This window comes from Drosophila serrata, unplaced genomic scaffold (assembly GCF_035046125.1).
Source record: "Drosophila serrata isolate PLE 108 unplaced genomic scaffold, ASM3504612v1 contig_23, whole genome shotgun sequence".
NCBI classification, from domain to species: Eukaryota; Metazoa; Arthropoda; class Insecta; order Diptera; family Drosophilidae; genus Drosophila; species Drosophila serrata.
This window is the reverse complement of record NW_028256921.1, coordinates 1,453,298-1,525,386: the sequence shown is the minus strand read 5'-3', so window position 1 is coordinate 1,525,386 and position 72,089 is coordinate 1,453,298. Positions and strand designations below refer to the sequence as shown.

At 35.7% G+C, this 72,089-nt stretch overlaps 3 protein-coding genes, 1 long non-coding RNA gene and 1 pseudogene across 22 annotated transcripts in view; 3 read left to right on the top strand and 2 right to left on the bottom strand.

Annotated features, from left to right (window-relative positions):
* The window catches only part of LOC110182556 (transmembrane protein 120 homolog), a 12,494-nt gene extending 1,347 nt beyond the window's left edge, over positions 1–11,147 (bottom strand). For 2 of the 16 annotated variants that reach the window (XM_086830409.1, XM_086830367.1), the window contains exons 1-7: positions 10,438–11,147; positions 9,348–9,545; positions 8,435–8,553; positions 1,132–1,261; positions 669–808; positions 349–566; positions 1–236 (exon numbers count right to left, since the gene is read on the bottom strand). The exon at positions 1–236 is cut by the window's left edge. In XM_086830409.1, coding sequence (XP_086686535.1) covers positions 1–236; positions 349–566; positions 669–808; positions 1,132–1,261; positions 8,435–8,553; positions 9,348–9,410 — 906 coding nt within the window. In that variant the 5' untranslated portion in view covers positions 9,411–9,545; positions 10,438–11,147. Of the gene's footprint in view, positions 237–348; positions 567–668; positions 809–1,131; positions 1,262–8,434; positions 8,554–9,347; positions 9,546–9,682; positions 10,246–10,437 lie in introns of those variants that run through there. The other 14 variants (XM_086830411.1, XM_086830370.1, XM_086830442.1 and 11 more) reach the window with 11 other exon arrangements.
* w (eye pigment precursor family transporter white) lies at positions 10,819–31,902 on the bottom strand. Of its 2 annotated transcripts, none has more exons than XM_086830361.1 (6): positions 31,819–31,902; positions 13,188–13,467; positions 12,478–13,132; positions 12,090–12,405; positions 11,632–11,763; positions 10,819–11,563 (listed from the first exon to the last, which is right to left on the bottom strand). In XM_086830361.1, the coding sequence occupies exons 1-6, from the start codon at positions 31,831–31,833 to the stop codon at positions 10,949–10,951; spliced, it is 2,013 nt and encodes a 670-aa protein (XP_086686487.1). In that variant the 5' UTR covers positions 31,834–31,902; the 3' UTR covers positions 10,819–10,948. The 2 variants fall into 2 exon arrangements, with proteins under 2 accessions (XP_086686487.1, XP_020806266.1); XM_020950607.2 differs by lacking the exon at positions 31,819–31,902 and adding an exon at positions 19,643–19,961.
* Positions 31,903–41,135: 9,233 nt separating this feature from the next.
* Positions 41,136–42,283, top strand: LOC110182557 (RNA polymerase-associated protein RTF1 homolog). 2 transcript variants are annotated; one of them, XM_020950609.2, is made up of 3 exons: positions 41,136–41,253; positions 41,317–41,632; positions 41,691–42,283. In XM_020950609.2, exons 2-3 carry the CDS (start codon positions 41,339–41,341, stop codon positions 42,210–42,212), a joined length of 816 nt encoding a protein of 271 aa, XP_020806268.2. In that variant the 5' UTR covers positions 41,136–41,253; positions 41,317–41,338; the 3' UTR covers positions 42,213–42,283. The 2 variants fall into 2 exon arrangements, with proteins under 2 accessions (XP_020806268.2, XP_086685471.1); XM_086829345.1 differs by lacking the exon at positions 41,136–41,253 and having other exon boundaries at positions 41,260–41,632.
* A 9,585-nt stretch (positions 42,284–51,868) lies between these two features.
* On the top strand, positions 51,869–52,524 carry LOC147645071 (uncharacterized; annotated as a pseudogene). The gene is made up of 2 exons (XR_015270810.1): positions 51,869–52,163; positions 52,220–52,524. The product of XR_015270810.1 is annotated as an uncharacterized LOC147645071 (transcript).
* Positions 52,525–63,732: 11,208 nt separating this feature from the next.
* On the top strand, positions 63,733–64,422 carry LOC110182562 (uncharacterized). Its single transcript, XR_002319574.2, has 2 exons — positions 63,733–63,873; positions 63,942–64,422. It is a non-coding gene; the product is annotated as an uncharacterized LOC110182562 (long non-coding RNA).
* Positions 64,423–72,089: the final 7,667 nt, after the last annotated feature.

Below are 72,089 nucleotides of genomic sequence, written 5' to 3'. Positions count from 1 at the left end.
CATCACGGACACATGCCATGGTGCCTCCGGGCTATTGGCCAGCTTGTAGAGTGTCCAGGCATTGTATGCCTGGAATCCATAGCCAATGAACAGGAAAGGCAGCAGGAAGCTTAGACCACGCCACATCCATGAGTGGAAGCCCTCAATGGTGATGTCCATGTTGTGACGCTCCCCAAGGGCCTTTAGACGGTAGAGGAGACCTTTTTGGTAACCGAATTGCAGGTATTGGACGATGCCTGCAAAGTTGGAGATGAAAGATGAAGATGGAAATTGCAATGAAACATTATTTCAAAGAGTATTAATTTTGCCTATAAGAGAACACTATTTAAATGTTGTGGAGCCACTCACTGATGTAGACATTAAAGTACATGAACTGCATCCGGAAGATCTGCCAATGCTCGCCTTGTGGCCAAACCAGAAGCACACCGGCGGCCACCGTCGAGATGAAGTGATGGGCACGCCACCAGCCCTTAATCCTGGAACCGTTCACCTTCAGGATGGACTCGCGGATCGTTAGGGTACAATAGTACCATACCAGCAGGAATATGAAGGCCAGCTCCAGGGCTCTGCATGCAAATAAAATAAGGAAAACATAAAAATGGAAAAATTAAAGAGGGGAATGAGAAATGGAAGATGGATTTCGGTGGGGAGTGGCCTCCACCACTCACCTGTAGTTGAATATCAAATTGAAGAAGGCCATTATCAGTCCAATTACGTTGAGTATTAATTTAAACTTTTCATAGTCATCTTTATAGCGAACTTTGTCGTTTCTGTTCAGAATCGAGACATTCACATCGCCCAAGATAATCTGCAAAAGGGAGACAGGGATGAAGACACCAAGAGAAAGAGAGAAAGAAAGTGGAGAGGTCACAAGTGGAATTTAGTGGGCGGACCAGGTCAACTGGCAGTCCAGTCGAGCCAACTTCAAGTCTCAAGTCCATAACAAGACGTGGAAATTGTCGCGCAGGAAAGAACTTTTTACTTTACTTATTTCCACAGTTTCCACTTGGTAAAAAGTTTTTCATTTTTTTTTATTTTTATGAAGAGAAAAGACCCAAAGTTGGAGAAGGAGCAGCTTCCAGAAGGAGGACCAGTGGCCAGTGTTAAGCTGGACTTCTATTTTGAACTCACCTGCAAGTATCGGCCGGATTTTGCTGGCAAGGATTGCTCTATCTCATGGAGTTGCGCCTTGCGCTTCAAGGTCATCTTTTGCAGTTCATCGACCTTCTCTTTGTCCTCCGCAGGAATGGGACCCTTGGACCTAGAATAATTGGTAAAGAAAAGCTTAAATAAATACATCAAAAACAGGGTATTATGCTACGAAATTCTTGGAATTATATTTAAAATCAAATCAAATTTGAATGGACTTTTAGAACTTTTGAATTGTAAGAAAATTATAGAAAATACAACCTCCTTTATCATGTTTTAAAACTCCTATACAATCGATTAGATAATGAGAGATCTAAACTACCGTATCCATATCAGTGGACACATATTTTCTCAATCAGGTTTCCAAGAATGGCATTTAGACTTTGTTCTGTTTATTTTTTTTTATTGTTTTATTGATTGGGCGAATGACACGAGCTTGTTATTTTTTATTTTTCCAATATTGTTATGTAATTTATTCCCGTGTAATTATTTGTTTATTGAACGAGAAGACCTAATAGGCAACCCACTAACTACAAGACCAATTTTCAGCGTCAAAGTTCAATTTAGATGTACATAATTTATGGCCAAAGTGGGCGGGGTTTATAGAGGAGTATATATATATACATATAGTACAAATATGTGGTCAATTAACGGTCGCCATAAACGATGGGTTCCAGTAACATCTATATGGCGCTTCAAAAGGTAAATTTATTATGGCACGACGGCCATTTATCAGGTCGCTTGGACATTTTTTATGTTTTATTTTTAAACAACCTCTAATACCCCGTTGAAGACCGATAGTAAGATAACGTCAGGGCCCCAAAACCAAACCGAATCGAACAAAAATCAAGCGATACTACACAAATGTATAAACATATAATCAAAGCAACCGACAAAGTGGTCCGATTATAATAGTTTCCGCTCGATTTGCCTATGGGAATATGGGATGATGACTGGACAATCTTTCCGAGATTATATACCCTAAAATAATGGGAAATTTCCATGGCATTAAGTACCGAAATTTAAATAGTATTAACATTTAGATTGCGATTTGGGGGTTTACTTTAAAGTTATATAAATTATAGTATTTAAGCAAATAAATTTAATATTACAATTGGTAGTCAAACAATTTTTTTTGTTAAATATTTAAGGTAAGCCCTAAAAAATACAATGTTACAAACAGTAAACAATTTATAAGTGCCCTTGTGAACTTGTATACTATATACTGTCCCATACCTCTAACTCTGTAATTACAAATTACCTGAAATATGTGGACAGTAACAGTATCTATACAAAATCACGCTTACTCAACTCTGTTTGATCATTAGCGGGGTTAGAAAAAATATTTGAATGGCCAGTGAAGCTTGGCAACTGAAAACGATGATGCTAAATGCATTTCAAGCTCAAACACTCAGACAGTTTCTTCGCCAAATACAAATACAAAACACAAAAAGTTAGGAGTCACGCATTTCCGTACTTCACACTCGAAAAATATTTAAAATCATAATATTAACAATAAAATTATTAATATTCCCGAGGAAAGTATATTTTCCCTGCCTTCATCCAAGCAGAAATTAAATTTTATTTTATTTTTAAATTCCCTTGTAAAAAATAAAGGTGCGTATCATATTATTATTATTAAATTATATATTAATTATTATTATTAAAGAGTTTTGTTTTTACTTTTATGAAAATCGGAATACTAATAAATGCCAGAGAAACGATTGTTAAATATAGAAGATCGGTAAGTAAATATGATCAGTAATTAACTCTGATCAGTAAGTATCTATGGCCATTAAGTGACTCTGAACAGAAAGTATCTATGAGCAGTAAGAAACTCTGATCAGTAAGTATCTATGACCAGAAAGAAACTCTGAACAGTAAGTATATATTAGCAGTAAGAATCTATGACTAGTAAGTAACTCTGAACACTGATAAACAATGACTTGCAAATTTTGTAACACAACACATATCTGAGACGTGGCTGGCAGCAGTCACTTCGTTCCGGGGATGTTAGAACAAGTTGGGAATCATATGCACAGGTGCGCGAAATTTGTTTTGGAACAAAGAGCAAGATATTTAAATAAAACTTTGGAGTTATTCTTCGATGTAATTTTTGTGGTACATAAGTCAAGCATGGTGAATCGGTGGACTATATATATAGCTACCATAGGAACAATCGGACGATTAATAGAACAATGATCAGTAATTTACTATGACCAGTAAGTTACTCTGGACAGCACGTATCTATAAGCAGTACGTAACTCTGATTAGTAAGTATCTATGACCAGTAAGGAACTCTGAACAATAAGTATCTATCACCAGTGCGTAACTTTGAACAATAAGTATTTAGGACCAGTACGTAACTCTGATTAGTAAGTATTTATGACCAGTAAGAAACTCTGATCAGTAAGTATCTATGAGCAGTAAACAGCTCTGATTAGTAAGTATCTATGACCAGTAAGTAGCTCTGATCAGAAAGTATCTATGAGCAGTAAATAACTCTGATTAGTAAGTGTCTATGACCAGTAAGTAACTCTGAACACAACTTATCTATGAGCAGTAAGTATCTATGAGCAGTAAGTATCAATGACCATTAAGTAACTCTGAACACAATATATCTATGAGCAGTAAATAACTCTGTTTAGTAAGTATCTATGACCAGTAAGTAACTCTGATCAGTAAGTATCTATGAGCAGTAAGTAGCTCTGAACAGTAAGTATCTATAAGCAGTAAGAAACTCTGATCAGTAAATATCTATGACCATTAAGAAGCTCTGAACAGTAAGTATCTATTAGCAGTAAGAATCTATGACCAGTAAGTAACTCTGAACACTGATAAACAATGACTTGCAAATTTTGTAACACAACACATATCTGAGACGTGGCTGGCAGCAGCCACTTCGTTCCGGGGATGTTAGAACAAGTTGGGAATCATATGCACAGGTGCGCGAAATTTGTTTTGGAACAAAAAGAAAGATATTTAAATAAAACTAAGGAGTTATTCTTCGATGTAATTTTTCTAGTATATAAGTCTAAGCATAGCGAATCGGTGGACTATATATAAACATACATATATATAGATACCATAGGAACAATCGGACGACTTATAGAACAATGATCAGTAATTAACTATGACCAGTAAGTTACTCTGAACAGCACATATCTATGAGCAGTAAGCAACTCTGATCAGTAAGTATCTATGACCAGTAAGTAACTCTGATCAGTAAGAATTTATGACCAGTAAGTGACTCTGAACAGTAAGTATCTATGAGCAGTAAGCAACTCTAAGCAGTAAGTATCTATGACCAATAAGTAGCTCTGAACAATAAGTATCTATGAGCTGTAAGTAACTCTGATCAGTAAGTATCTATGACCAGTAAGTAACTCTAATCAGTCAGTATCTATGACCAGTAAGTAACTCTGAACAATAAGTATTTATGACCAGTAAGAAACTCTGATCAGTAAGTATCTATGAACAAGAAGTAACTCTGAACAATAAGTATTTATGACCAGTAAGTAACTCTGATCAGTAAGTATTTATGACCAATAAGTAGCTCTGAACAATAAGTATCTATGAGCAGTAAGGAACTCTGAACAGTAAGTATCCATGACCAGTAAGTAACTCTGATCAGTAAGTATTTATGAGCAGTAAAAAACTCTGATCAGTAAGTGTCTATGACCAGTAAGTAACTCTGAACAATAGGTATCTATGAGCTGTAAGTAACTCTGATCAGTAAGTATCTATGACCAGTAAGTAACTCTAATCAGTCAGTATCTATGACCAGTAAGTAACTCTGAACAATAAGTATTTATGACCAGTAAGAAACTCTGATCAGTAAGTATCTATGAACAAGAAGTAACTCTGAACAATAAGTATCTATGAACAGTAAATAACTCTGATCAGTAAGTATTTATGACCAATAAGTAGCTCTGAACAATAAGTATCTATGAGCAGTAAGGAACTCTGAACAGTAAGTATCCATGACCAGTAAGTAACTCTGATCAGTAAGTATTTATGAGCAGTAAAAAACTCTGATCAGTAAGTGTCTATGACCAGTAAGTAACTCTGAACACTGATAAACAATGACTTGCAACTTTTGTAACACAACACATATCTGAGACGCGGCTGGCAGCAGTCACTTCGTTCCGGGGATGTTAGAACAAGTTGGGAATCATATGCACAGGTGCGCGAAATTTGTTTTGGAACAATGAGCAAGATATTTAAATAAAACTATGGAGTTATTCTTCGATGTAGTTTTTCTAGTATATAAGTCTAAGCATAGCGAATCGGTGGACTATATATAAACATACATATATATAGCTACCATAGGAACAATCGGACGATTTATAGAACTATAATCAGTAATTAACTATGACCAGTAAGTAACTCTGAACAGCACATATCTATGACCAGTAAGTAACTCTGATATCGAAGTTAGCTTCCTTTTTTTTTAAAGACTAGATTTAAATTTGGAAATATTATAAATAAACGTACTGGATCAAAGGCGTTTTTGAAGCAATCTAAAAAATTTTTATAACGGTTAAAAAGTTTATAAAACTACATACTTTTTCGTAATAACTTTCATAAATTATTTTAAGCGTATCTTTGTTATTTATTAATATTTTTTATTCCGAATTTTGGAAAGTGTACAAAAGCAACAGTAGCAAGCAGAAGTCAAGGGAAGTAACTACCATTTGCAAGTCTCAATTAAAATCCATTTGACTTTGCTAAATAGACAAAAAAGAATACAACAAACAAATGCAAAAACAACTTAGAAAACTGTAAACAAATGAGAAGCAAAGCGTATCTAACAGGTTCCCTGAGTAAGATACTCAGACGCGGGATCAGTGGCAAACAATATGGAAATCGCTTGGTTTAAGCTATTACTCAGCGGATTGCATAATTTATAGTATGTGACTAACTAAATGCGTTCCACGAGGTCGCGTAGTTCATCAAACAGATTGCAACGTGACGACAGCAAACACGCGACCGTTAAATAAACAACAGAATTGAGACAATAAACTCGCGAGCTAAGTCATTTTTATATAAAATAATAAACAAACAAGCAAAAGCGAATCGGCGCCTAATAAAAGTGTCAAGAATCAGATGTTTCATCATCGGCATGCACAATGTATATTGAGTATTTATTTATATAGTCCACATCCGAGATGAGCGAGTGTTTAAAAAACGCGCCACTGCAATCCGAGCGGAAAACAAATAAAAAACAAAAAACAAACACAACACACAAGAAAAAATAAATAAAAACATTGCAAAGCTCAAATCTAAAAGGCAAGCACAGTGGTTCAAAGTTGAGAGGTGGTTTGCATACTCATTTAAGCCCTAGGTCACTTCAAGCTTTAGCTCTTCAAAATAAATAAATAATAAAAACAATAAAAATTATACAAATATTTTAGTTTAGTTACAGTTTAAGTATCTATTATTTGAATTATTATTTATTGACATTTTTAAATCAAAATTTTTTCGACAGATCAAATTTTAATTTAATTAAAAATGAATAACTAAGGCAAAAATTAATTCATTTCACTTCAGAAAGTTTTCGTACGTTAATTAAAAGAAAAAATGAACAATTTTGTCAATTTTTGAAAATTTTAACGATGTAACCCCTTATCTATTTTTGAAAAATGTTTAATAAATTAAAAATATATATCATTTATAGGATCGAAAATGACTGCTTCATCGAATTGCAAGCTTCCGAGTAAAATGAAATACCCTACAAGGGTATACATTTATAGAACTGTATAACCTTTGAAATTTAAATTAATTTAATGAAAAAGTAAAGCGCGTAAATGTGATTTGAACTATTTGAGCTTGGCTTTGACCCACTGTGCACATACAATTATATTATTGTATTTGCCTGGATTGCGTGTTGCCCATGTCTGTGAATGTATCTGTATCTGTATCTGCGTCGGCCTCTGTGCCTCTGATTGCCCCTTACCGCGGTAAGTGTGCGAGTGTGCACCTGTGTGTGATTATGGCGGAGGGTCAAGGACAGCCACTTTGCTGGTCAGCTGTTTAGTTTTCAGTTTAACCCTTGAGTGAAGAATATAGATACATTGTAACCTGGATTTAAAATTCAACAATAAGTACAATAAACCAAAGTCGCAAATCAAATTTAAATACATTTAAAAATACTTTAAACCTTTTGGTTCAGAATTCAAAAATCATTGTAATTGTTAATATATTTAAAATAAAATTGATATTTCCTGATATTTTGTTAAAAGTTATGAAAAACAGCATTTAATATTTGATATTTAGGTAATACTTTTAACAAAAAAAATTAACAATGAAAAATCTGTCTACATTTTAATATTTTTAAGTAAGATTTGTACTCTGATATTTGGTTAAAAGTTATGAAAAACAATTTTAGTATTTGATATTTAGGTAATACTTTTAACCCAAAAATTAAGCAATCTTTAAAGTTTTATTTTTTATTTATTTAATATTTGGCAATTAGTCGAAAAACGGAAATGACTATGTTTGACCCCCTCGCTCACATAGCGTTTAATTTGCAGTCTACTATAAAAAAAATAGGTATTTTTTTATATTTATTTTTTTCACGAGCGTATCGCTAAGTAGGTATTTCATTTTTTTTTTTTTTTTTAATGAGTTTGCGACCAATAAAACGCAGAACCGAAGAGAAGTACTATACACCTGGAAAAATATATAAGCGGAGAGCAAAGTCTGGGGGCTTGACTTTATCAGAAGTTTTATCATCGGACGAAAGAAAACAGTTGTAAAAACACAGAAACACCGTTGTTCCCATGCGATTCAGCCGGTTCTGTTCTGTTCTGCTTTGGAACTACTGATAAGGACTGATTACCCGCCTGACTAATTGCCGTAGGCAAGACTTGTGTGTTACCCCCCTTTCCCGCTTATCGGGGGTAAGTGCTCGAGTGCTGAAATGCGTGTGTTCGTACGATTAGACTGCTCTAATTGATTGAAGTCAAATTCCAATCGGACAAGCAAAAAGCACACACACGGGCACACACACAAATTCGATTGTCGAGTGAAAATGCCCCCGATTTTTAAGGTGTATTGTTTTGCAATATAGTTGGAAATGCCGCTGTACAAAGATCGCTTATTATTAATAAAGCAATATTCTATAGCTACCCATATGTCGTCTAAAAATCTGCGTAATTTCAAGAATTTCTACAAGCTCTGGAAAAGGGTACTGTACCCTCAGTACTCTCGCTTATGTAATACTTTTTTTCTTTTCTTTTTTTTTTAAATAATCGGGGTTGCTGACCCTTTCTGTACTCACTGTCGCAGAGATGCTGTAATCTGGTTCATGCGATACCGTTGATGCTTGATCTCGTTGAAGCATATTTGTTGGTGGCTGTGCAGCTGTTCCAGCAGCTCAATGTACCGCCTGTTGCAGCTCTGAAAGCGAAATTAAATAAATAAAATAATGCCTGAAGGGTGGGAATTTTAATTTGAGTAAATAAAAGCTCGTCGAAAGCACTTAGCCACCAAAAGGGACAAGAGCTTAGGTTTCGGGGGTTCAAATTTCGATTTAGCTTGGGGGAAACTGGGATACCCTAACATTTATATTAGGAGTTATGTATTTTGTGCTTTTATATACATTGTATTACTTAAAAACATTTTTATATTATTATTTTTTAATTTCCTAAAGTTTAAAATAAATACCAAGTTCTGATTTTTATAATTTTTTAAATTGGGTTTCAAGTTTGATTGATAAATATCGAATTAAATAGTTTTAGTTGAAATAGATATTATTATATATTTTTCTCAGAGATTTTGATACATTTTTGTAAGAAATAAATTGTAAACTTTTTCAATAAATTCTTTCTAATCAAGAAAAATTATAAAACAATCATAACATCACTTAAATAGTAACATTTTAAAAAGCTACAAAAATAAAAAAAATACTAATGGTACCAAATGTATAAACAAATTGCGAAACTTCCAGACTTTTTGCAAAGGAAAGGGTATTTGACGGACGCATTATGCAGACGGCAAAAAACTGCTGGCGAATGAGCAGCTGTTTTTTTTCTCTTTCAAGGTGAAAGCGACATAAATATACATACATATTTATATGCATGGATATTTATGTATGCATTACAGTGTGTTTACGCTTATTTTTGGTGACTTTGGCTATTTGTTTTGGACTTTTGATGCGTGTTTATTTACTCATTGTTTATAATCTTACTTACCTCCAGTTCGGCATACTCCTTGTTGAGCTCCTCCCACTCATTTTTCAGCGAATCGATATTCATTATTATTATTGTTGTTTATAGCGGCTTTTCCTGCCGTCCACGCCTTGCGAATCGCCTTTTTCCCCGTTGTACTTTATTCAACTTCTTCCGTTTAATTTATTTATTGTATGTTGTTGTTGTGGTTGTATGCAACAGCTGGCAAAGAAGAAGAGGAGGGATGGTTTTTTTGAGGTTAGGATAGCGGCCGGTGAAAAATCAATTTAATTGTAGTAAGTGCGCGAATTTGTTATTGTTAATTTCCCAACATCAGCTACACAGAGACACACACGCACATCCGCACCACAGATATTTCTCTCCCGCAGCCACACACACACACACGTTGCCACGTTCAACGCAAAACATTAACAAAAAAAAAAAAAGAACAACTCTTTAAATAACAACAACCGTAATTTGCTTTTGCACTTGGAAAATTGACGGGGCAAAAGTAAGCAAAGAAACAAAAGGAAAATCTAAATTATTGCCGCGCGTTTTCTTCTTCGTAATTGTGTTTTTTGTTTGCTTTCGGTTTCGTTTAAATTCTTTAAAAATACATTTTTCCCGCTGGTTGAGCAACGTTTGTTCGTTCTTTCTGTTCCGTTTTGTATTTTCTTGAGCAAAATGCAAAAAGCAGAGGGCCGGAAAGGTGCTGAGAAGGGGAGAGACGAGGCGACGGGAGAAACAACCGACTGCTGCCGACGACTAATATTTTGTTATTAACTATTTCCGTTGCACTTTTGTTTTAAATACTTTGGCACAAACGCACAAAATACAACACAAAAAACCGAAAACAACAACAAACCACACACACGCGCTCTCTCTTCTCTCTAATAGCGGCGGCGAACAAAAAGCGAAAAGCAAACGCAAAGAGAGAGCGCCAGAGAGCGAGCTTCCGAACCAGTTCCATGCAGAGCACATTTTGCATATAGACGAAATTTACTTTAGTACAATGTTTAACTATGTGGTGAATCAATGAACAATACGAACAATAAATTTAGTTAATAAACAACATTACAAGGAACTTAGCCATTGGAAGAATTTTGGTACTTACCTTTAACAAATCGATGAACACATGTTTTTGTTGCTTGGTTGCGACGGCTGCCTTCTGTGAACTGGATCGGTTGGAACCAAGCTGCTCCTCTCCCAGCTTCGACCGAAATCACCAGAGTGGTGAGAGAGCGTGCTTTTTTTTCGCTTTGTACAAGAGCGAACGAAGTGAGCAATGGTGAGGTGAATTTGTTTTTGTGGTGTGTGTCCGCAAAGGGCGCCAAGTTGAAAATGAGTTTGAATGAATGAATTGGTTGATATACAAAAATATATATATACACACGTTCGTCTAAACTAAAGTTCGTTCTGTTATAATTTTGACATACAAATAGTGTGTATCATGATTTATGGGAAATGTAACAATATATTCCCTTAACAAATCTTATTTATATAAATCATGTCGCTAATTTCTTTTTATTGGCAAAATGGCATTATAATTGATTTTGTGTGGGAGTAAACAATAAACACAATAGTAATTATGGTAAAAAAAAACACTCTAACTATGGCGGCTCATCCTACTCCTTGCGCCTGGCCCGAAGCCTCAAAGCCAAATAGGCAAACCCACGGAAACCCACAATTAAAATGGCCAAACCCACATAGTCCAGCGGCAGATCGGCGGCCGAGAAGTTAAGGGTCTCCAGGATGACCTTGCCGGAACTGGGACACGTCGTGTTCGACGAGGTGCAACTGATCTCGCCCGGCTCAACGTCCGCCCACTGATTGATCAGCAGACCCTCGTTGGCATACCGGAACCAGGACAGATACGACAGCCACTTGAGGTAAACCGGAACCGAACCCGAGTTCAGGAAGAAGCCACCAAACAGCAGGAAGGGTATGATCACCGGCGGACCCACAGACAAGGCCATCGAGGTCGAGGAGCTGGCACAGGAAATCAAATAGCCAAAGGATGTGGACACATTCGCCACCAGGGTCACCAGGGCCAAACAGTTGAAGAAGTGCAGCACTCCGGCCCGTAAACCAATCATGGGATAGGCAATGGCTGTAAATACCAGGGGCACAGTAAGGAAGAGTGGCAGTTCGGCGATAGTTTTGCCCAGAAAGTAAGTATCGCAGCGATATAGGCGACTCCGGGCCTCTCGCATAAAAACAGGCAGTTCGGAGGTGAACACCTATTAATTAATTGAAATTAATAATTAATTCATTTGTTTAGGAGATATTCAAGATCTTAAATACTCACATTAATCGTGGCAAAAACATTCTGGAAGGTCATATTCGTCAGGAATAGGAAGATGGCTCCATTGATGTTCATCACGCCCACTTGGGTCAGTTGTTGGCCCAAAAAGATCAAACCAATTAAGATGGCCACCATCTGCAAAGATATTAGATGACTTAGACAGTTGGTATTTAATTTTTAATAAGTTTTATAAATGTATTTTATTAACTTTATGTCTGTTGTTACAATTATAAAGCCTAAACTTAAGCAGCAAAACCAACAAACTGAAAAGATTTTAAGGGAATATAACTTTAACTTTTAACTTTCATTGTTAAAATGTATTTCCAGCTAATTTTGTAATATTACATTTAGAAATAATGCTTTGATAAATTTGTGCTTTAATATTTAATTTAATTTTCTTTTCCGTTCACTAGAATATGGCTCTAATATCCTTCATATTCCTCCCTATTGTCGCCACTCACCGTTGTCTGGATGAGTCGCACTTTGACAAGCAGTGGCTCCTTGAGCACGGATAGCCAGGATCGCCACAGGACTGCTCGGAATTGCATAAACCAGGTGGCCTTGTAGGTGAAGCCATTCTCCGGCTGCTCCAGTGGCTGCTGAAGGCTCTTGGTGGCCAGCAGCTGCTCCATATCCCGGGCCACTTTGCTTATGGCAAAATTATCGCAGATTTTGGCAATACGCTCACGGGATTCAATCTCCCGACCGGGAACCACAGCCAAAACCTGGACATAGAAGTCAGCCGGATTGTAATTCGTAGGACACTGGGCTCCAACGCTGCAAAATAAATGTTTATATATTAATTACAGGAATTTAAATTTGCTCCTAAGGGTTTAAAGCTATACTCACTAGGAGAAGAAATCTACAGCCTCGCTGGGCGTTCCCAAAAAGGCCACCCTGCCCTCGGCCATCAGTAGAATCTTATCGAACAACTCAAATAACTCAGAGGACGGCTGGTGAATGGTCAGAATGACGGTCTTGCCCTTCTGCGACAGCTTCTTCAGCACCTGGACAACGCTGTGAGCAGTAAATGAATCCAATCCAGAGGTGGGCTCATCACAGATCAGCAACGGTGGATCGGTGAGGGCCTCCGAGGCAAAGGCCAGACGCTTTCTCTCGCCACCGGATAAACCTTTGACCCTGCCCGGCACTCCAATGATCGTGTGCTGGCACTTGCTTAGGGATAGCTCCTGGATCACCTGATCCACACGAGCCACACGCTGTTTGTAGCTCAGATGCCTCGGCATTCTGACCATGGCCTGAAAGATCAGATGCTCTCGGGCAGTGAGCGAGCCAATGAATAGATCATCCTGCTGGACATAGGCGCACCTGGCCTGCATCTCCTTGGCATCCACCGGCTGGCCATTGAGCAATCGCATTCCCGAGGGAGACACCTGAATGCCCTGCGGAGATCTAAAGGCCAAAGCATTCAGGAGAGTGGTCTTGCCAGCTCCAGAGCTACCCATCACGGCCAGCAGTTCACCGGGATAGGCCACACCGCAAACTGGAATCAGAAATATTTACTAAATACAACTTAAATTACAAATTAGCTAACTCACCGTTCTTCAGCAGATGCTTCCTGGGCGCCGGAATGTGTCGTTCGTTGCAAAAGAGTCCTCGCGTCCGGTTGACCAGCTGTCGCCAGCCGGAACCTGGTTGGTTCACAGCCCCAAAAATGTCCAGGTTATGCCAGGCGTAGGTGAGATTCTCCGCCAGCTGGCCATTGGTGGATCCAGAACCGGGTCCATCCGGTGGACTGGGTGGTCGCAGAGTGCCATAGTTCTTTGCTTGTCCAAAGCCCTGACCAATGCAGCTCTGCGAAGCTCCACCGCCTTCAGCCTACATCAGGTTTGGAAGAAATTAAAATAAAATTCAATATAGGTTCACACTTGGAGCAAAGACATGATTTAAAATTAAAGGGAAATTATATAAAAATATTAGAAATATATGCTAAAAATATTTGGCAATCTAATAGTTATTTTGTAGATTTTTATGTATTTATATGCAATTAATAACTTTAGTTACTTAAGTAATTCCTTCTGCTTAAAATATCTGACTTCAAAAGGATTTGAAAAGGACTTCAGTGTATTAGTTATTCTGTAGATTTATAATTAATTATTTGTAATTAATGGCTTGATATATATACAGATTAATGGTTGTAAGAAATCGAACTTGAAAAGGTCTACTCCTGGCTTTAAAAAGCTGTATCATACTGATGGGTATGATTTTTTAATTATTTAATTTAATTCTATATTTATTCTGATTAAATGTTTTAATAAAATTAACTTATAAATAAGATATATATGTAATTTCTTCATTTCCCTGATAACCTATTATTTCGAGTGTGTCTTAAAAAGGTTGCAAAGAAAAAAACTTTTTAATTTCACGGCGTTCGTCCATAAAAATGAAGGCGTTTGTGCATAAATCTTGGCTAGCCGGGCTAATCCCTGCACCAGCTCCTGCTCCTGCTCCCGATCCCTATCCCTAACCAACTTGCCCACCCGCCGTGTCCTTTTCCGACGGCGGCGACCCATCTGTTTAATAAAAATGCCCAAAAGTCCCGAGTAGGCGAGGCCTATTTAAAATGTGCAAATTAGGCCAGGCCATAAGCCGCAGCCGGCTGACGACGTCCTTGAAGAGGAGGAGGAGAAGGAGTCCAGAGTCCGGATTGGGTGTCCTTGTGGGCTCACCATGTTGCCACTTCATAAGACAATTGCGAGTGTAAATCGCCGGCATCTTCGGCTTTTGTTTTCGGTGGGCTTTGAGCCCCATCAGCTTTGCTTTTATTAAATATAAAACTTTTAAGGACACTTGGCCATATAAATGAGCCGAAATCCTTATGAATGAGTTTAGTAAAGTGCGTATTTTTGGGCCCTTTCGAGTAGTTTGCCATCAGCGCAATGAATATTTACTACCAAAAGAAAGTGGACCAATTCACTCAATTTACGACTATAAATCCGAATGGGTGGGATTTGTGTTAGGAGGGAATTTTCTAGGATTACGACATTTAACAACATTGAATATTTTTTGATTTTTCGGGTTAAACCTTTAAATAAATAATATAACTGGGAATCAAAAGAAATACATTTTCTTAGGTTAGTTTTAGAAATTTATATATAAAGTATAGATATTATTGATAATTATATAAATGCCTTGAATTTAAAATAGGATTGTATCGATCATAACAAAGCTAAAAATATTCACATTTTTTGAATCTATACTTATCAATATTTTTATATGCTAATTTTTTTTCCATAAAATCAAAATTTAAAAAACTCATAACTCAGTCAAAAATGCATTAATTTTACTGCGGAAAACGTTTCTATGTTAGTTTTTAGTACGTTAATAAATCTGCATACTCAATATAAAATTTAAAAAATTTAAAATATTTGTACTTTTTTTATTAATTATAATATTCTAAACCCTTAAAAAGCTTTGAAAAAACGGACAAACATTTTTTTTTCCTTTCTTTATACATAGAAAGATTCGCCTGTTGATGCTGATCAAGAATATATATGATTTATAGGGTCGGAAATGGATCCTTCACATAATTACAAGCTTTATAAAATTATAGTACAAATTATTTATATTTATTTTAGCGACATTTTCGTTAGTCATAGAATGAGTTTATTAGCTTTTCTATCAACATGAACTTCCATTTTAGCAACTCTCTAGTGAAATCTTTAATCTCAAGTTAATCGGAAAAGTCGGCTCAAGCTTAAGTCGGATGGCGGATTAGGAGCCCCGAAGGGCGGAGGGAGTGATGGCAATTGCCAAACCCACTCCGTCGCCAGCTTTTCCGCCCAGGTGGGGCTTCCCTTTCATAAAGACGGTAACCGAAGACGCTTGCGGTAGGGTCCACTTACCCACTCCCCCGCACATATTTTCATTTTCATTTTCATTTTCATAAACAATTTTCTGTTTTCCATTTGTGGGGTTTCCTGCCATCGCGTCGGCCTGCGGCCAAAGCATAAATAACAGGGATCCACTAATTGGCGTCCAGGCAAAAATACAAAAAAAAATATATAAAAAGAATAAACTTACAAAAAATGAAAGGAGAAATATGTACAAAAAAAAGAAGACAAAATGATGGCCACAATATGGAAAACATTTTATCCGCCGCGCTGCTCTCGTAATAATTTGTATAAATAATCATAAAAAATTAAGCAACAAAAAATGCTAGCAATGAGGAAAGCAAAATCCTTGGCAGGAGATTCAAATAAAAAGCTGACATTCAATAAGAGCCAGGAGAAAATATTAAGAAATAATGTCCACCTAGCACTCAGCGCCCCCGGCTTCTAAGTACAGTGAAGTCTGGAGCTGAAGGATGGTGTTTCATAAGTTTTAAAATTAATGAGGAAATTTTACATTATTATTTAAATATTCAAATTTAGTTCTTTGAATTGAAATGTATCTTATGGCCTTTTTTAATGTTGTGTGCAACCAATTAATCTGCTTCTTATTTAAAAAATATTTTTTTTTAAGAGTAAAGTATATATTAAAGAATATATTTTGAAGGGTTTTCAGGAAATACTCTCATAGTTTTTAACAGATACTTATTCTTTGAATATATTGAAAATATAGACACTCTAAATGATATTAAATTTACAAAGGAATAAATATATAGAAATATAAATAAATAAATATATATCAAATATATATAAATTTTAGGGAAGTATCAGAAAACATTTACTATATAATAGTAGTTTAAAGTAGTTAAAATTTATAGGTAAGAAACCTGGTTAATTCTAATTCTAATTTTTAAATTAATTTAATTTTAAATTAAATTTATTTAATATAAATTGTATATTCTTTAGCCTTTCTTGGCCAGTATTCTCTGTACTTCTGCTGCGCTGCTTTCACCACCGATTCATCTAGAATCTCCTGTCCAGTTTTTTGGGCTGACTTTTGCTTACACAAAAATATACATATATACATATAAATAATAATAATAAAATCGGTTGACGTCGCGAGGTGGACGCGAAAAAATGTAATATCCGTTACGGGCTCAGGAGGAGAGAGAGACGGAGGAAGAAAGGTAGAAAGAGAAAGGAAGACGAACAGCTGGGTGCAAAGGAGATGGACGGCGTCTCGGAGACTCAGGACCTGGCACAAAAAAAAAATTGTTTTCACAACAAATGAGGCCGAAAAATGTTATTAAAAAGTTTCCTTCTCCCAATCCGCCTCCCACAACCTCCTCCTCCTCCTTCACGGGTTCTTATCTCCCGTCTTTCGGTTTATTCTCTTACTTTTCCCTTATTTTCCTTGTTGCCAAAGATGCTACATTTCATATTTATTTAATTTTTTTCGCTTACTTCTTACTTTGCGTGCTATTTCTGAATTACTTATGAAGGAATTTCGCGAGAGCGAAAGAGATGGGGCTATAGAGTGCGTTTCCCACGCCAGATGGCGCTTCGACAGGACGAAGGACGAAGGAGGAGGGACTCAGGCAGGCGGCAGGAGCCAGAAATGTTTTTTGATGAACTTGACAAATTGAAATGACTGAATGAAGAAGCGACTCAATTTGTTGTGTTTCCTCTCTTATTTTCTTTTTTTTTTATAAATATATATATTTTTTATTTTGAATTTTCATTTTAATTTGGTCGAGTGCTTAAGTGAGTGGCTAATGAGTGCACTCAAAAGTCATTCACATTGTTTGCAACAAAACAAAACAAAATTATACGGTGCATGTTTCCCAATAAATTGCCAAAAAATGAATAAAATTTAAAAACAATTGAGCTCACAGACAAAGGAATTTTAAACTAGATAGGTAAATTAAGTCAATTATAAATAAAGGTTATTGTCTATATTGAAAAAATATATATCTGTCTAAAATATGAAGTAAACTGAAAGGAAAATGGCATTCAAAAAGAAATTTGATCATTTAAATAAAGAAGGAAATAATCTAAGATGGTAAAAATACAATTTCAAAGAGATCAAATTAATAAATTGCCTATACATTTATTTGTTTAAATAAATAATAATAAAATAAAAAAAATAATACTATTTTTCTGATACTAATGTGATAGAGTATTTAGGTATTTAAGGTTATTTTTATGTCGTTTTAATATATTTCTTGAAAGATTCGGTTAATTTCTGATATATAATAATTGAAAAAAATTTTAAATATTATTTATTTATTTCTTTTCATTTAAACAATGTATATATAAACGTTTATAAAAGATATTATTGAAATCCAGCAAATAAATTATTTGTAGCCAGCTCATACAGTTTCTTGATTTTGATTTTTAAAATTGACTTGTATTTAATTTATTTTTCCTGTTCCTTTTTTCAAGACATTTTCGAGAAAGACCCTTGGAGGCAGGAAATAATTCCTTAATTATATATACAAAGGTGCTGAGGTGCAAAGATTTCAAAGTGCGATACAAAAGGCACTAGTTTACAAAGATATATGTACATATGTATGTATCATAGAAGCAAATAGAAGATATCAGATGCTGAACCCAAAGCGTGGGCCTAGTCAAATAATGACCCAGATAAGACCAGATTGTACAATATCAAGCAGCGATCTTTCAGATGCAGATACAGATACAGATATAGATAGAGAGACAGCTAAAGATACAGATACAGTTTCAGAAACAGAAACAGATACGGCATCTTGTCTGCCTCCGAGATATAGACACTCAGCAATGTTGTTTGGCCAACTTAAGCCGATAGATAATCCAGCCTACCTTCCACATACCTCACCTCTATATCTCACATTTTTGGCTATGCTTCAGTGAGTACTTTTCGTTGAGTATATCTTATGGTGGAAATAATACAAATTAAGTGAAGGAGAGGTGAAAATAATGCATACTTTTATACCCTTGCAAGGGTATTTCAAATTTAATCAGAAGCTCGTAATCATGCGAAGGAGTCATTTCCGATCCTATAAATCATATATATTCTTGATCAGAATCAACAGGAAAATCTTTCTAGCCATCTTCGGCAAAGAAAAAAAATTGTTTAATTTTTTCAAAATTTTGTAAGGGGTCACATTGTTAAAATTTTCAAAAATTTAAAAAATTCGCAATTTTTTAAAAATGTTAAATGGAGAATGCAGATTTATTAACCTATTAAAAACTAACATAGGAAAACAATTCGAATTGAAATTAACGCATTTTTGGCTTAGTTATGGGATTTTTAATTGTCATTAAAAACATCGATTTAAAAGAGAACCTTTTAAGCTTAGTAATTTTCGATTTCTGATTCGATCCTGTAATTCAATTAAAAAGTTTAAAGCTATATAAACTTAGGTTGCCCGAAGTTAGTTTTCTTTCTTGTTGATAAATATAAATATTAAAAGAGTGTATGGACTTGATATTGAAAATTAAAATATTTAGAAACCATTAGAAAATAAATGTACATTTCCATATTTATACCCTTGAAGGGTCTTTTCAATTTCAGTCACAAGTTTAAAACCAAGTGAAGGAGTCTTTTTCGACCGTATAAATCATATATATTCTTGATCAGGGGAATCTTTCTATGTATGAAGGAAATAAACAATTTTTTTCTTTCAATTTTTTAAAAATTTTATGCACAACTTTGTAAATGAATGTTTCAGAATATAGTTGTAGTTTTTAGATCATTAAAAAGACATCATAAATCATATATATTCTTGATCAGGCGAATCTTTCTATGTATGAAGGAAATAAACAATTTTTTTCTTTCAATTTTTTAAATATTTTATGCACAACTTTGTAAATGAATGTTTCAGAATATAGTTGTAGTTTTTAGATCATTAAAAAAAAATCATAAGAAGCAATAATCAAGCATTAATGTTGGTTTTTCCAAGAATTTAAATATTAATTGTACCATTTTCATTAGTCTTTTTATTTTATTATTCATTTTATTAATAACCAGCACATGCCTTATTCGCTTTCCTAGTCTTTTAATATTATTTATTCTTGCGCAATTTGCGGTTTGCGAATGTTCTCACGATCCGAAACCATATGGTACCAATGGTGCAATCACTTTAAACTCATACTCATTGCTTCCTATAGATGATACTCACATTATTCAAATGCTCGGCGGATGGGTGTTTACTGCCACCGCGAATTAACAACTCCTGATCCTCTTGACCCATCGTTGTTCTATTTCTGATCTATTTCCTGATGTATTCCCTTTCTTCTTATTTTCCAACGGATTTCCCCAAGGGCGAGAGAGCACTCGAAAAAAATACGGCAGTGTTTTATATATTTATATAATTAATTGGATGGAGTAAACCGTTCAGAGCCTCGTCACGAAACCGCTGGCAAAATGCAACTGAAGGCGGACATTGACGTTGGTTAATGCGACAACAGTGGCTAGAGAGGCAGAAAGAGATGGGACGTGCACCCAGAGAAAGAGATGGAGAGAACCGCAACTCTGACTTTTGAGTGAAATGACATTTTGAGTGTATGAGTGAGAGTGAGCGAGGAGAGAGATAGTAGGAGAAACGAGAAGGGAATAGCACTTGATATACCTTAGAATAGGTGATCTTGCCTTAAGAGAATATATCGGTGTAATATCTTTGGTTTTTGGAGATTTTATAAAGCTGTACTTAAGATTTTCATAAAGGTTTAAAAATAAAAATAAAAATATAAAGGTTAAAAATAATTTGAAAATCTGAATTTTAAAATGTTGAAAAATAATTGTGTTACCTTAGGTAATACCATTGTTTTTGGGGGTATCTCTGTAGCCTCTTTCTCTCTCTTAGAATATAGATTAGACTGAGATGCTGTCAGACACCTTCTTATCTCTATCACAGTTCACCTTCTTTTCCCCCATTGTTTGTTAATCCGTCACATTTCGGGAGTACACACTGTACTGTGCATGATTTATCAAACGAATGGTGACTGTTGGTGATGCTTAACCCCTGAGTTCCCCCCAAAATCCCCCAGCCGTTGTTGTCATCGTTAACACTGAACTCCGTTTGCCAGCTTCCGGACTCTGTCCATCGCCAGCTGTCCGGACATTATCAATCTTCATCATCATCATCATCGCCATACGGAGTTTGACAGAGGCTGGGACCGATTCCTGGCGGAACTGAGTGAAGGTGAGGCGAGAGCCTGTCAATATCATTTTCATCGTTTTTCACGACCAATAAGGTAACAAGTTAACCAGCAGATGACTCTCCTTGATTCTCTTAGTAAATTAACTATGCTTTCTTATGTGTTTTAAATCAATTAGGAAGGTATAAGTATTTTTAATATATAGGAAATTGAATCTGGCTAACAGTTTTCTGAAATGGAAGTACAATTAATTTTGAAAAATAAGTTAATCCAGTTTGATGCTGCTCATATATTTCCATCTCGCTTACATTCACCTACAATGGTTCGAAACGCAGCTATATTTCTATCCTGCTTATATTTTTCTGTGATGATTCTTTAATTTGCTACTATATTAATGTTTTTAAAATTAATTTTCAGAGTCTAGAAATTTATTATTATTATTTAGTTACTTCTTATTCAAATTTATAAATTTCAATCAAGAAATTCATGCAGACTAATCTATATAGACTCAAAAAACCTATGTATAATCCCATAGAAACACCTTATAAATATCTTTGATTTGATTTACAAATACCCATCAAGAATTGCTGGTTGGCTGTAATCTAGTTTGAGCCCAATTTAAAGAAGCTCAAAAAGCCGCACAAGGCGAGCGCTGTGTTCGAGTTGTGAGGGATTTTCTTTGTGAGCCGATCAACATTAAGCGGAAAAAGCAGACAACAATGCCAGCTAGTGTCTCTATCTCTCTCTCCCTCTCTCTCTATCTCTCTCTCCCTCTCTCTCTCTCTCTTTTGCTCATTTTCGCTCACTAAATCGCACTCCGACTGGGGTTTTTCTTTCAGTGACACTTTTGGGGCTTCCCCGACATGCTGAGTTTGAGTGAGGCTTAAAGCGGGTTTTGCTCCTGTTAAAACTGTCTTGGCCATCGTTTACTCACTCTAAATGCTATAAACTTTTCTTTACACTTAACAATTGATTGTCACTCGGTTGTCGCTTTTGTTTTTATATATTTTTTGCAGCGTACTAAAAGAAAAGATATGGCATGGGGCTTAAAACCGATTATAAAATGCTCTTAAAGCTTTAGGATTTACATTAATGGTTGTTTTAAATAAATAATAACATTAATTGTAGTAAGGGAAATGTAATAATGAGATTAAGTTGTTATTCTTTATTAGCTAAAAAAAATTATAATAGAGTAGGGTGGTTTATTTAACAATTTTGTGTACCCTGTAAAAAAGATAGTAAATCTAGTAACTCAATCTAAAGGGTAGAAAGTTTCATGTCTTTCTTTTGCTCTTAGTTTTTTATTTTCAAACAAAGCTCACACAGGTAAATCTCGGGAAAGTGAAGGCTGACTTAACCCCCGTCCTGTCTTTAACCCATGCAAATTATTGACGCGGACAGCGGGTTCAATAAATCTGTGTGAATGTGTGAGTGTATGTGTTGGTGGAGAAACTTTTCGCTAATCAGACAGCTTTCTAGTTCATTGCATTGCCGAAACCCCCTTTGGGCCACGCCTCTGTCCGTGACACACCGCCTCTGAAGCCCACTTTCATCGGAGATGCCATAGAGATAGCCTAAACCGATGGATATTTGTACGATATATTGAATTTTCGATTAATTTTTCGAGGGAGATATATCTATTTATTGACAAGTCAAAAAGGAATTGGGTAAAAAATGTTTGAAGTTCAACTCTAAGCTCTAATAGAAATATTTAAATATTTATGAACTCAATTATTAGATAGACGTACAATTCTTAATATATTGATAAAGATGAATCGATCAAAGATAATTATTTTTATAATTTTCTTGACACATCCTTAGCTGTAATTGCCAAGTAAATCAGCGCTGCCATTTGCCAAGCCCGAAAAGTCTATTCCCTGGCTAAGGAGAAAATGGGGTGTGGGCTTCTGTTTTTTAAGAGGAGTTTCCTCAAAAAGGGGTAAGAGGACATTATATTCCGCCATTCGGCGGAGGATAATGTAATAGGGGGGTAAGGGCTGCGGCGGCTGCCAAAGTTTGGGCAACTTTTAAAGAGAGGAATGTGTTATGGGTTCGGGTCACATAGTTAGTTAGTCCCGCAACTTCAAACCAAATGACTGCAGAAGGGGCACGGCCATGGAGTTAAACGTTTGTCAGCCATCGAGGTGGAGATTTATGGGGGCTTTTTTGGTGGCGCAAAGTTTTCCCAAAGATTTTCTCAGGTTCCACTGGCCTTAAATTAGCCGAGATCTTTGAGCGAAGTTTTGCCAGATTTGTTACGAAGCAAATGTCCAGCTCAGAAAGATTTTGGTAAACAAATACGCAAAAGCTTTTGAAAATGGGACATCCGTATTGAATTTATATATATAGTATATTTCCGCATCAATCTGAGCTTTAAAACTCTTTTCAGATGCAAAGTAAACTCTGTGTTGTCACTGTTTTTTTCCTCTTCCAAAATACTTGCACACTTTTTGTTCCATTTTTCACGCCCTCATCTTGCTTTTTATGTATCATCAATTCGATGCTTCCGCTTCCTTCGGCTGATGAATTTGTTTATGCAAAGGACACAAAGGATGCGACTGGGATGGGATGGGGGCCATACCAGTACGGAACCAATTTCAACTTCATGACAATCACTTCAATCTCGTTTCTCGCCTAGTTGGTAGCCATGCAATAAAAACCGAGTGAGATCGAGTCCTTCAAATATTTGGAGGATATATAAAGGATACACATATATGTGTATGAAATATATGCCCTTTTGAAGGGTTCTTTTGACTCCTGATTGAAAGTTGAAATAGCAAAATATAGTTAGTACCTGAAAATTTTAAGCTGTATTTTGAAAACCTATTTTTTAGAAATTTTTTAACAAGTCAAGTGCTTAAATTGTTGGGGAAAATGTGCAAATGTGTGCCAATTTTTTTGTTGTCTATATATTTATATTGTTAAATTTGACTTCCGCTTCCTATTGGAGGACACTCACAGCGAGGGGGCACTGTGTCGAGGATACAACTTTGAGATGGAGAGGCCTATGCGAAGCGGAAGTCGCCATTCGCTTACAGCACGCGCGCGTCTCATAAAAACGTATCAAAACATCCGCTGGGAGTCATAAAAATTTTGCACTCAGACTTTGCTTTTCGCCCGGTTTTTCCCATCCAACACACTCCCCCCCCCACATTTCCTTTTTCCCTCCTTCAGCTTTCTGATTTTTCCTGATGCAGTTTCTAACTTTTTCTCTCTCTCTCTCTACTCTTGGTGTGCCTTTTCCACGTGGGACTACGCGGCGTATGTGTAATCTAATAAAATTTGCTGTTTATGTGGCAACAGGCTCTACTTGTACTCTCTGTTCCTTTCCCTCTTTTGCTCTCTCTCTCTCTCTCTATGTCTTTCTATGTCCTTCTCTTTCTGCCTGACTAACTAGCTTCCTTCAAGTGCTTTCCTTTCACCCCTTTTCCCCGCTTCTTGGCCAAGTTTATCCACGTTTTTTTGTTGTAGCTTCAATCGTGCAACTGTTGCTCTGCTTTATGGCACAATGGCTGAGGATTCAGGACTCTGGAATGCGAGTTAACTGCTGCAAATGCTTGTTGCTGGAGATGGGCTTTATTTTAGCGTGAAATATCGTTGAGAAATATCGAAATTATCTCGGTTTTTCTCGGTTTCTAACTCTACCTCTCTATCTCTCTTTAAACCTTTCTCTATTTCTCTATCTCTCGCTTTTTCTTAATCTCTATCTCTATCTATCCGTATGTCTATCTCTTTCTGTGCATCTCTAGAGATATCTATTTCTCTCTATCTCTCAAGTTTTCTCAGTTTCTAGCTCTACCTCTCTGTTTCTCTTTCTCCCTCTCTCTATTTCTCTATCTCTCGCTCTTTCTTAATCTCTATCTCTATCTATCCGTATGTCCGTATCCTTCTGTGCATCTCTAAAGGTATCTCTTTCTCTCTATCTCTCTTTATATCTACAGATATCTCTTTCTCTAAAGTTTAAACTTAAGTTTCCTTAAGTTTACTAAGACAAAAGTCAGCTTGAGTCCCAAGACAACATTTTTTTGTGTCAAGGTAGTTTATAATAAATATATAGCTGACAAATATACATATATTTATAACGACTATAAAAATTATATTTATTAATTTCAAAGTAAAAACCATATTTACTTTACTCTTAAGATATTCTAAGTTAATTGTCAAATCAAAGCTTGAAGCTCTTTTTAAATAATTCAATATCACATAATTTCAACTTAAATTTTTCCCCCTAATACCATAACACTACTTAACTTTATATGGTTATGATACTTTATTAAATTCACCCTCTATTTCCCATCATATGCTTTTCTGTCTGGTTAGGGTTTGCAGATTTATTTTTTTGGCGAAAACATCGAGTAGAGTAGATAGTGGATCTGGTTTTAAGCGGCTTGTGCCTTAAATACAATTATCTCTTAACAAGCACACAGCTTAAAAAATAAAAATGGAATCGTTTATGGGCACACACACCACACACGCACACACACTGAGATATATTTTTAAAAGTATAAACATATATATAAATATGCATATTTGAGCGGGGTCGAAGCTTATCGATAAATGATTTTCAGGCCACATTTATAGGCGGATATTGAATGGCTGGCTAAATCCCGCGAAATGATGATAAATCCCCCTTCTTAGGAAATTATTTTTTTATTTCTGCACAACAACAGTATTATTAAATATTAAATTCAAAAGATGGTTTTGTTATATATATCTGTAGATTTTCCTTGTGGCTGTCTTGGTGTTACTTTCAATCATTAATCATGACAAATCGGAAGACAAACAGCAGCCAGTGACATTTGCCGCCTGTTGCAATTTAATTAGATTAAAAATGCATATAATTTATCAAAATGCAAAAGTATGAGAATGTTGGGGTATGAAAATGATATGAAAATGGGAAATGCCACATGTCACAAGACATAGGCCAGAGTAAAAGTAAAATCCGAGGCTTTCTCCTGTCTCCTGTCACAGATATGTATATACATATGGCAAAAATAATTTAATTGCATTACAAGAATAAAAGGCGATGGAAAGATAAAAACAGCACACACACACATAAAAAAAAGAACAACAACAACAACATAAATAATCAGCAAAGTGAGTAAATATGCATATGAAAGGAGTGTAATGACAATGAAAATGCGTAGCTAATTAGCAAACTGACAGCACAAAGGGGAGAAAATGGGAAAAATGGGTGAAACTCAGAAGGGGAGGGAGTTGAAAAAAAAAAGCGGCTGTATGTGAATATTACGTATACGCACCGTTAGACAGGGCAATGAATTATGCAAAAATATATATATATATATATATATATATATATAGAGAGAGACTGGGGGAGATCCTTTTGTTATTTAATTTTCATTCATTCTCATTCTCATTTTCCCGTCTTCGTTTTTTCCCCAGTTTCTTTCTTTTTCCTTTTTTTTATTCTTGCCGCAACATTTGACATTTTGTCACATTTAAAAAATATTACAAAGGTTCAAGGGAGAAGGTGCTGTGCGATATAAGCCACGTACTAATATGCCATCTAATTTGTTATTCATGTGATTTAAGCGCGTCAAAGAAGATTAATGACTGAAAACGCGCTCGGCACCAAATTGAAAAGTGGCAAAAAGCCAAAGCAAAGCTCATAATAACAAAAGCCAACAAGGGGCGACGGGATGCAGTGTGATTGCGGTGTCTAAGGGATAATTTAATAATACCCAGATTGGTTAACCCCTCGCCAGGCATCGTCCTGAAACGTCCTGTCCCTATCCCTATCCCCCCCATAGTCTCCTTAGTGGGTAGCCTTAATGAGGAATAAAATTCAATTAGAGCACTTTGCGATTAAACCAATGAGCGACTGAGACGTCGAGGGAGAATTCTCTGCAAGTATTTAATATAGCGCTAAATTAAGGCATATTTAAAACATTAAAAAGTAGAGAATAAGTATTATTTAAGCAAAAAATCAGCTGGCTAAAGCAGTTGTATCCGTTCAGGTATGTGTTGCATACTTTTGAGGGAGTAAGTGGTTAAAGAAACAGCAGTGAAAATATACTTTTAGTTAAAAAATGAAATCGAAAAGAAATATATAAAAATATTATTATATATAAATATATATATTTTATATAAAATAAGTTTCAATGAGCGACAAATTCTGCCTTGGAATAACCGAAATTCTAAGAATAAATAATTCTTTTTATCGATACAAAAGTTGTATGCTGCATTATCGAAAATTAAATATATATAAAAGAGTATTTTATTTTATATTTAAATATATATAGTATTTTTGTATATAAAAAATAATATCATAAAATTCGAATGTAATTTATTTAAACAATTTTTATAAGAGAATCTTTTAGTAATATTTAACATGTCAGAACTTTGTTAAAAAATATTTTGCTAATTAAAAACTTATTTCAAATAAATAAATAATCAAATAAATTTTTTAAGCTAAAATAAATCAAATTAAATTGATCAATTTAAAACATAATGAAATTTGAATGTAAATTATTAAATTAACTTTAATAAGGGAAGCTCTTAGTATTATTTAACCCGAAAGAACATTGTTAAAAATAAGTTTTGCTAATTAAAAGCTGAAATAAGATACAGTTTAGTTATACAACCATTTAATTTGTAAGCAATTAAGTAAATTTAAATAAATTAATTTAATTTTATAAATTTTTTAAATATCCTGCTTTTTATTTTAGGTCAACAAAATCGTGGCAAACAAACAATGGACCAAAATATGTCTTCGTGGAAACCGAAATTAGTTGAAATTTGCAGTGCCAAAGAAGGGGGAGCAAAAGCAGGAGGAGCATCAAGAGCAGGAGCAGGAGAAGGAAGAGGCAGGAGCAGGAGGCAGGAACAGGAGGCAGGAACAGGAGGCAGGAGGCAGGATCTGTTGGAGGAAGTGCTGGTTCCATTGTTGGTTGTTGGTGGAAGTTTGCGTGCCGCAGCTATTAGCTTTTGTCTGTTTGCAAATGGCTTTCGCACTGGCTCTTTGATGCGGTCACTCGGTGTGGGCGAGGTCAAAGGTTGCGGGGGTTGCAAAACTTTGAGAGTTCTTTTCACCGCAAATTAAAGTGCACAAAATGCTAAAGTTCTCAGTGAAATATTTACGAGACAGCCGGCGGAAAATGGGGAAAATGCGAAGGCAAAGGTCCCATTCTGCTCGTCACCGTGCTTGAAAAATAGCTTTGTTTCAATACCCAAGAAACTGGTTGAGGGAAAACTGGCCGAAGGATTTTCTGCGGTTTTTCCTATACCCTAAACTCTCTCACCTTCCCCTCTCCCCCTCTCACCCTCGCTCCCAGAAGCAACAGCTTCGCAAAAATTGCAGCCATCGCTGCCGCCTGCATTGAGGAAGCTAAGCTCCGGTTATTTTCCCACCGGAAAACTCTTCATCTCCCCCCCCCACCGAGGCTTCTGCCCCCGCCTTCGTCTTCGCCGCTGGGAAAGTCTTGAGAAAATGTGCGGTTTCTGTGGCTCCTACTTGAGAAATCTAATTAAACAAATAACAAAAGCTCGGCTTGGCAGTAAAATCTACTCACTAAGGGATATTAATAATAAGTTTCGGTTGACTGTACACACGCACAACTTTCCGGCCGAAAATAATTCCAATCTATGAAAACTTTTGGCATGCGGTCAATAAGTTTTGCCAATGGCATTGTATGCTTCCAGCCTATTATCATAATGTTTCGTTTATATTGGCCAAGTGGTTTTCCAAGTGGAGTTCCTCAAAAACCGTTCAAAATGGGGTTTATTAATGGTTCATTTATTGGAGAATTATTAAGCCTGAAATCCAGGATGTATATAAATTATTTCTTTGGAATCATTGAATGAAGTAGATAAATTGTATAGAAAATAACTAAATAATTACAAATATAAAATATATGCAACACATATATTTGCCTATGCAAATGGAATTTGTATATTAAATAAATAAAAATCCTAAAATCTTCCACTTATGATTTATTGCTTTTTGCCATAATTTGGTTTTAAAGAAAGTTGTAACCGGAAAGGAAACTTACTTTAGGCAAAATTTATATACCATTGCACCAATTGAATTAGTGGATCGTACCGAAAATAAATCATAACAAAGCTTAAAATATTCACATTCTTTGAATCCTTATTTATCTATGGCAATTTTGTCCATTAATAAAAATTTTAAAAAATCATAACTCAGCCAAAAAAGCATTAATTTTAATTCGACAAGCAGTTTTTTTTTTAGTTTTTATCAGGTTAATAAATGTGTATACTAAATTTTACATTAAAAAAAATCAAATTTTTTTCCAAATTTTGAAAATTTTTACGGTGTAACCCAATTCTCTTTTTATTGTCAAAAAATGGGAAATTTCAGAAAATTTTTTTTTTCTGCCGGAAATAGCTTGAAAGATTTGCCTGTTGATGCTGATCAAGAAAATATATTCTTTATATGGTCGAAAATAAGTTCTTCACATGATTAAAAGCTTTTGACTATAAATTACTGACTATATATTACGTATACGTAATTACGTATACGTAATTTTTCGAACTATAAATCCCTGAAATAAGATATAAAACAGAAAGGAAGTTAACTTCGGCATGCCAAATCTTATGTACCATTGAAGTTTGCAATTGAATTATAGGATCGAATCGGAAATCGATTATAACTAAGCTAAAATATTCGAACTCTTTGAATCGATAATTATCAATATTTTTATATGACAATTTTGTCGACAAATTAAAATGGAAAAAACTCATAACTAAGCAAAAAAAAAAAATTAATTTCAATTCGTCAAGTGATCGTATGTTAATTTTTAGCAGGTTAATAAAACTGCATACTCCATTTAAAATGTGAAAGTTTGGTCAATTTTTTTAAATTTTAACAATGAAACCCCTTTCCTTTTTTTAAAAAAATGTAAAATTCTACCAAAGATATCTTGAAAAATTTGTCATTTGATGCTGATCAAGAATATATATTCTTTATATGGTCGGAAATGGCTTCTTCACAATATTTCAAGCTTCTGACTAAAATTTAAATACCCTTGCAAGTGTATAAAAATAAATCAGCAAATGTTGCAATTTCTTTTTAATTCCATCCAGAGATTAACTTCAATTTCTTTGGATTACATAAATGTATCTTCTGGCAGATGCAAATACAGATACAGATACAGATACATACTTCCATTAAGCCGGAAGCTTTTATCTCCACTTCACCTTCTTTGATTATAATTTACTTTTTGGTTGTTATTTTCCGGGCGCACTTTTCCGACTAACACTCGTTAAGTTTCAGTGCACGGCCGTTAGGTGGCGCTTTATGGGATACATTTTCTCAGAAAACAGCATTTTCCATATGCCTGTAAATACACTGATATCAGCGTATTGATAAAAGAAATTAAAAGTAGTTTGAAAAATAACAAAAAAAAGAAAGAAAACGGAGATATTTAAATTGAAAATTTTGCTGAGCAGAAAATGCGTTTAATTTATACTGATATATAATGTATTTCATTAAATTTTATTGTAATTAAATTGTTATATTGAACATAAGGACCTAAAACAGCAACTTCCGATTAATATGAAAATATGGTTGGTATTTAAATTTCTTCCAAAAAATTTGTGCTAATTTCCCTCTAAAAACTCCCTTAAAGCTTCTATATTTTTAAAAGAACTCTAATTTTCTTGCAGTGCTTAGTTCCAACCTGACTTATTACCGGCAGAACAGGAAGCAGGACTCCCGACACTCGCACACATGGGCTGTAAAAATGAAAATGGCGCTACAAAAATGAGAAATGAAGAATGACAACATCAAATTAGCTTCATAAAAATGTCGACTGCGCTGCTCCCTTCCTGGTTTCTGCCGGCTGCCTCTTGTTTTTTTTTTATTCTTGTTATTTATTTTATTTTTTTTTGTGCTGTTTCCTGGGGGGTGTGAAACAATACAGTTTATAAAAATGAGAGTGCAAAAATATTTTTATGATAAATGACTGTAAACGAGCACGTGAAGCGACAAAGCGGAAAAGGGAAAGCCAAGGACATTCCATAGACATAACCGTGCTGCTGTCAACCACACACGCACATGCCAGGGTACCCGCACCCGCACCCGCACCCGCACCCGCACACACACACGCACACCCGCACAAGGACATCTATATGACAGGAGAATTTTCGGCGTCGACGTTGACATTGACGCCATTTCCGGCCGACGAGACGCGACGCGACGCGACGCGTTGCGAGGCGAGGCAAGGTATGCCATGCCAGCAACAGTTGTCCTTTGTCGCTCCTGCTCGATTTTTCACCGCTCCACTCCTCCCCCTCTCCAGTCCTGTCCTGCAGGATTTTTCCCCGAATTGTTGCAACCCCAGCCGCCACTCTGCCTGCGGCGACATGTGTCATACGCACACTGATGTAACCTAGCCGGGTTTTATTTTTATATTTCTTTCTAGCTTTCTTGTTTTTTTTTTTCTTTTTGTATCCTTTTTGTTGGCTTGGCGGCTGATAGATGGCAAGTTTAGCGATCTAGTTGTCGAGTTGACGCGATAAGTGAATGGGGAAATAACATGTACTTGGCAAAGCGGGAATATGAAATATATATATATATATGCATATCTCAGCGGTTTTGAAGAGTATGAATTTACGAAAAATGAAGTTTTAAAAGAGCAGAGACAGGACTTGTAAGTTGCCGGGAAACTAAGTAATAGATCTTGATTATGGTTGGGATTTTTGTTACTGATTTTGAGGTATTTTAACATTATAAATAATGTAAAATCTAGAACTAAAAGTACTAGTATATATCCTTTTAGTGTATTAGTTGACTTGCTTTATGTATTGCCATTAATTTAAGGAATACTATATAATACATTAATAGCATAACTAATATTTTGAGAGAATCCACATATTACCATACTTCAGTTTTAGTTTTCCTACAAAATCACTTCAAACTATGGTAATGGATTTTATGGTTACTTTCTAGTTGAGATTTAACTTAAAAGTAATTGAGGTATTTCTGAAGCTAAATATTAAATATATATACCCTTAATATTATATAAAATTTTTTCAGTAAATTTTTGCCTTTAGTTTAAGGTCATATTTAAATTCTAATAATATTCCTTAAGTTATTCATGATTTGATGTGTAATTTCCCACGAATTGAGATATTTGCCAAGACATTATAAATTATATTTTTAATATTATATAATAAATTAATACTATACAAAATATTTAAGACAAACACTTACCTTAATTTTTCCCATAAATTCATATTAAACTATGTCTTATGATTCCTCAGGACTTTATGGACACTAAATGGAATTAAGTTATTTCTGAAACAAAATAAAATTGGAATATTTAAAACAATCTTTATAAATCATAAATTTAGCTTAAAATCAACTATTAATAAATGAACTCAATATAATTATTTAATCTATTTAATATCTGAGACTTCAACGGACATGAGTCTCAGTCTCAATGCCGTAATTTTTGGCTTTTAGGTTTAAGCTGAAATTGTTTTTTTTTGCTTTCCATAGACTTCAAATGTAAAATTATTTAAGACAGTAACCAAAATATGAAGCAACATTTTAAGACAATAAAAAATTTCCTTATTATTATTTATTTCATTTTTAAATAAAAACACAAATATCTTTGGGAAAAGAGCAACCTTCGCGGGCAAGACACGTGCCAGCAGGCAGGTCCTGTGAGGCTGGCGCATTGACACTAGAGAATAAGTATAGATTTCCTAGGGGATTCCCTGATTGTTTTTAATTAATCGATTAAGTGGTTTCGAAATGCCCCACGATTTCCCAGCACTTAGCGAACACAAGTTTCTCCCCAGGAGCGAAGGATGCGATATCAAAGGACCCTACCATCCACAAAGGTGGCACACAGGGACAAAGGCGTTGGGATTGCCTGAGCTATGGCCCCCCGCCCCAGCGTCCACAATCTTTCTCGACTTTTCCTTTATGAGGGCATGTCAAAAAAAAAAAAGAAAAACAAGAAAACGAAGAAAACACCAGCAGCCAACGTGGAATAAGATTAAAGAAAAAAAGGCAGAGGGGAATATATATAAAAACGACTTCCTCTAAGACGACGCTTTTAGCTAAATTGCGACAAAAATGAGCAATGAGAGTGTAAGGAGGGGGATGGAGGGGTATCAAGAGGGTAGGGGAGGGGCGGAGGGAGACAACGACTAAAATAATAAAAGAACAATGTCAAAAGAAGTTGGGCCCATAAATAAGCTCTCAGGCCCTTCCTGTGCCTGTTTTTCATACTAAAGATGTCAAGATGTTAGCATCCACATATTTGCACAAGTTTCTATTTTCAATAATAAATAATAATACAAAAATAATAATAATAGTAAATATATATTTTATATTATATATAACATATTTATAAAAATATAATATATTTATTATATAGATGGGCAGATGGACGGACAGACGGACATGGCTAAATCGACTCGGCTGTTTATGTTGATCAAGAATATATCTCTTTATATTTATTTTATTTATGTATTTAAAATTTGGCACCAGTCATGATCAGTTTGAAAACTATCGAAATGGAAAGAAATCAATAATCGATAACAATTTATAAAAAAGTATAAATACTTTTGTGGATATCATCACTATAAATTGCTGTATCACTTTAAAATTTAATTAAGTAATGGGATTTATAACAATATGGGAATTAATTGATAAATAAATGCATAGCTAGCAGAGCTGAATCTACCATCTTTATATATGCATATGATATAATTGCTATTACTCAGACTTACCTAAGTGGAGGACACGTCATTATTTACTTTCTTCTTGTTAACATCAATTAGAGTAATCATGGCATCGAAGATCACTTCCTGGTTATTCAGTTGCATTCCATTGGCCACGTCATTCTTTTAAGGTCGAAGGGTAATCACAATCACTATCACTACCGATGTTAACACTAGGTACCCCTAGGACAGACTGAGGTCGCGGCGATCGAAGCGCCTCTATTTATACTTCCCGCAAGAGAACAGAGAAAGTTAGAGCGAGAGAGAGTAAGCGATAGGCAGAGAAACAAACAGAGAAAGAGTTAGCTCTGGAGATGCACAGTGGGAGTTAGATAGAGAGAGTAAGAGAGAGCGAGGCTGCTAGAGAGGGAGAGAGATGCTAATGCTGATCAAGAATATGTTAACTTAACATAATAAGAGCGTCTCTGACTAACATCATAATTCCCTGCAAGGTTATAAAAAGTATTCCTAGTTTCACCAGGGATATCGCATTTGTTTTAACACTATAATTGGCAACTTATGTAATTACAAAAAAATATGTTAATAATATTTTAATATTTTCTTAATAATATTTTAAAAATATTATAGATTCAAAATCTTTTTTCTTTTCCTTTTTTTGGTAATATCATCATCTCATTTCGTTATTAAATATTATTTACTACCTATCTCCTATTGTGTTGCCCTGTATAGTATTTGCGAATGTGTGATTAGGATAAATGTGCACGCTTCCAAATTGATGTGGTTGTGTGCCAGGGTATATGTGCCTTTGTGTGTGTGTGGATGGGGAACCGGTAGCGGATATGCGCTGCAATTGTCATCCAAGGTTCAGACCCAAAATGCGTGCCTAGGTGGGCGCCATCATAATCATTATCCGTCCTCAGCTGTCCTTAACACTCACCCTGACTTTTTCCCTGCTCTTCATGTGGTGGTGATTTTTCCGCCCCCGCCTGCCCCACCTGGCACTTTTCTTTCGATTTATTTGCGCATTTGTTTGCCTTCGTTGGCACTCATTCATATCGTAAACTCATGCCACAGAGCTAAGAAGACACTCACATATGCTCCATTTTCTTTATTAATAAATACAGCAGAGAGGACACCAGGACGGACGATGGGGTAAATAGTTACATCCCCTGGTCAGAAATCACACACATATGTATATACATATATGAATCATTCATCTCGCCTGCTGCTGATTCATTCATAAGTGAATAACTTTCAGATTCGGCCAGGCGAGTGAGTGAGTGAATGATTAAATGCATTCGGTTGAATGATTCATTTGGTGGTGTGACAGAAATTATTTTGATTAGGATAATGTGAAGTTATTTTGCCTTAATTTAATTAACTATAATATAATTTAATGAACTTAATTTGGAATCTGTTTAGAATTTACAAAGTTAGGTTTAGCTTTTATGTTATTTTCCTGTAATATATGAATTTAATTAAATAATTCTGGGATTTAATAATTTAGGTTCTTTTACCTTTAATGTTATTTTTTTATTATGCTATTTAACAGTTAAAGCCTTGAATATATACATTTGCTTCGTACTTTATACTGCCATTCCATTTCCTGCTTTTGGTGTGGGGGTTGGGTGATGCTTTCTTCCTGTGACTGCTTCCCTCACCGTCTGTCTTCCGGTGAAGGGAAGTCACCTCGTCCCTCCGTCCTGCTCTTATTTTCTCAGCCCCCTCGGCACCTATTTGCGGCTGTCATTCAGCGAATTTCCGCCTGTTCACAGTTAATTGCGGCTCAGCAGTTAATCGTCATTACGGACACATGTGGGACATACCAAGCAAGCACAGCCATACCTTTGGGAGGAGGAGGAGGACCGCCCGCCCGCCCACGCACTTCCGTCAACCGTTGACCCCCTCTGAAGTCACCTTCTCCCCTTCCATGCCCAACAGATCCTGCCGCATATCACTTACAGGCTGCTCTGGGATGCCGTTTGTCTGTTTGCGGTTTTGATTGTCACTTGATGTGTTGTGATTATGATGTGTGTGAGTGTGTCTATCTAGGGGTGTGTGTGTGTGTGTGTGTGTATGTGCACACCCATCTGTCTCTAGGTCCCCAATGTGTGTGTATATATGTTTTGCACCCACTAATGTGGTGATTTGTGTAAATTTGCTTGTCGAATGCCCTCGATTATGTTAGCCCATGTTTGACAGGCTTTTTTTTGCCTTTCACTTCTAGCCTCCGCCCTCCGCCCTTTGCCCTCTGTTAGCTTATTTTTTTTTTCTTTGTTTCCTCCCCCCCCCCATCCCCCTGGAAAAGGTCTCCCAAATTTATGCTCTCACCTGCTGCCGCCAGCGAACGAACACACATAAAACTGAGGTAAAGGTACAGGTAAAACGGTAAAGGAAAATCATAATTTTGTGCTTTTTACTTCTTTGTTTTTTAAGTCAAAGTCAAAGAAATTTAGGAGCACTTTCCTCCTGGTACCAGGTAGGCGGCAAGGCAGGCACCAGGTGCGTTCAATGCTCTCGACAACTTTAACACTTGCCGAGGAAAATCCAGTGGAAACAATGTTACTTTGAAGGGGCTTTTCTTTTTTTGTTTGGGATGGGACGGGACGGGAAATTTGTCAACGAGCTTATCGGGATTATATATCTATCTTATATAGTATATTAGGTAAAATAGTAGATATTGATAGGCTTAATTCACATAAATCGACAAAGATCTTATTGTGAAGTATGGTTTATAGCTATCAGTAGTTCCAATATTAAATATTAATTTATAAGTAATTATTTAAAGAGTTTATGAACATGATTTTGAAAATTTAGGTTTTTTAGGAACCATTAGAAAATTAATGGACAATTCTATATTTATCCCCTTGAAGGGTATTACAATTTCAGTCAGAAGCTTACAATTAAGTGAAATTAAGGAAAAAAATGATAAAAATTTTAATATTTTTTAATTTTGATTCAAGTATGCAGATTTATTAACCTATTAAAAACTAACATAGGAAAGCTTTCCGAATTAAAATAAATGATTTTATAGCTGAGTTATGAGTTTTTTAAATTTTGATTTTGTCGAAAAATTGGTCATATAGAAATATTGATATATTCAAAGCATGCAAATATTTTAAGCTTAGTTATGATCAATTTCCGATTTGATTCTATAATTCAATTGTAAACTGCAAAGGTATATAAACATGGGCTTCCTGAAATTGTTTTACCTTAATGTATTATTGATAAATTCTATATAAACATATACGCTACATTTAGATTAGGATTATAAATTTAATTGGTAAAATGTTTTCCCAATTTTTAAATTTATTAGTTCAGAAATTGTATTGTATTATTTTTCGACAGAATCTGTTAGCTTAAATATTTTATAGCAAAATTTTAAACCCTTTTTAAGAGGATTTTTAAATAATAATTATTATATTGTAAGCTGGTCATAATTTATTCTTATATTTCATTGTATAAATTGCAGATTACCATATCTTTAGACACCTTTTAAAGGGATTTTTAAAGCAAAGTATTTTCTATAGTAAAAAGCTTGATTTTTAGCTTAGAATATATGCCAGAAATACCTTAAATATATATATTATATTCTCTCTAATTAGCGCTCTTTGGAATTTATTCCCATTTTGCCACACAATCAAAGAGTAAAAGGGACTTGTCCAAAGGTTAATTGTAACGAAATTAGCTTAAATAAACATGCACAAAAAAATATTTGTAAAAAAAAGGAGGGGAAAAATAATTTAGCTGCAGTCCTGTGGCACTGCAATAAATGCTGCCATGTTGCCGTCAAACAAAAGCAGTGCAATTGAGCAACTTTTTTGTATATATGTTAGTATATGTAGTTATATATATATATATATATATTTTTTTTTTTTGTTGTATTCCTTCCACCACGTGTTTGCTATCTGTGCCACACAGTCGTCTTTTTCCCCCACCTCCAGGACCTGTCTGCCTGCTCCTGATCCTGGCACTGCTCCTGTTCCTTCTCCTGCTCCTGCCACTGTCTGACAGCTTGCCTGTGCATATTTGAATACCCAACATGGCTCATATTCAACTAATTAGGCGAGTTTTGCAAATACATTTTCATTATTGTAATTTTGCACAGTCGAAGGTGGAGCCAACAGAGGGGGGTGAGAGGGGCCTAGTGTGGGAGGAAAAACGAAATACAAAAAAAAAATAAAAACTGCAGTAGGCAACATGCTGGCAAAAGTTTTCCATATGTTTGAAAAGGGGGGTAAAGGGGCGCCCCCAAAGGGGGTGTTTTAACAACTGGCAGGGGCTTATGTAGAAGGGGGGAGGGGAAAACAGACACCGACACATGTAGGCCGAGGCATTTGCATTTGCAAAAATAAAAAAAAAAATAAAAAACAAAGACACAAAAAAAATTCTTCGAGGTAAAATGCAAAAATACAGAATGGTAAAAAATGCAACTGCAAAATGCAAAAAATAAAAAAAGAGTCACAGCAAAATCCAACTCAAAATGGCAAAGGAGCTCACGTCACAGACAGAGACAGGACGAGGATAAGGTGGTGCAAGGGTCTAGTTGAGTTTTTTTTTTTGGGTTTCGTGGGGCAGACACCGGTGGTTTTTCACACTGAAATCGTCCCAGACGAGAGAGAGAAGGCGACTTCCGGTGAAAGCTGGAGCAAGAGAGATAGAGAGATAGAGCGAAAGCCTGCAGAAAATTGCGGCCATGCGAGTCGAGGAGGAACTGTTCAAATTAAATGTGCACACACGCAAGTTGATTAGCATGATATAATTAAAAATGCAGACCCACTCACATTGTCTTCCGGTAAAAACATTTCAAATTTAGAGTGCCCAAGATAGGTGCAAAAAAATGTGACCAAATAGTGAAGTAACTAGAGGTAAAGAAAATACAAAATAAATGAGAGTTTTTGAAGGGGATTTTTAAATAATAATATTATTATAATAAAATATGCCTACAAAATAAGTGTACGTTTTAGAAAAGGATTATAAATTTGCTTCCTATTTATATTATTTCTATAAAGATTTATGTAACAACTGATTCAACATTTAATTTCAAAGCAAAGGATGTACGTAAAAACCGTAGTATGTCCGTGTAGATAAGTGTCATAGATGCACCAGCCAAACAACCTCCTTAAAATGCAAATAAGCCATCAAAATTAATGTTTTTCCAATAAAATAAAGTAAGAAAAACTTTCTTATCTCATAAAAATATTGTTCAAATTTTGTTCAAAGATCCTATGAGGTATGCCCTGCTTAATTGCCATCAACCGCAGAGATACCATTCCTCCGGCGCCTTTCTGTGTGATATCTAATCTGCTTGGACTACTGAAAATTCTGCAGTTGTTCGTCCTTCATCCTCTGTCTTGGTCCTTCGCGCTTTTACCTCTCTCTCTCTCTCTCTGAGTTTCAGAGTTGCCTAAGCCCAAAACCATTAACACTTGTTTCTGTCATTTTACATGAAAAGCGGAAGCGCTTTTGTTTCTGTGAAACAAACAAGTTTCCTTGCCACTGCCAACTGGCAGCTCGCAACTCGCAACTGCCCCAAAGCCTAGTCAGATTTTCCCGCCCATTCCACAGGCTTCTTTTTTCTGGCTTTTCTTTTTTTTTTTTTTGACATGGGTATCCGTATCCTAGATCCATTCCTCTCTGGACTTTGGTGTTTGCTTATTTGCAAGCTGCAAGGGAAAATTCCAAAAGCTACTGAAGCCACGCACTAGACTCTATTCTTTATTAAAGGGAAATTTAAATAGTACTAAAATGTAAAGTGAAAGTAATTTAAGTTTTATTTGCATTAAGTTTGTCTCAAATAATAATGGTTGAACAATCAAAAACTAGAACATATTTAATGTAGTTTGAAGTGAATATATAATTTATGGTGTTTCTTCTAAATTAAATATTAAAACAGAGAGAGAGAGAGAGAGAGAGTCTTTAATTAGGGTTTTTAATTTATGATTCAGATCAGCTTAAATTTTCGGTTCTTAAATATGCCTTTTATCTTCTTATTTCACCAGCTTCTCGCGGTGTGACCAGCTATGTATTTGATTCCTATTTTAAAATATGACCTTAATTAATACTCTCGAAAATGCTTTACATAACTACTTTAACCATTTGTTTATTTTAATTTTGAATTTAATAATATTCCAGGGACCCAACTGGAATGTCAATTTATAAGAAATCTAAATGTTTCCTTTCATTTCATTAGGGGCTTAGGACCCTCGGTGGAGGCATCATTCTGTTAAATACTTATGTGTACATTACACGACTGTCCTCCATCGGACGTAGGGAAAGAGTTTTTCTGGACTGGGCTTGGCATGTCAGTTAACTGGATGAGGGTCCTGCTGCCTCTAGTCTCCACCCACATTCACATAAAGTTTTTGCACTGCCTGTCAACGTCAAGGCATGGCCTGACTGGCCTTCATGGCGGTGACTGTACCTCGCCCTCAGTCGTAAAGGTGTGTTTTTTTTTTTTTTTTTTTGAGAAAAAGTTCTTGAGAAGGTGCAGGGGTATGCCAGCTGATGGTCCTGTGATGGATGGGTCTCAAGGCATTTTGGCATTTTCTAGGATTTTTCACACTTACGGCTACTTTGTTTAGATTATATGCATGATTTTTAGACTCACTGGGTTTTAATAATATGAATTGTTTTAAAGTTAGCCCAGGCCCTGTCACGGAATTATAAAGATATAAATGATTGTGTCTGAGAGGAGCTTAAAGGGTTTTAAAGTCTCGGTTAAATTGTTTCTATGACTTATATTATTAGTATTTATTAGATTTATATATTGTTAATTTAGTTTTCTTTGTGTAAAGTTGATTTCTCTTAGTGGCAAAAAAGAAACCTTCAACTTAGTCAGAAGTGAATTTCTGTTGGTCAGCTGGAAACTGGACAACCCGGAGGCGGTTATGGGATATATATACTATATGGAATATGGCCTGGATGCTGAAGCTGATACCTGCCACAGTTCGCTGTACGATGTGGATAAAGATGAGCAAGAGGATGAGTATGAGGATGAGTTTGAGGATACCGATGATGATGATGATGACTGAGCTTGCATAAACGAGTTTTCCCTTAAGTGTGTGCGCATGTTGAAGGAGATGGGCAAGGAGCTGGTGTGTAGTGAGAATCTAAAGATTTTTTTTTGGGGGGAGAGGTAGGTTGGTTCCTCCTTTCTGGTACCCAAGGAGCAAGGAGTTTTGTGCGTGAGCAGCATATTCGATGGACCATCCATACACGCAACTTATTTATGCAGACTCACATACAAAGCATGCAAAGATTTTGCATTAAACCACCAGGAAAAATTCCACCCACTCCAAGTATCAGTTCAGCAATCCCCACCTTTAGCTCCAGCAATATTCACCCGACTCAATGGGCTCTGTGCCAGCTTCAAAAGTAGCATCTGCCCCGGAAGGTTCGCATACAATTAGCTGCAACTGTAATTAAAGCAATTGTATAATAAATCTTCTGCCAAATGGGAAAAGATCTCACAGGTAGGTCGGAGGAGGAGCACGAAGGCTGGCCAAGGAGCGTGTGCCAAGTGAAATGCTGGCCAAGGAAAAATTGCTGGGAATTAATATAAATTTAATAGTTTTGGCCCCTGGCATTTATGGTGGGGCATAAAACCCTCCACGGCTGGCTCGTTAAATGCATTCAAATGGATTAATCTGTACTCGAATAAGGTGGACTGCGGGTATACTCTTTATTCTAGTTCGATTTTTCAAGGTTTACTACATAAGAAATTTTATAAAATTTAAAATAAAAAAATAAATAATGCTTACATAAGTTCATTAACCATAAGCTTTTGGGGTTTTTAAGTCCTTAAACATATATTTGTCATATGTATTTTTTATAGAGTGTTCTTTTTGATCAACTTGTAAAATTCCTTGCTCACTTTTTGGCTGCCGTTCAAAAGGCAATTGAAAAGCCACTCTAAAACCCCTGTGGAATCAAAAACAAAGCAGGCTGGGTAAAAATAATTAAAATTTCAAAATATATAAACTAACGTTTGAAGCTCTCTGAATTTTTCCAGACTCTTTAAAACTCTGGTAAAGATGTCCAAGAAATTGCGCCTGCCGGGGGAGGAACCTTCGGAACATCATCAACACCCACGACGTCGTCGTCCTGCCTCGGAAATAATACGTGAACTAAGGCGTTTAAGAGCCACACCCCTGAGGGTCGAGGATGAGAATGAGCCTTGGACCGGAAACCAGGTGAAGGTGCCTCCACCGGATCTGCCTGTCACCAGTCTGGAGCAACTAGAGCAACTCCGTTTGACTCGACACAAGATCAGTCTCCTGATAGTTCGTCCTTTCTTTGAACAGGCTGTCACAGGATGCTTTGTGAGGGTAAATATATCTACAAGTTATACAACTTTAAAAAAGAGTTATAGGTTTACTATGCCAGATAAATGTCAATAGCGCAGGGGAGCCACCTGATCATCGCATTGCCGAAATCCTGGACATTTTGGAGCTAGACTATGGCTACAAATTGGATGAGATTCCCACAAATGCTGCCCTAAAACTGCGCTATGAGGATCTCATAGTGCCGCATGAGATTAATGATGTATCCAATATGGCCTTTACCCAGGAAGAGTTTGAATTGTGGCGCATAAATCTCATTCAACAGGCAATTCAACCGCCTACAACCTCGATGGTGACCAGAAAGAAAATTGAGCTATATAATGCCCTTCAGGCTGAGGCTAAAGGTTTAGCCCTGATCCGGCAAAGTTTTCGCTTAAACATTCGTCCGCCGGACAAGGGAGGAATCCTTGAAAGACATGGCGGTGTCTATCCCTGGCGTTTGAAGAAGCCTTCATCCTCGTTACCTTTCAGGGGTTTTATAGGAGAAGCTTATCCGATTCTAAGGGCAATGCCGGAGGTCCCTGAACCAAAAAAGAAAGATGGAGCAGGAGCTTTATATATTTGATTCGATCTGATACAAAATTTATGTTTAAATCATTAATGAATAGTGCATTGAATGCATAGTTTCCTTCAAAATGATTTGCTTAAAAACCTTGGAGGAAATTTGTCAAACACTCAAATGGCCAATTCAATCAAAGAGACATTGTATGGCAAATAGGGAAATGGTACATAAAATGCTGAGCAATTAGCAAGGGGGAAAACCCCACATTTTGTGAAGAATTTTTGCAGCAACTTGGGTGAGTTAGTTAGTGGGGGGGATGTTTTTCCCCCGGGTGGCGTCACCTGAACCCGGCATCCCGCAAAATTTTAGCAGCCAACTTTGTGTCCGCTAATGAACAACAACAAAACTTTGGGGAAGTGGCAAGCAACAAAATATCGTCAATAGGGCACAAAAAGAAATTACAGAAATTAAATGAAATGCAATTAACCAGCTAAATGAGCGAAGTCCTTTGGCTGGAAATCAAGAGGGGATTTTTACGAGGCATCCTTCGGTCCAATGGGGGAGCGGATGGGCGACTCCAGGACAACAATTAGCAAACTGATGAGCAATTAGAAAATGTAAAAAAATTAGCAACAGGAAAAAAGCAGAAATTGGCAGGGCTGCTGGGCAATTAATTAATATTTAATTGATAGCTTATTCTTATTCAACAAATTCTTGATTATAATCACCGAAATATGTTTTGTATATATATTTTCTTTGTTATTTTTTTTGGTTCTTTGTTAATTAATGTTTGTCCAGCAAATGTTTTTCTCGTGTTTATGCCGTTTTATTATTATATTTTCTCTGTTGGTTTTCTTTATGATTATTCCAGTTTATTTATTTATTTTTTTTTTCTGCCCTGCTGCTTTATTTTACATACACAAAAATGTCACTTAATAAATTTTACGACTGTTTTATGTTGTCGCTTTGGCCCTAAAAACGCTGGAGAAATAAAAGGTGTGTGTTTTTTTCCCTCATTTTGTTTTTTGTTGGTTAAAATGGGTACGACGACCCATAACACGCCCACTACAACACGTAGTATCCATAAATATAAAAAAAAAATAGGATAAAAGGAGAGAAAAGGGGGCGGCAGCTCACGCCCACACATGATGCTTAACCCTTGTTTGCATGTCCCTTCTCCGAACATTTTTATTCTATTCTATTTTCCCCCCCTTTCGTCACGCACACGTCCTGGGTTCTAGGTTCTAGTCCTGGCATAGTCCTGGCCTACTCCTGTTGATTCCCCATGATTTGGCCAAATTAATTTTGGCCCATTCAGATGTTACACAGAGGCTTGGGCATAATTAAAAGTACAGGCCAAAAAAAGAGAAAGCAGGAAGGCCCCGGAAAAACATCATGAGTTATGGAAGGAAGTCTCGTAAATTTTGCCAGGAAACAAAATAAGAATGAATGGGGGAGGAAATAGCTGGTAACCCTTTTCCTATCTCCCAGCCTCTCGGAAAAACTTTTGAACATTTTAATTTGCCTTGGCAATTTTTCGCTTTTTTTGTATAATTCTCCTGCTTCTGATTTTTGGGGCTCAAAGTGAAAGTCATTTTCATTGTTTAGAGGCGGCACATGTTTGATATAAAAGGCCTCTGGTGTCCCCCAGCACCCTTAGCCTTTGAGTTTGAGCCTTGACTTGACTTTTCCTTTTTTTTTATATTTTTTTTTTTGGTTATTTTTTGTGTGCTGTTTTTTGTTAGAAATTCGTCCTTCGGTCTTTGGCTGTTGATGTTAGGACTTTTGGTTGGATTAAATGCGCACTTCCACCTGGTGACATATCTTCTGTGTTGGTGTTCCGCCTTCTGCTGCTTTGGCTTCTGTTCCTTTAGCCTGTTTCTCTTTCAAAAAATAGGTGCACTGAGCGAAACAGGGGGGGTGTTTTATGCCCTAGAGTGTGGCCAGGCAATGGTACCAAATATTTTATAATAATTTGTTGAGTTTTTTAACTCTGGGTCGTTGATTTTTATTTTTTAAATAATCTTCCTTAGGAAACTTTCATGTATACAAATTTTCCATAGAGCTGGTCACACTTTCCACTGTTATTTTACTATAATTCCTAACCGAAACTAGCTACAAATGGTATCATTTAATTTTAAAAAATTTTCTTTTACTTGAAAAACAATTTAAATACAAATTGATTTGACACAGTTCCCCTATATATTTTCCAAGTGTAAAATAATATAGCCTGGAACGAGTGTAGAGGTTCACCAAGATGGTCGGCAATCAGCGAGCATCAGAATTCAACGTTGAACTTTGGCCAAGAAGCCAAAAGGGGAGAGAGATGGCCTCCAGGGGCGGCACAAAGAGGGGCAGCTTGTCATGGCATCAGTCAAAACTTTGCCAGCAACTGAATTATGTCATTTTGCTTGACGCTCTCGCCCAGACACACAGAAACACAAATACACACACATATGGGGGGGAAATGTGGAAAATGGATGCCCAGGGGTGTGGGTTACAACGGGGTAAATAGCGGCACATGTATGCCATGAAAAATAGGTAAAATAAAAGCCGAAACCGAACTGAGCCAAACGGGGCCAGGTACCAAAAAGGAAAATAAACCTGAGGAAACCCAAATTGGAATGAAGACGATGAAAATGCCAGTAGTAGCAATCAAAGACAGTGAGCAGAAAAATTGAAAGTAAAATGTTATAAAATTCAATAAAAAAACAATATAAAATAATGATTAATATATATTTCAAATAAATTAGATACGAAAACCTTGACAGAACTCTTAAATTTTACACTTAAAGACAGCTAGTTTTGTGCTTAAATAAATCAAAGGAAGATAGAGAAAACTCTAAGTAAAAAATTCACAAAAATAAACCATAAATAAATTTATAAAAAATAAATTTTCTAGATACAGTTTTCTAGATTTCGATTTCTCTAAATCAATTGAACTTTTTTTCTAATTATTTGCCCCACTGTGCACGTGACGTGGCCGCCATTACATAGCCGCATATTTTGCGTTTTCACATTTTCCGCTTTTCATTTCGCCGTCGTCCTGTGGCACTGCCTTGAATATTTTTCTTCAATTTTATTAAAATTATGGAAATGAATGAAATATCTGCTGCACATCCCGTCCTCATTCTATCCCCCTCCGCCAATCTTTTGAGAAAGGAATTTATCGAAAATTGCAGCAGCTGCAAAATTGTCTTCCACTACTTTCGCCGTTTCCCGACCGCTTTTCCTGCTTTTCCTGCTATTCCTGCTTTCGCCTCCCCCGGTAGCTGCTGCTGCTGAGCATACACCTGGCCAGTGGCAAGTTTAATAATCCGTTTCGCATTTTGCGTTGATGCGAAATCAATCGATGTGCATCGAATATGCCCGGAAGGAGCTGCAAGGAGCTGCGCCAGGTGAGGTCCTGCAGGTCCTGCAGGTCCTGCAGGTCCTTCTGGGACACCGGGCGACCGAGCGTCCGGGGAGAGTGTATCAACTGGGATGCATAAATCCAACTCATTTGCATGGCCAAGGAATCGAGGAATCAAGGAAGCAGCTCAAGGATGCGTACCCGCCGGCAATGCCATCCAATTTGGAAGGAGTCTCCTTGAAAAAGGGGTCACCGAGAGGGGGGTTTTTACTGTCCAATGCACTTGAAGAAATAATGAAAGAGCGAACTTTTGACAAGGAAAACCAGTAAATATCTTTTTGGAACTTTTATAGTTTACTTCTAGAAATAACAATTATTATTTCTTAAGGTGTCATGGCTTATTTCGCTCTACAGTTGTGATTTGTGAATTCAAATTAACAAATTGGTTTTGCACAGCACCTAATGCCTCCTCTTTTTCCCCTTGAAGAAATCTGGCCAAAAATCTTAACCCACTTTTGAAGTAACTTTTTCGCTTTTCTCTCTGCCCTTGGGTCTGCCTCGCTCATTTAGCTGGTTAATTGCATTTCATTTAATTTCTGTAATTTCCTTTGCCTTATTGACGATATTCTTGTAGCAGCTCCCGCGTCCTTCGTCCTGGGGGAAAAAAACTCTTAAGTTTGTTGTTCATTAGCGTGTCCAAATCGGCGGGCTTCTGACCGTCAGGTGCTGCCACCTCTGGGACTGAGGTGTTTGGTAAAAATGTTCTACAGAATTCAAAAGAAGGAAGAAATCCTCTGCCGTTGCCATTTCCATTTCCGTTTCCGTTTCCTGTACCGTTCCTCTCTCCACCCCCACAATGCTAATTGCCTGGCTTTTAGGTTTGCAAAAAAAAAAAAAAAAAAAAAAAGAGGAAAAACGAATAGAAAAGAAAACACATCCCTCGTTGCGTTGACAATTTGATTTCTGGCAATATTTTTCGCATTTTCACACTCTTCTTTTTGAGGTCCTGGGCAATGGGCAATCAATCACAGAAGTTCTATGTCTATCGCATATGTTACGGCCAATCTATTTCATCAGTTTGGAACAATATGTGGGAATTTATCGTTTCAGGTTGCCAGAAAATATATCAGTTGAAAATTGTTGATTGCTTTTAGATTATATATTTATATTTTTGGTTATTTAAAATTTAAATATATTTCAACTAAAGTCAATCTTGACTTATTAAATATGAAATTTCTATTTAACTTGAAAGATAAAAGTTAGGTAGAGAACTTTATGTTATATTGACATATAACTGACCATGTTTTAATACTAAATTTATAGAGATTTTTTTGTCTTAAAAATTGCAGACAAATATTAATAATTTATTATACAAATACTCTAATTAATATATATGTTATGCCTTTCTAAAAACCTTGGAAAAAAGCTATTTTGATTTATATACAAATATATATTTAATTTAATAAAACGAATTTCTCATTTCATTAATGTTTAAAATATCATTTAAAACCTCTCCTAAAAATTGTATACAATCTTTCTATATATTTTTTTTGTGCAAATGCCTAAAATCTATATTTCAAAAATATTTCCAATACCCTTCATCCACTTTTTTTGATTTTCAAAATATTTTAAATATTATTTATCCCAGTTTAAGCTTGACTCTTTTGCTGATTTTTCCATGGACATATTTTGGTGAATTTTTATATTCATTTTCATATATATTTTTTTTTTGGAACACCCACAGCCTGGGGATTATGGATGACAATTAGTATCTCTGCTGGTTGGCTGACTGCCTGCCTGGATGCTGCTGCTGCTACTGATGATGATGATGATGGCTCGGCCATGTCCTGTTCCAGGACCAGTTGCAACTGACAGCTTAGAAAAATCACCGCAGGAGCCTGATGCTGTCCAGGCTCTTCAAGTGTTATCCTGCGGAACTTTGATGAAGTATTTGTTGGCTAGACAAATGTGACATATCCTGGCCTCAAAACTGCCCACCACAATGCACTGATACAAACATTAAGCTTAAACTTGTAGCTTTTGAATTCATAGAAATCGGTCATTTTATTTATAAATAAATTATAAATATATCTAACACGATTTTCGGACAGTGTCCTGTCCAGCTGTAACTGAACAGCCTGTCATTAGTCATCTTCAAGCGGCGTTGAGTGGCATTATGTTGAAGCCTCTTCTCCACTCCACTGAAATTAATCTCATTTAATTTGAATTTTTATTTAAATTATGAAAATGCGTCCCCAAGAAACTTTTGTTCTTAACAAATTTTTTCGTGCCTCCTTTTTTGTTTTTGGTGCTATTATTATTTTTATTATTATTATTATTAAATGGCCGCGGACAGGGGTCGAAGGTGGGGATTGGATGGATGGATGGATGGCACGTGCTGCCGCTGCTCGTGGAACACTTTCCAATTTGTTGAAAACAATTTGTGACCCCGAGAACTGCAAACAAACCCAACAATGAGAACAAACAAAGTTCCCTGGGCGGGAAAAGCGAGAGCCTGGTTTATGGCCAGGAAAAGGGGCTTCGGGATCATATGCCACCTGCTGTGGAGGGGGGTGCTTGTGGAAAATGCTGTGCGAAAAGCAGGGGGACTAGGGGGAACAGGGGGGGACAGTCGTCGTGTGTCATTCTGCGGCAGAGCGCGGCACGGAAATGATTTATGAGTGAGCTGGGCCTGGGCCTGAGCATGGGCCCAAGGGCGCACCCCAAAGGGGCGAGCCGGAGGGGGCTTTCGACCCCAGAGCAGCTTTAAATAAATGACAGGGTCAAGGGGATGCTGCAAAGGTCCACAGGTCCTTCTCTCATCACATTGGCCGCATAAATGCTTAAATGTTTTAAAGTAGTTTTTGCTTTTCAGAAATAAAAGAAAAAAAAAGAGCATGAAAAATTAAAGAAATATATTCCAGTTCAGAGATTTATAAAATTTAAAAACTAAATGGAATTTAAGTTTAAGAAAATCTTAGCAAAAGTTCAAGGCAATACAAAAAAATATGCAAAACACAGACAAATACCGGGAACCAGGTTAAGAAAATCCTAAGTCGGCTAAGAACTCTTTTCTAACTAAAAACAATTACTCTCTAAACAGTCTTGTTTTTCTTTTAAAAACCATATTTCATTTCGAAATTTAAATGTAACCTGGATCATAAATGAATAGCATCATTATGCATTCCACAATCTTTAAGTTTTGGGGCATCTTCAGTCGCCCACGTCTTTGTGTCCCTTGGGAAAAGCGTTTTTAATTTAATTTTTTTTGTATTTCTTTTTTTTTTTGCCTTGGTCCGAAGATTCATTGTCCTGGAGCCCTATTATAATTTTTTTTTTGGGTATCCTGGCGCCTTGAGCCGACTTTTTAATTGCATTAACACGCTAATGTAAGTCGCATAATGCCGTCCGCTGTCCTCCACCTCCGCCATCTTTCATCAGAATGTTGCTTATTACATATTTATGTTTTTATATTCCACGAAATTTCTACTTCTACTTTTTTTCTGTTGATTGTGTTGGACATTCTCTCGAAGAACGTTGAATAAATTTTAATTGTCTTCGGGTGTCGCCAGGCATTTTTCTTCTCTTGTTTTTCTTGTATTTTCTTTTCTTTTTTTTTTGTTTTTTACGCCTCCAGGCGGGGCATTAAAAAATATTGCCCTGGAACATATGGACAGCGTTGTCTCCCGCCCCCACATTTTCCGGGAAGAGCAGCTTTTTTTTGGGTGAGGGGAAATAGTAAAAGCAGAGTAAAATTAGCAGGACGCTAAAGGGACAACCAGCGAGAATTTCTTACCTGTTGGCCATAAAATAAATTCCATTATACGAGCTTTTGTTGCTGCCATTTCGGGAATTCAGGGGACAAGGGCAGGGACAGGGACAGAGGTTTGTCGGTAATAATAATAAAAGCCCAAAATGACAACAAGAACAAGGGGACAGGTTGGACTATATAAGATGGAATAACATCCAGATGATGGGAGAAATGGAAAAAATATAATAAACATGAATATTCGCCATGAAAATGCGGCGGGGGAGGGAGATATTGATATGGGGGGAAAAACTTCAGGAGATTTGGAAATTTTTGTTAGAATAGCTAACAATTCTATGAACTAGAGACAATAAGAAGGAACTTTATAATTATATATATTTCATTAAGCTGAAGAAGTGCTTTAAAAATATATGTTAAGAACAAAAAAACTGCAAAGCTTAAAAGTAGTTTAAAAGGTGAAAGGATATTTATAATTTGGAATTTATAATTATATATTTACATAGCTACATTTATATATTTTTATTGTTTAAGAAAAGTTTTTAACCATTAAGAAAATACTTTGATTATTTAAATAAACTGAATGCCTAAAGAAACATTTAAAATCTATTAAAGAAACCCTATTAAATAAGCCTAAAATTTCCACCTCAAACTTGATGAAAAATCAAAAAAAAAATTGCTCCTTGGAGGAGGGAAAAATATCTAATAAAATAAAGTCTAAGGTCAAAGGACGAAGGACGAAGCCAATAACTGAGTAAACAAACACATAAAACGTCTCGCACACACACACACACACAGACACATGCGGGGAAAGTCGCGAAGACAAACAGAGAAACTTTTCCACAGAAGGTGCAAGAAAGTTACAATTTTTTCTCATTTTGTGTAAATTTAATTTTATCTCCGTCCAGGGCAAAACAAATATCACATCAACCCATTGCTCTTACTTTAATTCTTTCTTACTTTCTTACTTTCTTAGTTGCTTTCCTTTTTCCTTTCTCTGTGATTCACCACACATATCCTTCTGGCAGGACTCGAGGCAATCATAAAGCGGCACTGCCACACCCATTTCACCGTTGACCATTGTCAACTTTCGGTTTCTTGCAATGAACCTGCAATGGGCCTTACTCGATTTTGGCAATGACAGTGGCCTAGACCACGCCTCCAGGACCTCATACTCCTTCCACCTGGTTGGGAGCCAATAAAATGAGGACACGCTGCATGCGGTCACAGGTGAAAGGTCAGAGCCAAAAGCAATTAGCCTGCTGGCCATGTGTTTGCTTAGAAAATAAGAAATGAAGAGGAAACCATATCAATATATACATATATAGATTTCTATAAAGAATATAAATATATATATATATAGATTTTTATTTCTAGAAAAAAGATATGAAAATAATATAGATTTCTATAAAGAATATAAAAATATATACTATATAGATCTGTATAAAGTTTATAAATATATAATATATATATTTCTATGAACACAATTTTAAACCAAACAAGAGAGAAAACTAAAGATTCAAAATCTCATAACTAAGCCAAAAAAGCATTCATTTTCATTCGGAAAGCATTCCTATGCTAGTTTTTATTAGGTTAATAAATCTGCATACTTGAATCAAAATTTTTAAAAATTAAAATTTTTATTAATTTTTTGGTAAAATTGTAATGATGATTTTTTGTAATAAAATTTTTGAAAAAAATGTTTAAAATTTGTTTTTCCGTCTCCATGCTTAGAAAGTTCCGCCTGTTAATACTGATCAAGAATATATATGATTTATAGGGTCGGAAATGAGTCCTTCATTGATTAAAATTATATTTTCCTTAGCAAGATTCTTAAAATGCATTAATTTTAATTCGGAAAGCGGGCCTGGATAAAGTTTTTTAAGCATAAGAAATTTGCAAGCCGCAAAGATAATATTTGTAAAAATAAAAGTGGTTTTTTGATTATTGAAAATGTTACGATGCAACCCCTTTTTTTGTTATAATATTTTATATGATTTTTTTTGGGACAATCGAAGTTAGCAATTTGCATAACTACGTCAAAAATGCATTAATTTCTATTCATTTATACCACTCCTGTGATAGTTTTTTTAAGGTTAATAAATCTGCATACTTGATATAACATTTAAAAAATAACAATTTTTGTCGATTTTTCCCAATTTTAATGATGTAACCCCCTATCTTTTTTTGGAAAAATGTCAAAAATTTAGTTTTCTTCCCGACATGGCTAGAAATGCGCTTCGCCTGTTCATGCTGATCAAGAATATATATGATTTATAGGGTCGGAAATGCCTCCTTCACTGCGTTTCAAACTTCTGATTGAAATTTTAATCCCTTCAAGGGTATAAAAATGGAAATGTACATTTATTTTCTTATGGTTCCTAAAAAATTTAATTTTCAATATTAAGTCCATACACTCTTTTAATATTCATATATAAAATAATATTTAAAGGAAACGATATAAATTACAGGTATAAAGTTTATTTGCAATCAATATAATATAATATATTGGCTGCGTTTTGTAAAATAGTATCAATAAGAAAACATAATATTTGTGTTCCAAAATAAATCCAGTATTAAATTTGTCCGAAGCTTTGCCAAAGTGCCACGACCCGTCAAAACAATGCTGCCCGAATGACCTTTGCAGGGGGATGGATGATCGCCCACCGTATGCAAAATCCTTGCCCGAGGATCCTTGCTTATGGGTGTAAAATCACATGTTGAAATGGTTCAGATATTCAAAGTAGTTGAAGCCCGCGAAACACCAAAGTTGAGATTTAGCGAATGCGTTCCAATGGCCTTATTCTTTTGCAAAATGGTGATCGTGTGTGAAGATGAAGTAACTTTCAATTGGGTTGTCTGTGCCATCAATATGTCAACATCACTCGGCGGTGTCGTTCGTCTCGTACTTTTTATACCGGCATCCATTATTCTGACGGTGATGAACTATAGAGGAAGTTACATGGGGGATTTTGGACTTCCTGGAGAAACAAATCGAAGTCATAAGAACTCACAATTGGGGGTCGACATGCGACGTTATGGTCTGGAACCCTGGGCAGGCACTAATCCCATGCCTGCCCAGGATCTACTCTGCAACAAAGTCCTTGATTTGCAGATGGACGAGGAGAGCCAGGAACTAATCGAATCGAAATGCTCAAAATTTAGGTTTCAGTTGCGGACTATAGAATTTAGACTCGATACTTTGCGACTGTTTTCAAAATTTATGTTTCGGTAAAAATAATACAAATAATTTTTACTTTTCGGATTCCAGGAGGTGTTTACGGTACTAAAGGTTGTGCTGTACTGGTTAAACATCGAGATTAATACTATACAGCACAACTTTCAACTCTAAGGTTACTACGATGTCATGGCTTTGTGCTTTTTGAAACATTCATTTGGATTGACTAAATTACAATCCAAACAGTTTGAAAAGAAAGTTGAGATCTAACCGATCTTAGGACTAAGGTTAGAAAAACATTCAAAATACACCAATCTCACAAACTTACAGACAGGGTCTTAGGATTTTAGCAAAATAACCAATATAAATTTTGAAAGAAATCATAACAATTCTTTATGCTGCTCCTTAATACAATTTTTAATCAATTGTAAACTAAACAAGAAAGAAAACTAACTTCAAGCAACCTAAGTTTATATATCTTAAAATATTGAATATTTAAAAAAGGAAATATTTTTTAATAATAATTTAGAAAGCAAGTGTGGGGCATAAGCCCAAGACTATGTTTTGACCAAGGCCGAAAGTACTGAGCATTTTTGAATAAATAGAATTAGGTTTGATAACTTGATACAAAATGTAAACCAATTCAAAATTATGGGAACCTTAAGGAATAAAATTTAAGTAATATGCATGCATAAATAATAAATAATATTATAGAAAACAAGTGTTTGACATAAACCCAAAACTATTTCTCTTTTGTCCTGGCATTATTTATTCAACCATTGAGTAAGAAGCCATATCATTAAAGTCCAAGCAAATCAATGAAAAGGACCCCCAGAGGTCAGCAAACGGTAATGTGTTAGTGTACATGTATGTCCTGTGAGTTCTGTGAGGGAAAATGCGAACCGATTGGGACAGCAAAGTGAAAATCTACTGCTTAAAAATTGATTGTGAGGAACTCATTACCGATAGAGGATGAGGGACGCTTCCAACAGATGGAAAACAGAAAAACAGATGAAAAAGAAAAAAATGGAAAAAGAAACACAGCTCCTGCTCTCCGTTACGTTCCATTCAGATCCTGAGGGCGATGTGTTAATTTTCTTTGCTGGCACGTCCCTGTCATTGCCACTAGCCCATGTGCATTTCGATCAAAACCCTGCCTATTACCCACACCCACTCCCCCCCTTAGCATTGCAAGGCCACCCGACTCCTGGTTTTCCTTCGCATTTTCATTCCCAGCACCCCTCCATGGTTCCCGCTCATTTGTATGCCTGAATGCGTCTCCCTCCGCCTGCTTTCTTGTTTGCTTTCCATTTGCCGGGAAACTCGCCCGCCCCCTCCCCACCACCACCTCCTCTTCGTCCCTTTTGGATCCTTGCCCTATCCTACCCCCCCTCCGATGTCGTCCTCCGTTGGCAGTCTCAAGCAAAAGTCAACGACGCATTGGTTTTGAATGCAAATGTCCAGACGAGGACGGAGGCGAAAGGCAAGATGAGAAGCAATTTGCATGGCTTCCCTTATTCTTTTCAGTCATGCACTGAGAGAAAATGCCAAAAGCAACTATCTTGAAATTATATAAAATGGCAAGAATATGCCTTTACATTTAGCTTATAGAAAAGTCTTTCAACGAACCTTCTTCTTAGCTTCAATGAATCTTTTAATGGTAGCTAAATAGCATTTTTCTCCCCGTGTATTGTGTACTTATTGTTGTTTGTGTTGGTGTCTGTGGCAGTGGCGATAAGAGTAAGCCAAGTCGCTGCGCTGGAAAAGCCAATGGAAAAGCAAAGCCAAAGCCAGTGGCTGCTAAGGCCAAAGGAGACACCTTTCGGCGCCTATCGTCTTTCAATTAGTTTAATTAAATTGCAATTTTCTTATCTCGCCATGCAGCCTGGTCAGAGTGGCGTCCTTGGTCAGCTTAAGTCCTGTTTATCTTTTTCGTCTCCCTTGTTTTTCCTACCAGTTTTTTCTCCCGGAAACCCCACAATAGCCTTATTATTTCCCTGCTGTCTCAGCTGTTCTGTTTTCTTCTGTTTTTGTTAATTCCTTTGCTGCATTTTTAAAATGGCATCAAAAGTTCTTCACTCTTTCTACAGTGGTATAAGCCTAAAGGGCAATGCATTAATTAAAATTTTAAAGGGTTTTTTTTGTGTCTGAAAGATAACCAAGTCCATGAATCAACACATTTTCAATTACTTATTATGTTTTTAATTTTTTTAAATTTTATAAAATCATTTATCACTTTTAAATTCTCCCTTAATTGAGTTTAGGCTGAATGAGTCTAGCAAGTCCTTTTAAATTAACTTAGTCCTAGGCCTAGGTATTTTCTCTATTTTCACCAAGACTTACACCTGCGTTAACCGATTTTCCCCAAACTTTTCGGCTAGTTTTCTCCGCTTTTCCTAACCTTAAACCACGCGTCGCTTGCCTGCTCATTTGGACAGGCGCCAAAGTTATTTTACAAGTCCGCCCAAAACCAAAGGATATACGTATACGTATTCCTGGTATCCTAGGGGGAAAAAGGGGTGAAAAACTGTCTAAAGTGCGACCAAATGACCTTTTTAATTCGTGGCCATGCACTTTTTTCTCCTTTTCCCCTGCCGCTCTCTGCGGGGCATCGTTTTCCCTCGCTTGGCATTTCCCGGGGTCTTGGGTGTGAAATGAAATTTGCTGCTTTTGGCACAGAAAGAAAGTTGCAAAGATTTTTTAAGCGTGTCGCATGTTTTTCCCTTTCCAAAAAAATTTCATTTCATTTTCTTTTTTTTTATTGCACCTGTATGTTTGTCTGTCTGTTTTGGGAGTGTGTGTTTGGGTTGTAGAAATGTGTTAATGCTTAGTCCTGGTCCACAGAGAGAGAGAGAGTAGGTTAGGAATTCTGATACTTAATATATTTTAAAGATAGTTTAATTTATATATTTGGAAAATAAATTTAAACCTGAAGTCATATTATCTAGAAATTCGTACTTCTCTACATGAAATCCTTTATAAAGACTTCAATTTTTATTATTTTAAAGGTAACAACTTTATGATTCTATTAAAAGTTCAATACCCTGCCTCTTAATTAATCTTTTCTTATTAATTCCTTTAAATAAAAATCCAACTTAAATTCTAAAAAATTTAACAAACATTCGTTGGACTTAAAGCTACAGAAAAAATATATAGAGCTGCACCCATAATGCGATGTTGCAAAATTCTTGGCAAATTTTGGCGCTCACCGTGTCTGCAAATGAAGTCTGTGCGGGCATGTTTGCGGGTGTGTGTGTAGGTCTGTGGGTGTGTATGTGTGTGTTTCTGTTAAAATCAGCTTAAGCATTAGTGCTGGTCCAGCATCCTGTCCCCTCAGCCTCCACCTCCACTAGGGGCAACCGTGGGGGTAAAGGGGACTAAGGTCAAATCCATTTGACTCTCTGAGCAAATTGCAGCGCCATACTTCAGCAGGCGACACCGTTTCGTTACACCTCACCGACCATCGCACAGAGGGGATGAGACTATAATTGATCAATGTTATCGATATATTATCGAAATTTTATTTTTAATAATAAAAAAAAATAGTTAACTATTAAATTATTTATTTCAACAGAAGTCTATTATGAGTTTTTTTTATTTTTAAATCAATTTTAAGATCTTAGAATGAAAACTATTGCCAATTCATAATAATTTTGTATTAATTATTACCAATAAGGTATTACCAATTCATAATCATTTTTAAATAATTGCAGTATCCTTTTATTTGCCATTATTAATATTATATTTATATGATCTTTATTATCATTCTTTTAAATTTACATATTAATTAAAGTATTCCTTATTAAAATGTTGTAATAATTGTTACATGAAAGCGATTTATTGAATTGATTTCCCAGTATTTTTTTTATCTGCTTTAAATTAAACTAAAATTGTGAATTTCTTAGAATGAAAACACCAACCAATCCATAAACATTTAATAATTCGAATACCGTGTATTTTATTACTATTGCTATATTTATTATTACTTTTCTAAATGTATATACAAATTTTAGTATTAATTATTTAAGTTTTTTTTAAATGATTACAGGAAATTTATATAATGCTTTAATATAGACGTATTATTTACACTAAACTAAACTAAAACAATTATTTGGCAAGCAAGGTAAATTTTTATCATGAAAATAAATCGTTAAAATTATTGAACAATTTCTAGATAAAATATTAATTAATTTCCTTAAACGTAATAATTTTATATTGATCACTAAAAAAGTATATCACAAACCTTATATCAATATCAATATTAAAAATATTTAGGATATTTTTGTCATCCCTACCAAACACACACACTCCTTCCACACACACACACCTCTCCCACACACACACACGCAAATTAGTGCAAAAGGAAACGATGAAGAAGCAGCAGCAACAGCAGGGACGAAGGTTTTTTTTGTGGAAAACTGCCAACGCTGCATTTAACAATTTTAATGGATTTTTTCCCGCTGCCTCGGAAATTGAATCTTTAAACTTGACCCGCAGCTGAAGATTTAACACACACCTCCCCACACACACACACACACACACACACACACATAATTATGGCGCCCATAATGGCTGGGTGGGCGTGGCAAGAGCCCTTTCAAAAAATATATCTATATGTATATATGTATCCCCGCGAAATTCCAGGTGGAAAATGGTTCAACTGACAGCAGCTGCAGGAATTTCTGAATGCCGGAAAAATGTGTAAGAAAAGTGAAGTAAAGAAAAAGGCTTCACATCCGTATATCTGACTTATCTGCAGTGCGGAAAATGGCCAAAAGAAAAACGCCAAAGAATTAAGGATACTGAAATGAATATGATAGTATTTTTCTTTTTTTATGATTTAAGTTAAATTGCAATATATTCATGGGGGAATTATTCAGGCTTTTTATTAAAATATTTTATTCATGAAGAACAGATAGTTGTAAAGGGTTTATATTGTATTTAAGGATTCATATTTAAGGATTAAAATTTAAGGTTTAGTATTTAAGGATCTTAAAGGCTTAGAATATTCCTATTAGCTTTTCCTCAGTGGATCTATCTCTTTTATTGTCAACGACAAATGAAAATTCCACCTTGATGTTTTTCTCCCCCAAACCGTTGGCCTCGACATTTTCCTCACGTTTTCCTCCCTCTCCTCTCCACTGTTGTATATGTTTGTTGTTTTTGGTGTGGGCGCTCTAATAAACAAATAAGTGGGCGTGGCAGACGCTCAATTAAGGCTATTAACGGTACTACGACACTGGGCGGGAAAACTCTCTGTGTGTGTGTGTGTGTGTGTGTGTGTGTTTACGGAGGTGAGGGGGAAAGCAAAACATTGGCAGCCATTTGGTTTTATGACTCTCTCTATAAAAATTCCTTAGTTGAAATTTATTTGGACCATTAGATGGGGCATTAAGGCGTTTCCCAGGCACCGCCCATCCACCGTGCGATTCAACCATCATCAGTTCCCTAGCCATGATGATTATGCGTTGCCTCTTATGTTTTTATTGGCGTCCTCCTAGGCATTCTTTTTATTTTATTTTATTTCCCCCGCCTCCTCCTCTGTGTGTCCACCCCGTTTAGGGAAATTCAATAAGTTCTCCCAGTTCTCGTTTAAGCCAATTTTGTTTTATTTACGAGCGATACAAGCGAATAAATTAGGCAAAAAGCAAAAACAAAAAAAAAAATTGGCAGAAGGACAAAGCCAGTGAAAGCGAACCCAATATATACAAAAAGTGAGACCTTCAAGGGATTTAACCCATTTAAAGGTTGGGCATTCGTCAAATTGGCCATAAAAACGCTTAAGAACTGCCTGAAGGAGGCTTGGAAATAAAGGTTATTTAGGTTTTTTAAGAGGTTTATTTCCAGCTTATTAATATTTCTATATTTTCCAAAAGAAATCATCTTGCATTGATTTAAATCTAGAAAAGCATTTCAATAAGAAAAAGTATAGCTCCATAAAGGATTAAAAAACAGTTAAGCCAAGGGGCAAATTACTAAGTAAATATGCCCCTAATGGATGTGTCCTGTTCCAAAAGGACACACACACACAGATACTAGCATACTAGCACACACATACAAGTGCATACACACACTCTGTGGTTTCCATTAGGATTCGCAGGATCTGGTCCAGAGTCTGGAGTTGAAGTCGGAAGACAGAAACATTCTTGCATTTGGCCCCGCTCGGTGCTTAACTGCAACTGCAACTCGCTGTTTTGTTACCCTGGGATTTTAAGGGTATATTCACTATTTGAAAATTAAGGAAAATAAATTTAGTAATCAATGAATTCATTGGTGATTTATTTTTCTCAGTTTATTTATGATTTAAGTACTACAATCCTAAGCTTAAAGGTATGTCTTAGTGGTTTCTTTGATAGTTTTATAATAAAATCCTTTGAGGAATAAAATTTGCATTATAGTGTCATAACACCTTTGTTTTTTAAAGCTTAAAATTTACTATAATGCCTCGAAAATAAATCCCATATATCACATTTTAAGTAAAGGATAAAGGATAACTTTTATTCGAAAAACTTTCGCGAGGCTTTTCCGTTTGTTTTTGTTTTTGCGCGACAACAAACACACACACACACACATGGAAAATGCTGAATGGGCTGACTGTCGTAGAGAGAGGGGTGGGGAGAGGGGTTGAGAGGGGTTGGAAAAACGTAGGAGGGTTGTCTGGAATGTCTGCTTGTTCCTGCCACAAAAAAACACTCAAAGGCTGAAAAGCTTTTCGCTCACAAGTGGCAACCGGAAGTGTTGTGCGGCTCAAGAGCCTACTCAGCACGCATACTGCCACACACCCCACACACACACTCACACACTGGCACACACGCACTGTTAGTAAAAGAAGAAGAAGCAGCGGGCTAAGGATCAGAGGTCCTGGACACGGTAGACATGTTGAAAGGTGGAAATTGAGGCAATTTACTTTTCACAGAACAAGGCCCCCTTCTGCCTCCCTACCCATGCGACTTTTCAATTAACAGGCTAAAAATTACTTGCAACAAAATTTTCAAGGAAATTGATTTCCACAAAAAATGTTCTAGCTAATGAGAAAATTTTCACATTAATTATTGATCAAAGGAAAAGGTCAAAACTAGTCTGGGTTCTATATGCTAATTTAATTTATTAAGCCCGGAATTCCCTTCGATCCCTTGAAACTGATTTCTCTTAATTAAGCCAAGGAAACCGTCAACAGCTAACAAAAACTTGCGACTTTCCTTTCTCTACGGGAAAAAGAAGGAAAATATTTATGAAAATTACTTCGACAAAGTCGTCGCACAAATAAATAAAATGGCCCAAAATGTGGAGAGAAAGCCTAGGACCAAGAAGTAAAAGCACAAGCAAAAAGCAGAAGCAAAAGCAGGCTGGCAACAAACTAATCACAATAATCACGCTGAAATAAAATTAATAAAAATGCGTGGCCCGTTGGCACGGCAAGGAGCATTTAAGAACATAAATAAAAATTAGCAAAACCAACAAGGAGGCAACGAAAGGCAAACAACAAGGACTCCGACTTGGACTCGGAATGGGTCTCCTTCGGCGCTTTCTCCTTCTTCTGGCATCCTGATAATAAATGCCACAAATATAAAGAAATTACATAAGGAAGGAAGGCGGGCGACCGGAAAAGTTAAAGCAGCTAGCGAATAAACGAAAAACTAATAAAAGCCTTTGACCAACGTTCCCTGCATAAAAGGAAATTTTCTGGCCAGGATTTCTTATGGCCACGCCTCAGTAAATATCTACGTGTATATATAAAAATATATACAGGTAAAGGTCGAGTCATAGGCCAAGCTAATGACTTGCTCAAATTGAAGTCAGCGAAACTTCAGATTGTACAAATAATTAAATTTCACAAAAACAAAATGTCAAAAATTATAAGGAAACAAGAAAGAAAGCTAGCTTAGGCACTCCGAAGTTAGTATACCCTTGCAGATGGAAATTCGATTACTAGGAATATAACATTTGATATATATATTGTAAAAAAAACAAATAAAGTACAGCATTTTCATTAATTTCTGCGATTGTTTGTATGACAGCTATATGATATAATAAATTCTCATAACATTTTTTCACAAAATTCTAGATTAATATATATTGGATATTTATCAAATTTGATGAAAATCTGTCGAAAAATGGAATAGTTAAACCTTTTTTTTCTTAAAATTTTCCGATCGTTCCTATGACAGCTATATATATGTATATATAGTCCATCGATTTGCCATGCTCCGACTTATATACTAGTATAATTATATAGAAGAATATCTCCAAAGTTTCATTGAAATAGCTTGCTCTTAAATTTGTTCCAAAACAGATCTCGCACATGTGGCATATGATTCCCAACTTGTTCTAACATCCCCGGAACGAAGTGACTGCTGCCAGCCAGGTCTCAGATGTGTGTTGTGTTACAAAAGTTGCAAGTCATTGTTTATTAGTGTTCAAAATTAGTAACTGATCATACATACTTACTGGCCATAGATACTTACTGATCATAGTTACTAAGTGGCCATAGGTAAATAATGATCATAGTTACTTAATGTTGATTGATACTTACTGATCATTGTTACTTACTGTTAATAGATACTTAATGTGCATTGATACTTACTGATCATACATAGTTACTGGTCATATATAGATAAATACTGTTCAGAGTTACTTACTGATCACAGTTACTGGTCATAAATACTTATTGATCATAGTTAATAGTAGTAAGCCGAGCATAAATTATTGAAAAACATATCATCCCTTCTTAGTACTTAAATGCATTAACTTGAAACTCTAAATATCATCCCTTCTTTGTACTAAATCTATTATTTAATTGAAGCTCTATTGAATTATTAAATATTAATATAACACGTTAACTTTTTAGTGAAATTATATATATATATATTTAAAACTGAAATAAGCCCAGCAAAAATACATCATAGGAAATGCAACAGCAGTTCTTCCTACTTTCTTTATTATTTCAATCAAATTCAATTAACCAATTAAATATTTAACTTTTTAGTGAAATTATCTACAAAAAAATAAGCATAAATTATTGCAAATATTTAATGTTCAAGGACTTGATTTATTTTGGTTTTCAACTTCCTCTTCCCCTCTGCTCATCCCTTCCTCCTTCTCAACCATTGAACTTCTGACATAAATTGCATTTAATTTATGCACACAACATTTTCGATTTTGCCCCGCCAGCCCGTAATAATAATAATAATAATAATAATAACAATAACAATAGCCGCACCGAGAATAACAATTGCCGAAATTTAAATAATAAGCGATACATGTACCTGTACATGCACTATATACTATATATATGTACTGGATATAACCCAAACAATTGGCATAAATTTCCAAATTAAGGCAACTAACCCGGTAGCGACAAAATTTTCGCATTAATTAATTGTAGAAGACCTGATTAGGTGGGGGGGGGGGGGGCGGTTGAAGTGCTGAAGGTGGGGTTTAAGTAGAGGGGGAAAATTCGTGTTTTTCCAAACGCAACTCGATGCCAATTTCCCAGCCAATTAGAAGACGGAATGCACGGAGAAATTTAATTAACATTTTCAAATGTTTTGCATATGCCCGGACATGCTCGGTAGTAAAAACTTTTAGCCCCCCCATGCTGCCGCCGGTACTGTTGGCCACCATTTCGAGTAATTTGTCCGGAAATGTCGTTTGGGCCTTAACCCTTACTCGGGGGGCCCTGATTACTTTGACTCCACCTTTTGTCTCATGGAATGGAATAGTTTTTATGACACATCAACTGTTTCCATCTCTGCAAAAGGTACAGTCATGCTCAGGATAATAGTTTAATATGTATAAAATTAAATTCAGGAGAAGTATTTAGTATCATTAAAGATTTCTCTATGATATAAAATATATAGAAATCTTTAAAAAATTGTATACTCTTCCTGAAATTAAATTTGGATACACATATATGTATATATCTTAATTAATTTTAATGTTTCTCTTCTCTTAACTATTATTGCTTTATAAATACCCATACTATATATATTTACTTGCATATATGTACATGAAACGTGCTTAGAACCCCAAAAACAAAACCTTACCTCTGTGTTTTCGTTTGGCCAGAGTAAAAAGTTCAAATGCAAAAATGAAAATTAAATACAAAATGCTAAGTTCTTTCATCACTGCGGGTGCACAGGTGCACACAGGTGCGGAGGGAGTAGCACCGTCCACACCTGACTTTCGGTTAAAATGAAATTCCCCAAAAATTTGCCAAAAACATTTCAGCAACTTGAAGCTCAAGTGGCAGAGCAAAAATATGCATATAATTACATATATAAAAGGTCCTCTCGAACTTTTCTGGCCAACTCTGTGTGCGTGTGCTCGTGTGTGTGTTTTCTAATCTAATGGCATTTAGAGTAAGCATTAAATATAATGCAGTCTAGAGTGTATTTAAGTCAAGCTATTCGACTAAATAAATGTGACTGAATTTATTTGTATTTATTTTAAATTTTGATACACTTGCAAGGCAGTGAAGGCGTCATTTCCGACCCTATAAATTATATATATTCTTGATCAGCATTAACAGGCGAATCTTTCTGGCGATCTCAGGTAGCAAAACAGACATTTAAAATTTTTCGTTTTAAATGAAAGGGGTTACATCGGTTATGCATGCATATAACTTTAATTCCTTAAGGTTCCCTTAATTTTGAATTGGTTTAAATTTGATGTCAAGTTATTCAAATCTTATTCTATTTATTTTTAAAATTGTAAGTTCTTTCGGCTTTGGTCAGAATAAAGTTTTGGCCTATGCCAAACACTTGCCTCCTATATTATTAATAAAATATAAAACTTCATTTAATCAATGTTTAAAGGTATATAAACTTAGGTTGCCTGAAGTTAGTTTTATTTATTGTTTAATTTACAATTGGTTTAAAATTGTTTTAGGGAAATTTAAAAAAGTTTTTTGTTATAATGATGTGTTAAATCAAGACCCTATCTGTAAGGTCGTGAGGTTGGTTCCTTTTAAATCTTCTTCTATTCCTAGTCCTGTGATCGGTAGATCCTAACTTTCTCTTTATATTTTTTCGGCAATAATTTAGTCAATCCAAATGAAAGTTTGTTTCAAAAAGCACATCGTAGCAACCTTAGTGTTAAAAGTTGTGCTGTATAGTATTAATCTCGATGTTTAACCAGTACAGCACAACCTTTACTACCGTAAACACCTCCTGGAATCCGAAAAGTAAAAATTATTTGTTTTATTTTTACCGAAACATAAATTTTGAAAACAGTCGCAAAGTATCGAGTCTAAATTCTATAGTCCGCAACTGAAACCTAAATTTAGAGCATTTCGTTTCGATTAGTTCCTGGCTTTCCTCATCCATCTGCATATCAAGGACTTTGTTGCCGAGTAGATCCTGGGCAGGCATGGGATTAGTGCCTGCCCAGGGTTCCAGACCATAACGTCGCATGTCGACCCCCAATTGTGAGTTATTATGACTTCGAATTGTTTCTCCAGGAAGTCAAAAACCCCCCATGTAACTTCCTTTATAGTTCATCACCGTCAGAATAATGGATGCCGGTATAAAAACTACGAGACGAACGACACCGCCGAGTGATGTTGACATATTGATGGCACAGACAACCCAATTGAAAGTTACTTCATCTTCACACACGATCACCATTTTGCAAAAGAATAAGGCCATTGGAACGCATTCGCTAAATCTCAACTTTGGTGTTTCGCGGGCTTCAACTACTTTGAATATCTGAACCATTTCAACATGTGATTTTACACCCATAAGCAAGGATCCTCGGGCAAGGATTTTGCATACGGTGGGCGATCATCCATCCCCCTGCAAAGGTCATTCGGGCAGCATTGTTTTGACGGGTCGTGGCACTTTGGCAAAGCTTCGGACAAATTTAATACTGGATTTATTTTGGAACACAAATATTATGTTTTCTTATTGATACTATTTTACAAAACGCAGCCAATATATTATATTATATTGATTGCAAATAAACTTTATACCTGTAATTTATATCGTTTCCTTTAAATATTATTTTATATATGAATATTAAAAGAGTGTATGGACTTAATATTGAAAATTAAATTTTTTAGGAACCCTTAGAAAATAAATGTACATTTCCATTTTTATACTCTTGAAGGGATTAAAATTTCAGTCAGAAGTTTGAAACGCAGTGACCCTATAATTCATATATATTCTTGACCAGCATTAACAGGCGAATCTTTCTAGCCTTGTCGGATAGAAATTTTTTTTGCCAATTTTGTCAAAATTGTGAAAGGGGTTACATCGTAAAAATAAAAATAAAAATGGCAAAAATTTTATTTGATTTTAATTTTATACTGAGTATTTAGACTTATTAACATAAAAAAATAACAAAAAAAGCCTTCCGATTTAAAATTAATGCTTTTTTGTCTTAGTTATAAGTTTTTAAAAATGTAATTTGTCAGTTTTATCGAATATAAAAAAAATATTGATTCAATAATTAAATTGCCAACTTTAAGGGTATATAACCTTTGGCTTCCCGAAGTTAAGTTCCTTTCATTTTATAATATTACTATATTTTACTTAATTTCGAGTTGGGTTTATCTTTTGTGTGTGCATTGATTGTATTTGTAAACCTATTATGACTATTTGAAGAGTTTCAAACACTTGTTTTCCCAGTTATAAACCCTGTTTTTATTAATTTTCTTTGCTTTTGCTTGTGCGAATATTTTCTAAATTTATTTATAAGCATTCATATCTCATAACGTAAGTAACCCCCCCTTATTGCCCTTATTGATGCCAACTTAATTTGCTCATCAGACTATTACGAACTATTACGAGAAATTGTAGCACAGTTTTTGGGGCTAAAAACTCGCCCACTTAATACGCTTATTTCGGTGTGCAGTTTTGAGCCTTGTGTGTGTGTGTGTGTGTGTGTGTGTGTGCGATGGAATATTGCAATTAAGTGAAGAGGCAGCTTAGGCAGTCTATCCATTTTTCCTAACACTACTCCACCACCCCCCCTGTTTAAAATTTTCCCACACTTTTCCCCCTAGCTGCTTTTCACATTCTTTGGCAGCGAAATAATTTTTGCTGCCTTTTTCCTTGGTGTTTTTTGTTTTTGGTATTGTAGATTTTAGCTCGATGGGTAGCTCTGTTGGTGTCGTCTCAAGTCTGGCCATAAATATACCGTTACGCACTCTCTTGGTCGCAGTTATTACACAGGGAACAAATTGAGCTCATCAAGTAATATATTATAATATTTATATATTAATATTTATATTCTTAATTCGTTACTTAAAATACTCAATAAAGCCAGGTATTTTAAGCAATGAAATACATTGACTAAAAATTAATAAATAAAATACCCAATTGAAATAATAATAATGCATTTTGGGGTAAAATGTTATCCTTCAAAATCCTGTATTCAATCAGGGAATAAACCTATAATTTCTTCATTATTTTCTCTCAAATTTTGATGTAGAAAAACATTAATTTGTTAACAAAACCTACGAATATTCTCTCCGTGTACAGGACACTGTCTATCTCTTTTGCTCCCTTTCACACGCATAGTTAGTTCATGCCAAATTGAATTGCTGTCTCAGGCTTCCGTACACTTTATAGTTTTCCTTTGCGTTTTCTTCTCATGAGGTTTTCCGTATTTCCTTTTTTTTGTATTCTTTTTATTTTATTTTTTTGGCCAAGTGTTTGCCTTTCTCGCTTGTTGACTCTCTTCAAACACACATACACTTACAAAAAAAAGGATGAAAGTGTGTGTGAGTGTGGGGGGAAGGAGGACAACCACTCAACACACACATACACACACAGCCTGGCACATATAAATTATGATGTGCGTGTGTGTGTGTGTGTGTGTGTGGAGGGGCTAAGCAAAAGTGTTAAGTTGGCAACACGAAAAATGTGCGCGCCGCAAAACTTTGGTTTCCTTCGAAAAATTGAGAAAAAGCGACAAAAAACGCACACTACGCCACTTACACACACACACACACACACACACACACACACACACACACACACACTGGCACACGCACTAAGAGCAAAGCAGCAAATTGACTGAAATGCACACTGATTTTGGTTTTTCATAAAAGAAAATATACAATTTTTAATTTAAACAAATCTACCCTAATATGAATGAGTAAAAATTTGAAAAAATAACTATTAGAAAAATTTTTAAGTGAATAATTTTATTATTATAAAACATCTATCATTTTCTATATATTATTTTTCATCTATAATTTTCCTTGAAAAAAATGCATAGCTCAGTCAAAAAAGCATATATTTCATTTCGGAAACCTTTTCTATGTTACTTTTTATTACTTTACTAAACCTGCATACTTAATATAAAAATTAAAAATGATGGTTTTTGAAAATTTTTATGATGAAAAAATTTAAAATTGTTTTGTTCAAACCTTAATGCCTAGAAAGATTCGACTATTGATGCTGATCAAGAATATATTTTATTTGTAGCGTCGGAAATGACTCCTTCACTGCGTTTCAAATTTCTGACAGAAATGTACATTTATTTTCCAATGGTTCCTAAATAACTTAACTTTCAAAATCATCATTTTAACAAACAAGATAAATTACAGGTATAAAGTTTATTTGCAATCAATATAATATAATATATTGGCTGCGTTTTGTAAAATAGTATCAATAAGAAAACATAATATTTGTGTTCCAAAATAAATCCAGTATTAAATTTGTCCGAAGCTTTGCCAAAGTGCCACGACCCGTCAAAACAATGCTGCCCGAATGACCTTTGCAGGGGGATGGATGATCGCCCACCGTATGCAAAATCCTTGCCCGAGGACCCTTGCTTATGGGTGTAAAATCACATGTTGTAATGGTTCAGATATTCAAAGTAGTTGAAGCCCGCGAAACACCAAAGTTGAGATGTAGCGAATGCGTTCCAATGGCCTTATTCTTTTGCAAAATGGTGATCGTGTGTGAAGATGAAGTAACTTTCAATTGGGTTGTCTGTGCCATCAATATGCCAACATCACTCGGCGGTGTCGTTCGTCTCGTACTTTTTATACCGGCATCCATTATTCTGACGGTGATGAAGTATAAAGGAAGTTACATGGGGGATTTTGGACTTCCTGGAGAAACAAATCGAAGTCATAATAACTCACAATTGGGGGTCGACATGCGACGTTATGGTCTGGAACCCTGGGCAGGCACTAATCCCATGCCTGCCCAGGATCTACTCTGCAACAAAGTCCTTGATTTGCAGATGGACGAGGAGAGCCAGGAACTAATCGAATCGAAATGCTCAAAATTTAGGTTTCAGTTGCGGACTATAGAATTTAGACTCGATTCTTCGCGACTGTTTTCAAAATTTATGTTTCGGTAAAAATAATACAAATAATTTTTACTTTTCGGATTCCAGGAGGTGTTTACGGTACTAAAGGTTGTGCTGTACTGGTTAAACATCGAGACTAATACTATACAGCACAACTTTCAACTCTAAGGTTACTACGATGTCATGGCTTTGTGCTTTTTGAAACATTCATTTGGATTGACTAAATTACAATCCAAACAGTTTGAAAAGAAAGTTGAGATCTAACCGATCTTAGGACTAAGGTTAGAAAAACATTCAAAGGGCACCAATCTCACAAACTCACAGACAGGTTCCTGACTTAACATATCTTTTTCATAAAATTACCAATATAATTATCTCTTTATATCTCAATACATTCTCTGAATTTCTTGTTGGCCATTAATCTATGGTTTCTATGTAAATTGAGTTCGAACCACTGTGCGCCTTTGGTGTTGAGCGGCTTGCGGTTTCTTTCACTGTTGCCGTTGCATAAGTGGATTACCGTATTAAGTTTGTATTATTAGTCAAAATGGCAGAGTCCTCGTTGACTTTCCGGGACTTAGTGGGTTAAGCAAGCCCTTCATTCAACGAGGATGTGTGTGCGTGTGAGTGAGTGTGTTAAGGGGCCGAAAAACTAAGTGTAAAATAAGAAAATTAGCTTAAAATAAATTCTGTTGCGGTCTCGGCGTCCTTCAATATTCATTTGGCTTTTCCTCTAAGAGTGTGTGAGTGCGTGTGAGTGTGTATGTGAGGCTTAATAATTAGAGACGACAGTCTACATATGGCAAAACCGCTGAAGCCACCCCAAAAAGCACCCGCAGGATACCATGACAGAAACCAGGCAAAGGAAGAAACGCTTACTGGGCTGGCACAATTCTCAGAGCATTCATTTGCCTTGGCCAGAAGAGAAGGCATAACTTTCATTTATGACAGGCCCAGTTCGCATATTATGCGGTATTCCCTTTACTAACCAGTAGGTACACTAAAAGAAAACTAAAATTAACTGCCAAAAATAATAGAAATAAAAATATTGTTAGCCGAATGAGTCTGCCTTTGAGGAGCAAGTCTATCTAGGTACTGTACTAATTATACAATTTGTTCATTTGCAAATAATTTTTTTTAGTTAAATATATGTATAATTTGTTCCCTAAATATATCTAAAATTATAGATTTTGTTATATTTCTTTAAGTGCATTCTCTCCCTGACTCCCTTTTGCCATCAGTGCATATGCATAAAGTTTATGAGGCACTGGCGATTGCAAAACTTTTACCAACAATGGCGACAGAAAGTTTCCTTTCCTGCTTTGCCAGGCTATCCCTTGCCCCAAAACTCGTCCTTATTTTTATGCAGTTTCTTAAGTTAAAGACAACAGCAAAATAAGGCAAAATAGTGCAAGTAAAAATAAAAATAAATTTAATCAAAGTCTGGAAAATATTCAAACAGAGAAAGTGCTGGGAGAATTGGGGGAAAATATGCTTTTCAAATCGAAAGAAATATGAAGTTATTATTAAAAAAGAAAATGCTAAGGAATTTGGGGAAAAATCTGCTTTTTAAACTTGGAAAATATATGTAGTTATTATTAAAGATAAAATTCAAAACAAGGTAGTGTTTCTTAAAGCTAAAAATACAAATATATTTTTTGTTTTATCTAAAGAAGCTTTTATTTAATTCCCAGCTTCTGCTGATTTATCAATCTCTAACCTCTTCTTTCCCTATTAAAATCCTATAAATATTTCTTTTCTATATTTAATATTATGTATAAAACATCTAAACAATTTTTAACTTACTGAAATCTACAATAAATTTCGTTTTCTGGTCTATTAAATGACTGCAAAGTGTCAGAATGTTTAATAACCAAGCCGAAGAACAAAGTTTACTTTATGTCTTGTAGTTTTGTTCTTCTTTCTGGCTTTATTTCATTTGAAAACTACCATAAGCAAAAAAAAAATATATATATGGAAATTCACTCGGCTTTTCCCCCAGAGCTGTGAAAAGTCAGAGATAAACATTCTCATCTGCAAAAGCTGAGTTTATTAACTCAACTGCAAATCCATGACCATTCTATTATCTCGAATTTAACTTGGTGATTAAAGTTATCTGTGTGCTCTGAGTGTTCGTTTGAGGGGAAAATCTCAAGTAAAGTCCTTTTCTTCAAGGAAAAGATTTAAAATCAAATTAAATGCTTGCTGACATGTCAACCACACATACATACATACATACAACGAGAATGGGGGAATAAAGAGACCGGAAAAGGATTCAAGTTCTTAAGGGGTTAAATGCGGGACGGGAGCATCAAGTGTCATGCAATAAATATCACTCAAAACTTTCGCCCCTCACTGGAGTGCCTCTCCTTTCTCCATCCTCTTTTCCTCTAGTCTTCTCCGACTCTTTCACTTTTCTGGCTCTCTGATTCTCTAGTTCCCCGGCATCACTTCTTTTCGGGTTATCTCATGTGTAGCGATAAAATGTATCTAATTTAGGATGTTTTTAATGCCTGAGCGAACTGCAGTCCGAGGGGGAAAACTCTTGGCAAAGTAGGAAAAGCAGTAAACATTTTTAATTTGACAAAACTTTTTACCTTTGACCGCAGGGAGGAGGTGATTCTACCACCCCATTACATTGCATTACAGCGATGGGAAAAGGGTATCAAATGTATCGGAATGTCCAGGACAATGTATGGAGAATGAAATAAAAATGGGGATATGTGCGATATTTTTGCGATATTTTTGAGCAATTTAATTATTGGCATGATATTTTAAAAATGTATTTGGATTTCTATTAGAATTTTTAAATTTATTTCTGTATTTTAATAATTTACTATTATATCTCTCAAAAAGTTATTAAAATTATAATTTTTTTATGTTCTTTCTAGGCTTTGTAACTTCTTAAATCTTCCGATATTTGTTAAAAATTAATCGATTTAAATTCCCTACCGATGTGTCATATCGAATTTGTGCAACCCTGATGCATTCCCCGAAGGCTGAGTGGTCACCAAGGCTTTTTCTGTAACAACGTGAGGTCAATGCGGCAAACTAACCTCTGACATCTGATGGAAAGGGATGGACACAAAAAGAGAATGATATATAGAAAGAGAGAGAGAGAGGGAGGAAGACGGGGGTAGACAGAGGAAGGAAGGCCATGACAATAAAATGAAAATTCTCAAAGTTGCAGCCGGTTATTTTAGCACATTCCAAGCGCTTTCCTTTGACACCAGTACCAGTGCTGAAAATGTGGCAGCTTTTGTTGTTATTGAATCCCTACAGGTGAAACGCATTTTAGTTCTAAGATGGTTTCTTCTTTAGTTTTTTAAAAGAAACTATATACATTTAAAGAGAAGTTGAAGAAGAAATATATTTAAATATTAATTCTGACAAAAAACTATACATTTTGGAAGGTTTCAAAAAACTACTTATATTTATTATGTAATAAGTGCGAATTTTGTTCCAAGTTACAAATATTTTCTATAGTTTTAAGATTCTAAAAAAAAAAAATATAAAAACCTTGTACCAGAATAAATCTATACTAATTTTATTTGTAACTTATAATTTTATTTCGGTCAAAGAAATATTCTTCTTGCTTTACCTTTTAAGTTCCAGTTTTGCCATATTTCGCAATCTAAATTCGTTGAAATAAAATTACCAAACAATTTACTATTTCTATATAAAAGTAGAATTTAATTTTCCATCTCCCCATCTCTTTTTCGCTTCGTTGTGTTGCCATCTCTTGTGCTCTTCTGGTGACGTCAAGTATGAAATTGTTGTGTTCACACTAAACTTAAGTAACTGAATTAAAATGCGGCTAATAGAGTAGTTGCAAACACATGGAGATTAAATGGCCACCGAGGGAGGATATGGGTTGGGAAATGCCAGCATAGATGAGAGGGAAAAGGAGACTGAGAGAGGGAGATATACTGAGGGAGTGGGATAGAGAGATACTAAGGGAGAGAGACAGATGACGGAGTGAGATGACCAGATTAACTGACTAGTTTATGGCAATTCCTGAAACCGGAGGAGGATAGTTCTTCTCATCGTGTGTGTGTGTGTGTGTGTGTCGTGTGTCCTGTGCCCTGTGGTGTCCTGAGATGTGCGTGTTTCTGTCACTAAGTTTTCCTCTCTTTCTACTTTTTTTTTTGTTTTTTTTTTTCTCATTTTTGTTGTTGTTGTTGTGGTCTAGTGACAGTTTCTACAGGTGGAAGACAGATGGCAGGAGGTGGGTGTGGTGTGTCCTTGATGGACAGGCCAAGGAATTTCTGGTTTTGATAGGTTGCTCCATGTCGATGCCAATGCTAGGTGCCTATGTCATGGAATTTTCCGGCTCTGCGATTGTCAAGATGAACGAACGTTTTTGTGGCAACA

What these genes read in the sequence shown, in the direction of transcription:
- w (XM_020950607.2), bottom strand. Translation starts at nt 19,714, where the DNA reads ATGGGTCAAGAGGATCAGGAGTTGTTAATTCGCGGTGGCAGTAAACAC. An exon ending in GAAGCATCTGCTGAAGAACG is followed by an intron (nt 13,133 to 13,187) that starts GTGAGTTAGCTA and finishes TTCTGATTCCAG; the next exon opens with TTTGCGGTGTGGCCTATCCC. An exon ending in GCTGTAGATTTCTTCTCCTA is followed by an intron (nt 12,406 to 12,477) that starts GTGAGTATAGCT and finishes TTTATTTTGCAG; the next exon opens with CGTTGGAGCCCAGTGTCCTA.
- LOC110182557 (XM_020950609.2), top strand. Translation starts at nt 41,339, where the DNA reads ATGTCCAAGAAATTGCGCCTGCCGGGGGAGGAACCTTCGGAACATCAT. An exon ending in TCACAGGATGCTTTGTGAGG is followed by an intron (nt 41,633 to 41,690) that starts GTAAATATATCT and finishes TTACTATGCCAG; the next exon opens with ATAAATGTCAATAGCGCAGG.